We start from the raw sequence: 71920 nt of genomic DNA on the forward strand, positions 1-71920 counted from the left end.
GCCCTCTCTAAATTCATACCTCTAAACCCATAGATGAGTGCAGCTATCAGACCTCATCAAAGAAGTTTTGTCCTATATGCAGAGATCAGCAGTTAAATGCAAAGACAACTTGTCAAAGTGCAGAGAAAAAGGTCTGTGGAGTGCTCAGCCACAGACGGGACATCTGTATCCCATTCCCTCTCCAAAGGGCTCAGGAAGCATCGCAGAAGAGGGAATGGGGAAGACTGTTAGGAGGCAGAGGAGACTGGTGAAACGAGGTTTTCCGGACACTCGTGAACTCACACAGCTGTGGTTGCCTGCACAAGACCTGCCCAGGTCAAGCCCGTCCACCGTCCAGCATGAGTGGGGAGGGGTCACCCACTCCCACCCCTAGCTGAGATGTTTGTCAATGTCTATTCGGTGGCAGCTATGGGAGGGTGGAGTCAGTTTTCTTTAATTTCGTGCACACCTGGAAACTTTAAGAGACTTTATGACACTGGGCCAGTGTAAATGATACTCGACGGGACCCAAGAACTTGGGGCCATGGTCTCAGATAGCGAAGTGATCTCCAAGAAAACATGGGAGCTGCCAGACACTGTAGTGAGTTAAAGTCCTTTCTTTTCCACTTAGGAAATAGATGTAGAGGTACTTAGTCTTGACAACAATCACTGGAGAAAATCTAGGACGCTCCTGTGTGTACTTCTAGCAAAAACTGCTTGATTCCCAGATGGATCCCTTCGGTATTTTCTGAAGAGACATCACCCATGCCATAGCCAAGGGCTGGGCACAGGACCCAAACCAGGCCAGACAGACACTCTCTTCTTTAAATATGAATCTTGGGCTGGAACCATGGCTGGGTGATCAGGGATGCTTCCTGCTCTTGCAGGGGATGTGAGTTTGGTTCCCAGTGCCCACATCAGGCAGAGCTCACAGCTGCCTCTAACTCCAGCTGCGGGGATCTGATGCTCTCACCTCACTTCTGAAGGTGCCAGCAAGCATGTGAACATACCCACACACAGAGACACACAAGTGTACACCTATTTAAAAATAAAACTTTAAAATATATATATATCTTGAAGGACCAGGACCGGGAGAGGACTCAGCAGGTCAAGGAGCTTTCCACCAAGCTGAGTTCCATCCCTGGAACCCACACAGTGGAAAAAGAGAACCACCTCCCAAAAAAATTGTCCTCTGACTTCCACACAAGTACACATACACACATCATCACCATCATCATGTGATTTTTAAAAATTTAAATACAAATCTTCAGGGCGGAGCAGGACGGCTGCTAAGATCCTCCTGAGACGACCTCATCACAGACACCGGTCGTTGACCAGCTATTAGAGGACCAAATTACTGTGAGTGAATCAAGAGGGGAAAGAGCTCTGCAATGAAAATTACAAAACACTAACAAAAGAAATAAAAAAAGGAGACACAGAAATGGGGAAACAGCCAATGTTCATGGGTTGGAAGGGCCAATATGACTAAAACATTCACAACTTAGTAATAAATTGTCAACTTGACGCGATCACGAGTGAGATGGGGCTCTGGCCATGCCTGTGGGGAAGTGCTCTGAGTGCGTTAAATGGGGTGGGGGAGGCTCCACCCACTGTGGGTGGCACCGTTGTGGGATTCCTGGGACTGCAAACAGAGAAAGGGAGCTGAGAGGCAGCTTTCATTCCTCGCCCACCCGGGGATTCCTGATGGTGGGGGGGGGGACCAGCTGCCTCAAGCTCTAGTTTGATTTTCCTGTTGCTGTGACAACCCCACCACCACCAAAGGTGACTTGGGGAAGAAAAACTCTTATCTGCCTCACAGGTTACAGCCCCAATGTTGAGAGAAGCCAAGGTAGGGGCCTCGGGGCTGACACTGAAGCAGAGCACTGAAAGGAACCTGACTTCCTGGCTTGCTGGACTACCAGTCTTAGACAGCTCAGGCCCCAACGTGCAGGAAGGTGCTACCTGCACAGTTAGCAACCAAGGGAAGTCCCCGCAGACACGCCCACAGGCCAATATGACAGAGTCAAACCCTCAGAGGGGATTCCCTCTTGCGGGTACGCATCCAGTTGAGGAAAAGCAGGCAGCACACCCACCACGGTGGACCATTGAACTGAGAGTCTGATAAACCCTTTCTCCCTTAATTTTGCAGTTTCTCTCAACTCTGAATCTGAGGCTAGCTTGGGCTACGTAGTGAGTTCCAGGCCAGCCTGAGCCACAGAATAAGACTCTCCCACCAAAAGAAAATACACCTTATAGTAAAAGTAGAACAATGTGTTCATGCATAAGAAGCTGGGCGTTGGTGGCATTAAATCCTAGCACTTGGGGGGGGGGGGGGCAAAGGCAGGAGGATCTCTGTGAGTTCGACACCAGCCTGGTCTACAGAGCAAGTGCCAGGACAGGCTAAGGAGGAGGAAAAGGAGGGGGACGAAGAGAAGCAGGAGGAGAAGCGGGGAGGAAAAGAAAGGAGAAGAAGAAGAAGGAGAAGGAGGAGGAGAAGAAGAAGGAGGAGGAGAAGATGATGATGATGATGGTGTTGGTGATGATGATGATGATTTCCTGGGGATGATCTCAGCAGCTAACAGATCTTTATTAAGCCCTTTCCTTCGATGCTACCCTCCCCCCCGGCTCACTTCCAGGCTGCCCTTTGGTTGTCCTGTCTTGGGTGTGGCACACGGGAATGGAAACCACCCACCCTAAGCCTACCAAGACATCGCCGTCTAAGTGCAGTGCTTGGCTCAAGCCGCTTTCGAATCTGAATGGTTTGGGCTGTCCCTAGCTTTGGAGGGAAGTCTGTGGCCCAGCCACCCTGGACGCGCCCCGTGCAGCAGAGCGCCTGGGTGCGGTTGGCGGCCGGTGAAACTGAAGATGGTTCCATCTGCTGGAGCTGAGCTGGAAGCCTCCGCGCCGGCTCGGATTTCGTTAAGAGCCAGCACCAACACTATCTCCACTCCTGGAAAAGACTAGAACCGAAAGAATTCGTGTGAAGCGGGACTGCGGGTGTGTGTGGGGGGGGGGGATCTATTGTGCCTTGGCCAAGTCAGTTTGTGCTGCAGCCGGCTGTAGTCGTCCGCCTTCACGTAGCAGACACACTATTTTTGTGTGTGAAGGTGTCACTGCGGGTGTCACACCTTCAGCCACACGTCTGAACACTAGGGGGCAACCTTGGCTTTTTTTGTTATCAGCGCTTTTAAAAAAACGAGTGTTTTAAGGAAGTAACTGAGTTGTCCGAGCCTAAGCCAGCCTTTCCTCCAGTTTTATTTTAATGATGCTATCCACATTTATGGGATCGGCACGCTATTTTTTTTTCTTTTAGAAACACTCTTATTTACATATCCATCCCCTCATTCCCTCGCCCTCCCATCCTCCCATGCTCCCCACCGACCCTCCCAACCCACCCTACTACCCACTCCCCAGGGATGGTGAGATCCTCCACAGGGGAGGGGAGGGATCATGCTATTCTTAAAGGCAGACTCAAACAAACTAGAGGAGCATTAAGCACGCATAAAAGGGATTTCTCCTCCCCCTGCCACCCCAGGGCATTCAGGCAGGTGTGGCTAAGAGAAGTCCTACTTTCCCTGGCCTTCACAGGTTAAATATTTGTTCTAGGTCTGGGGGCCTCTGTGTCGAGCAGGGGACACATCCGTTGCTTCTGTGGAACTTGCACTGGCACGGATGGAAGAGACGTTAACCAACTAAGTGAAAATATATCTTTTAAATAGCAGTAATTTAAAATAAAGCTGTGCAGGATGTACATTCAGGGGAGAGTGTGTTCCAAAGCCTGAACACAAAAGCCAAGACCATGGCAAGAGCGGCCAAGGCCTCAGAGGAGCCAGGAGAGCCAGGGCCGCTGCCCCGGGCAGGGACAAGCTTGGTGATTGATTCCGCAATGCAAAGACGACGCTCCTGTGACCCAGGCGTGGCAAAGGAAGGTGAGTGAGGTCGGAAGATCATCAAGACCAGGCCTGTCGAGGACTAGCGGGCCTCGGAAGGACATACTGACTGTGCTCCAAGCGATGGAAAAGAGAAGAGGAAAGACTCAAGGGACCAGAGTCTGCCCTCACCAAAAGCTTCAGCGTGGTGAGCTGTTAGAGCTGGATAAGCGTGGTCTCTACCCTAGGGCCCCCCCAACCCAAACCAGACCTCAGGCATACCACACATGCCAGGGAAGACACCGTTTTCTACGCAGACCTCTGCTAGGTAAAGGCATAAGTAGGAAGTGGGGGAGGGGGCAGGGACTCAAGGTTTGGAAACACCAAACCCTGTGGCAAGCATCCATCTCTCTCCGAGAAGGGATTTGAGCCCACAAATGCTCTTTATGCCTAAAAGAAAACAAAGGAGATTGGATTTTTTCCCATCATTGATACATGCAGATCAGGTTTAGGCTCTAGGACACCTGAGTTCAGCGGGACTCTTTCTGCCTGGCACCTAACGGCGGAGCCTTATGGTGAACGATGGTGATGGTATGGTGGGAGATCTGGTCTGTGGAGGGGCACTGGCGGGGGCTGATGTTCTAAAGGACAGTGCAACCTAACTCAGCCGGTCCCGAGACCTTTTTGTTTCAATACAGGTGTGCCCGAAGATGTTTGTGACTGCTCAGCTCACTAACCTGGTGGTGGGGCAGCGTCTTAGGCTGGGGCCAGATAGGGAAGGCAATGACTGGGCTCTTGGCCCACACAAACCAAAGGTTAAGATGCAAGACTATTTTCCACAGTGACCTGATGGATGTGCAGATGTCACCCAGGCGTCAGCTGCGCCTTTTGTGACGTTTCCTCCTTTTAAGTTTATGATGGCGGTTCAACTTTACCACCCAAGCGGCGGGTTCGCTCAAGTACCATAATGGGGAATTAATATCTTGTGGAAAGAACATGCTCCGCTGGGGGAAAAAAAAGATGGCTGCCAGTCATCTCCAGCCGACGCTGGCTGGTCTCCTGGTTTGTCTAGAGAAACCAGAAATCCAGACTTTAAATTTTTACTCGCCGCAGATACATAAACGTGTATGTAATATTTCTCTTTTACTTTTATTAGATTTGTTTGTTTGTTTGTTTGGTGTGTGTGTGTGTGTGTGTGCACGCTTGACCTTCATGTCTGTGTATCTACCGTGTTTGCTCTAGGTGCCTAAGAAGGTCAGAAGAGGATGCTGGATCCTCTAGCCCAGGAGTTACAGATGGCTGTGAACTTAAGTGCTAGGAATTGAATCTGTGTCCTCTGCAACAGTAACTGGTGCTCCTGACCACTGAGCCATCTCTCCAGTCCCGATATTTGCTTATAGATGGTCTCGCTATATAAGCCCAGCTAGATCTCAGAGGTACAGTCCTCCTGCCTCTGGAGTTATAGACATATGTCATCATACCCGGCCGGAATCCTAATTGTGTTTATATGCTTTCAAATGATTCATGATGTTCACTGAAAATCTTGGCTGTGGACTTTGTAGGGTCCATACTGGTATGTGGTTGCTAGATCACTTTCCAACATTCGTCATTAGAAGTCTAAATACGTAGGAAGGATGTTATGGTTTTTATGCTGCCCACCTCTGTCTGCCTCTCAACTAAGTTCTATTAAGTTCCACACATACAAGTCACAGTCAGTTGCTTGTTCCAGTTGAATTTAATAGAACGGGAACCTGCAAGGGAAACCATGGGGAGAGAAAGTCTGTTCCGTGGTGGGCTCTAGTGCTTTGACCCAGCTCAGAATGCTCAGCTGACTCCAGCTCCCTGGTTCCTGTTTGGTCTTGATGCCAAACTGGACCCCGGGGCTGGGGCAACGGCTCAGTGGGCAACAAAGAACTCTGAGTTCAGTTCCCCAGAATCCATGTAGAAGCCAGCTCTTCAGGTCATGTCTACAACCCCAGGGCTGGAAGTGTGTGTGTGGGGGGGGGCTGGTCAGCGAATCTAGCCGAACTGCTGAGCTCCAGTTCGAGTGAGAGTGCTGAAGACACAGCCCAGTAGTTAAGAGCACTTACAGAGACCTGGGTTCGGTTCTCAGCACCCACACGGTGGGTTCAGAACTATCCAAAACTCCAGTTCCAGGGGATCTGGAGCCCTCTTCGGGCATCCGAGAGCATCAGGCTTACACATGATGCATTTACATGCATGAAAATTTGCCAAACACTCATACACATAAAATAAAAATAAATCTTTAAAGGTACAAAGTGACCGAGGAACACACCTGGCGTTGATCTTTGGCCTGTGCACAAGCCAGCACACACAGACACACCCACACCCACACCCACACACCACATACATACACAAAGAAACAGTAAAACTTCTAGGTATACAATTACAAACCTATGGTCCCAGCATTTAAGGACAGAAATTGGAATGAGGGGCTAACACTGAACTACAGACCCTGTCAAAATAATGAATAAATAATGCTCGAGGATCTAAGACTTCAGAACCTTATGAGCAGGGTAGTCTGTGAAAGCCCACCTTGACAATCCAGGGCAAATTCCAGAAACCGAACCCTGTACCCAAAGGCCCTGGCCTCAACAGCACAGGTTCCCCATCTCCCCGATTCCATCTCCCCTATGCGGTCAGAGTTTTAGAGAAGGATGCGACAAGCCTCGGATTGCCTGGTGGGACCCTCTGTGCCATCAGGAAAGGCCAGGCACAGAGTGTGGTCCCTGTAGTCGGGGAGAGCCGGCAGAGATTGCTCGCACCAAGTTTGTGAGAGTGAGACAAAGCCTTTGGAGCAGAAACGGCTTCGCGCACAGGGGATGCTGGTTTGAGGCGGAAAAACCTGGAAGCGAAGGCCTTGCCAGTGAGAATGCGTTCGCTAATTAAGTCCCGTGAGACCTGGTGCAGAACACTATTACGGGTTGAAAATAGCCTGCCTTGGGGTTCCAACATGTGCCCTGGGACTCTCAGGGGGAACTGAAATCCCGACAGCTGCTCTCACGTCGGTATAGCGAGAGATTTTGATTGACAGCCTGCCCCTAGCTAGTCCTCTGTGGCAACGGAGGAGCATCTAGGGGGGCAGGGCGGGAGAGAAAGCCCCCCTCGTTCCTGCCACCGCCACCTCTCTCCACTGCGCTTAAAGAAAATTACACTTCCTGATCAGAAGCGGCGTTATCATTAGGGGATGTGGATCTCCATGGCAACCAAGGATTGGCTGCTACAAGCTAATGGAAAAAAAAAGAAAAAGAAAGAAAAGCATCCGGCCAGAGCTTACTACACCCACATTAGCTTAAAATGCCTAGGCTTTTAAGCAATGTAGAAAAGGGAATATATTCTCTGGACCGACAGCTAGGCCAAATTTTGGAATCATGTAATTGTAAAAGTGGAAGAAACCTCGCGCCTTGCGGCATAATCAAAGGACGACATAACTAAGTATTTGCAAGGCCAGCTGACCACGCTGATGGCTCCCTAATAGTGTGGAGAGGTGGGGGGGCGCAGGGGGGCATCTGTGGAAGGCAGGCTAGGCTGAGTAAAAGGGACAGCAGCCTCTGCAGCTGCAGACGATTGCCCTGGGGGCAAGTCTGGCCCTCTGAGGCGCAGTGTGATTTGGGAGAGGGAGAATCTGCTGAGAATGCAGATTGGAGTACAAAGCACACACACACACACACACACACACACACACACACACACACACACACACGCCCGGGCTCATCATAGCCAATTGAGAGCGCATCTGGGACATCTGTGGGCTCCGGTTTCCATTTGAGTCGACACACGTGGCCACCCCTGTCAGATCCGAGGACACTGAGGACCAGGTCACGCTATGGGCAAGCCAGGCCTCAAGCTCCGCCTCCTGATGGAGTGGCCCCGCCCCTTCGAGATTGGTGCCGTGAGAGACCAGGGTGGCTCCAAGCAACCCATTTCCGCTTCGATTGGCACGAGTTAGCCTTCCTATCGGTATAATTGTCAGAACCGTACCAACGGTTCCCAGAGAGGAGGAGGATGTTCTTACCTGCTGGTGTCCTTAGAGACCACATGAGCAGAGCCCGCTGTGTGCTGCCAGAGGCCGACCTTGCTGCCATAGGCAGCCTGAACACCCATGAGTCCTCACACAACACCCCCTCGTTGTCCTCCTTGTCTGTAAACGGGGAGGGGGTGCCTAAGCAGTGAGACCCTTGTCTTCCGCAGACCACAGTCACCGCTCCGCACAAAAGCATGCTTCAGGTCACTAGCCATCACCCACAACACCTGCTTCTATGTCCAGCGGCAGCAAGTTCTCCAGACTGAGCGGTAGGCTGGCATCCCCTGCTAGAAGAAAGAGCTCTGACCATGGCAGATGATCAAAGGATTGGCCACTGGGAAAGGCTCCCCATCAGGAAGACGGAGGGGAGCCAGGCCATGCACAGCTGCCAGAACTCTCTATTAAAAACTCCTCTGTCCTGCCACACAGTTCCAAGATCAACCAATTCCAAGAAGACTCCCATCGGATGGAGGTGCCTCACCTTGAGCTTATCCAGGAGCCAAAATAAACCTCTTTTCTTTATAAGTTGTATAATCTCTGATACTTCATTATAGCAACAGAAAATTAGTACAACTGATCCACCTCTTACGAACGGCTTCCCTTTTTCAGAAAGGGAAATATCTGATTTCCTTCAGTAGCTGGTTAGTTTCCTATTAGATCTGGTTTTACAAATTTGCGCCTTGGTTTCCTTAGAGTTATTTAAATACCTAGTGGTTTATCTTTTTGTGAAAAAACAACAGGTGTTCTCAAATGTACGTGTCTAGCATTTCTCTGCTTTTTTGAGTGTTTATTTGATCGTTGGTCTGTTTAGGCTGGTGGAGTTGTTTGCTTGGAAAGTGTTTTTGGTCCTCATTATTTGCTTGGTAGCTGGAGACGACCTTGAACTTCTGATCCTCCTGCCTCTGCTTCCCGAGTGTTGGGGTCACAGGCCTGAGCCACCACAGCGGTCTTACACCACACTAGAGCTTCTTCGTGAAGCCAGACAAGCACTCTGCCAGCTGAGCTCCATCCTGAGCCCTCCATTCTTTATTTTTAAAGCAAATTTGTCTCATTAAAATTTGATTAAGGATAACAGAATTAGGCTTCTACTAAATTTGTCGTTTTAAAAAAATGTGTAATGACTTTGTACTCTTTTTATTTTTTCTCCTAGCCCAATCTGGACCATATTCTTATCTCCCTGGTATGAATTAGCCACCATCTGCAAAATAAAAATAAAAAACAGTGTGAGGCAGGCAAGCATAAGGGGAGCCTAGCAACCCTGACTCCACTCAGCTAGAGCTGTACACACCCGTTACTAACAAAAGCTCTTTGCAACCTGGGACACCACACACACACACACACACACACACACACACACACACACACGCACGCACGCACGCAGGCACGCAGGCACACACACACACAGACGCACACGCACACGCACACACACAGACACACACACAGACACACACACACACACGCACACAGACACACACAGACACACACACACAGACACACACACGCACACAGACACACACAGACACACACACACAGACACACACACACGCACACACACACACACACACACACCCCTGAACGGAGCTGAGCATAGACCTGGCTCCAAATGATGCCTTAGATCTCTCCCCCACAGCAACTCTTCAATAACTCCCCCTCAGGGTCCAAACTAAACAAAACATGCTGATCTAGCCTTGGGGTATGATTTTGGTCTCTTTTCTGTTGCTATGATACAATACGGTCACAGGAGAAACTGAAAGGGAGAGGGATCATTTCAGCTCACAGTTCGTGGGTGCAGTCCGTGCCTGAAGGAGAGGTTTGTTTCAGCTCATTGTCCATGGCGCATGAGAAGTATCTTAAAATCCCCAGTAGCAGGTATCTCGGCCAACACAATAAACCAGATCAAATCGAATAAAAAAGTCCGGGTTTAATGAGCCAAGCATCTCGGGTGACTCTCAAATCCCCCCAGAAGCTTGAGAGTCAATAACTACGCTAATGGCCTGGTCAGGAGTTCCCAAAAGAAGTACAAATGGCCAATATATTTGGAAAATGTTTTTATATCCTTAAATTGCGGAAATAGAAATTAAATTTACGTTGAAGACCCCTGAGATGGCTCAGCTAGGAGAGCCACTTGTACAAGGGCCTGGCAACCTGAGTTTGGTCCCAGGATCCCACAAGGTGGCAGGAGAGAACCTACTCCTGTGGAACGTGCTATAGCCTCCACTTTGTCTCTGTCCGTCTGTCTGTCTCTGTCTGTCTCAGTCTCTGTCTCTGTCTCTCTCTCTCTCACACACACACATACACACACACTTTAATTTTTCTTAATTAAAAAGGATTATACTGGGATTTACCCCATCCCAACCAGAACGGCTGTCTGTCATCAAGAAAAGCAGCAAACTGCACAGGGAGAAGCCCAGGAGGCCTCAGCCATACACAAAGAACTTCAGCCAAGGAGGAAAGCTGAAGGGAGCCCACCAGTCGCTATCCAGTGCCAAACCAACCTACAAGTAACACCATGTCAACCCAGCGGGCTATTCCTAGGGATGTATACACAAATACGTGTAAGCATGCAGTAACTGCGGATGAAAGGATAGGCCGTGGATCTGAAGGAGAATGGGCAAAGACATAGGGGAGGGTTCGAAGGGAGGAAAGGGAAGGGAGAAACGCAATTGGATTACAATCTCAAAAAAAAAACCCGCCAGTAGAGTCATAATGAAACTAGTTTTGTACACTAAAATAAATAAATAAAAATAAAAACAAAAGAAGTCAGTGGGGCAAGAGAAGAGAAAAATGACAGCAGACACTGATGAGAACGCAGGGGAAGGGAACCCTTGAACAAGACCTGTACCATAAACAAACTGGTGCAGCCACTATGGAAACGTCCCAGCAAATTAAAAAACGAATCTACCATCTGATGCAGCTGCACCCCTTCTTGGCATATGCCCAAAGGAGCTTAAGTCAACTTGCCACAGAGACATGTGCATATCCGAGCTCACTGCTGAATTATTCACACTATCAAGACGCAGAACTAGCCTAGATGTCCATCAACAAATGGATAAAGGAAATGAGATTCCGAGAGGCAATGGGGTTTTATTCACCTATAAATATACCTGATATCAGTGTCTGGCCTCCATACCATGCACATACACGTGTGCATGCACACAGTTTTTAAAAATAATCTAATACAAAAATAATAGATTTTTATTTACATAGATATGGTTTCTGCACATAGCTTGCACAATACGAAATGCAGAGCTTTTTTTTTTTTTTTACAGTGGCTTACAGGGTCTTTATTGCATTTATCTCCCAAGTCTCAGGACAGAGAGAGAAGATTTGCTCGTTAACTCCTGAGAACCTGCCACAGTGGGAGCGATGGCCCCACATGCTTTGTTCTTAGCCTCCTGCTTTCTCTTTGAGTCAGGAGCGGGAAAAGGCCGTGAAGACAGATTTTGCCATCTGCCTGTCTCCAGTGGACTCGCTGCTCAAAGAAGTCAGGGCCCTTGCTGGACTGAAGGAAGATTGGCGGAGAACAGGGCCTCTAAAATCCTCCCAAGGGAAGGGGACTGTTCCCCTGCTTCCCTAAGGAGCACCCTGAAGGCAGGACTTTGTCTTCCCTCTGATCTCTCAGCCACCTCTGCAGGGGACAGCTAACCCCTCTCCCTCGGCCAGCGAGGGTGGTAGCTGATGCAGTTATAGACATAGGTAGAGTAACAAGAGAAAAATCGAGTCGTCATCAACGCTCACTTGACTCGGTGTCAGGGCAAACACATGGTTGGATTGTGCAGGCCCTGCCTTCTGTCCCCAGAGGAGGGACAGGGAGAGAGCTCAGTGGGTAAACGCCCTGGCAGAGAGAGCCTGACCTCCGGGCTCCAGCCCCCAGAACTCTTAGAAAAGCAACTTCCCACTACAGGAAGACGGGAAAGGCTGGCAGGGATCCCCTGGACGCCCATGGACTTGCTGTCTAGAGCACAAAATGGCAAGCAAGGAAGGCTTTGTCTCAAACAGGCCAGGAGACCAGGCCCACATCTGAGGCTGTTCCCCAACCTTCGCTCCGTGGTACACACGCCCTCACACGTGGACACGGGTGCAAGCATGCACACACAAATACACACACATGGCACACACACACACATTTTACATATAATTAGATTGCCTTTTATATACAATTTTATACATAATGCATATATATATTAATATAAGGGTCTTCAGAAATGGAATATTTTATACATGGCGAGACTATGTTATTTGAAGAATTTATGTCCAGGTCTGTCCAGGCCTCAATCAACTCAATGGGAAAAAATTTAAGTGAATATTATTTGAACATTAATAAACCAAATTCAGCTGGGTGTTGGTGGTGCACGCCCTGAGTCCCAACACTTGGGAGGCAGAAGCAGGTGGCTCTCTGTGAGTTCGAGGCCAGCCTGGTCTACAGAGAAAGTTCTAGGACAGCCAGGGCTACGTAGAGAATCCCTGTCTCAAAAAAACAAAATCCAACCAACCAACCAATCCAACAAACACACAAAATCACTAAGTTCAGATCAATTAAACGTAAATTCACCAGACAATGGGTAAAAAGGAAGCAGAGAGCACAGATTAAAAAGAGATACCTGCCTTACCCATCTCTGCCTGGTGACATATGCCCGTAACCCCGGTGCTGGGAAGGCTGAAGCAGAAGTCTGAGTTTGGGGCTAGCCTGGGCTACATAACAAGACTGTATTGATGGGGAAGGGTGGTGACATATGCAAGGCCCTCTCAGGTTAGATCTTTCAAAATTCCAGCTCTGTGAAGATTCTGACGATATTCAGAGAGAAAGAGAGAGAGACAGAGAGACAGAGAGAGAGACAGACAGACAGACAGACGGGGGGGGGGGGGGGGGAACCCGCTGCTCTGTGCATGCTCTTAAGACAGAAGCCCACAGCTTCCTTCTCCTCCTGTGATAGCCCAGGGACATTCTTGAGCTGCTTCTCCCTAGTAGCCCCCCCCTGAGCAGCAACTGCTCCCCTAGAGGCTGCCGCTAACACTGCTCCCCATAGCTCCACTTGGTGGTATCCCCCAGTGTGATAGCAACCACTCCATGGAAAGTTCCGGTCCTCCACCAGCCCCTTAGGGTGGGCTTGCTCTGCCTATCAACATCTATCTTCTGCTCCTCTTGTCTTTGCTGGCACCATCCTCCCTTCCCCTTAGTTGGGTAGAGGTCATCCTGCCATGTGTTCATAGGAGGCGGCTAGGGAAGAGTCTAAGCCTGAGGATTTCTTGTAAAATATGTTGCGATATTATTTAAATGTCCCATCAACATTTTCAGCCTCAGGCTGTGTCATATCAACTCAGTTAAGCTGCTATACACAAAAAACCTTGCAGTTCTCCGTGGCCAACTGTGTTACCCATTTTTTCCCCAGTGACCGTTTCCCTCTCCTGAACAACAGTCTCTCTTATCCTTTGTGTCCCCCATTAGAGGGTTTGTCATCCGCCTCTTCTTCAGGAACACCTTCCCCCCAAAATCAATGTCTTAACCCTAATAACACAATGTTCTCTACAGAATGCCTCCCAAGTGACCATGCAGTCATCAAAAGATAAAACCCTAGACGTGACTCGGGGTGGCTGGGTATAAAGGCAGATTAGGTTCTCTTAACATAATTCTGGTTTTGTTTTGTTTTTGCTTTAGGAATAGAATCAGATCCACAGTTCTGGCCATTGCTCGCCACTGTTCTTGGGCGTGTGTAAGGACATCCATGTTCCACGTGGCTCTGCGGGTGCCTTTTCGTCTTTGGTTTTTTGAGACAGGGTTTCTCTATGTAGCCTGTCTGTCCTGGAACTCACTCTGTAGACCAGGCTGGCTTCAAACTCACTGACATCTGCCCGCCTCTGCCTCCCGAGTGCTGGGATTAAAGGTGTGCGCCACCACCGCCCTGCTGTCTTCTTAACTGTGTCCAGTCTTTGCCTTCATTTTCCTTCCCCTCCCTTCTCCCCACTCTCCCTTCCACTCCTTTCTCCCTGCTAAACAGAGAAATGCATAAATTAGACTGCAATAGCAAGAGACATTCTTGTCTATCTTTGTTTACCTCCTATCTCGGGATTCTACTTTAAATCGACATTTTATTGTATTGAAACCAAAAACTCTCCACAGTCTGCTACTACCTGGACTGAATCCTATTGACAAAGAAGCCTATGTAATTGCATCTCTGTATTGTGTTCTCCTTTGGAATCGATGGCCGTTGGCTGAAGGGGATCTTGCGCACCGCAGACTCTCGTCAGGAGCTCACAAACTGGCTCGAAAAGCCCAGGAGCTTTGCTCACTCAATGAACATTCGTGATGACGTGTGCCAAAAACGGGGAACTTCTAGCAGCGTGGGTATGCATGGTAACACGGTCCAAACGTGAGAACCAGATGGCGCCTTTACTCAAAGTTCTTATTACCATGGAGACGGCGTGTGCCTGGCCTTGGAGAGGCTCGTCCTAGCTAAACCATTCTCACAACGCATGTGTGACCCAGAGCCCAGTCCTTTCAGAAGATGGTCAGCCTAGGTGCAGCGGGACAGCATTGCAGTCACAGAAGGAAAACTGCTGGTGATAAGAACATGGTCCCCACGTGAATAAACACGGTTGGGCAGCAGGTCCTTGAGTGCTGTGCCACGACAGAAGAGGGAAGAGAGATGGTTGCGAAAATACCCTGCCTCTAATAACAGCTTTACACTGTAAATGCAAATGGCACGCCAAGCTGGGTGCGGGGATGTCGTGATATCGCCATCCTTGCTTGGTAGAACAATAAAGCAAGGTTAGCATTAGCAGAAGCCCCGCTGAGCCCTCTGTGGCACTCGACATTTTCAAAGGCGGTGGCAGGCAGCAATTCGCTGGGAGGCTGCCGCTGTCGTCCTTCCTTCCGCTGTCTAGCATTCTCGCAGAAGCAAGGACGTAGCTGCAACACGAAGGCTTAAATCACGCGCGAGCTTGGTAAAAAGTCCCTAGCCGACAGTTCTGAAAGGCGCTGTGACTACGAGGGAAGTCCAATTATGGGCTCCGTGGCGATCCAGAAACGGGTGGTTCTTATAACCTCTAGTTACGCAGAATACATGATATTAATTTATCTTTCCGGCTTTTGCTTTTCCTCGTATCGCTTTTACGTATACTCTATTAATAGATCTCAGAAATGCAGCCTTTTCGCCAGATTTCCATAAACAATGCTTCTGTCAACTTGGTCAATAGCAAAAGCTTCAAGAGCCCAAAGGCATTTTTTATCCGTGCTCCTCCTCCCACAATTTATAGTCCGTGATGTCTAACATGTAAAGACAACCTACCCCATAAATGAATTTCACATTTTTATTGGCTCAAAGCATATATTTCTTTTTGAGACTATGCTCCAAAGACTCTTGGATTGTTTTTCATAGTTTTTTTATGTTCTACTTTCTCAAGGCTGAAGTCCTCTCCTGTGTGTTGTCTGTGGGGCTAGAGAGTTGGCTGGATGGTTAAGAGTACTGGCTGTGCTTACCAAGGACCCAGGTTCAGTTCCCAGCACCCACACCTGGTGGCTCACAACCTTCTGTAATGAAACTCCAGTTCCATGAGCTCTAACGCCCTCTTCTGACCTCCTTGGGTACTGCATGGACATGTTGCACAGATGTACATGCAGGCAAAACATAAATAAGTATAAATTATAATTTAATAAGTATCTGTGGACATTAGAAAAATAGATACAAGCCAGGCGGTGGTGGCGCACGCCTTTAATCCCAGCACTCGGGAGGCAGAGGCAGGTGGATCTCTGTGAGTTCAAGGCCGGGCTAGACCGACAGCCTCCAAAACAATACAGAGAAACCCTGTCTCGTAAAACCAAAAAAAGAAAAAAGAAAAATAGATTCAAATGTCATTATGTTAAAAACATATGAATATAAATATGAAATTGGTACACTCGATTCAGTATGCTCGATTCATTATCACTGATGCTGGGCTACCTACTAAAGGGTTAGGAGTCTGACCTAGTCACAGCACAACATCTTGAGGCAAGATTTCAAGTCTAAGAAATGGAACCTCTAGTTCTTCAGGGAGCAATTTAGTATGCTGGTAGGTTTCTGGTGGATTGTTCCCCCAAGAGCTATATCCCCAAATGTTGGGGCTTTTAAAAAAAAAAAAATCTCCCATATATGGCTACATGCGTTCCAACGGATGCTTCAGACTTCTAAGCTAGAGTGAACCAGGAGGCGAAGGAGCAGTCCAGAAGGTGAGATGTGGTCAGTTTGCGCATCCACGCTGAAGGAGGGGGCTGGTACCAACCGCCCTGCACATACCCCTATGAACACTGGCCAACCGTGGGGGCTATTTCCTGTTTTTCTTCTTCCTCTTCGCCCCGGGGTGGGGGGGTGGGCACTTCCTCCTGGTGCCTTAGCCTGACAGGGGACAGGTGCTGGACTAGAGTGTTCCCGAAAGGCAGGTGACAGATCCAGAGCTCCACCTACATCTCTCACCGGGTTGACGCTTTTAACCGAAAAATTTTCATCAGGAAAATGTCAAAACCTGAAAGGAGCATTAGCAAACATCTGATTCCACCCAGGGAAGGTTAAAACGATAGACTCAAGTGTAGGAGGAAAACAATGCCTCCATTAACCATTGACTAACTAGAGGCACACACAGATGAGGTAATAAAAGGGTGGTTTACTGCACCACTAACCACACCCACTTTAGGCATGACTACAGAAAAAGTGGAACATAATGTTGAAACGTTTAACCAACAAAACTGTTCCATGTTTGATGATTTCACTAGAAAACTACAAAGACTGGAATATAAGATTGAAAAGCTAACAGAAAAGATTTGTTCCATGTTTGAGAGCAATGACAAACTAGCTGATATAACGTCATTTCTGGAAGGCAGTTTACATGCCATTGAGATACTTTCTAAGGATGAGAATATTAATTATTTGGAATCACGTGTAATGACAAATGCAAAAAAATGAATGACTCCATGACATACTTGGAAAATTATTTGTCCCAAGAACTTCAAGAGCTCAGAGAAACAATGATGAAGTGATTTCAGGTCTTAGAAGATGTCCAATCTGATACTTCAGAATCAGACATGCAGGCAACAGGTCAGGACAAGGGTTTCCCAACACCTCTCAAATGCCAGAAAGATCTCCCTAAGGTTGCTATATATTCACCTATGGTTTTCCCAGTATCTGTAACTGAAAAACCAGCAATGAAAAAGCACTTAAATGGTCCCATTGCTTATCAACAGGAACCTATACAGATGAAGGACCTAAAGAAAATCCAGGAGGTCATTCTTTCGTATGGTCTTCATTCTCCCTATGTCAAAGAGCTCCTAACCTCATGGGCCACTGCAAATAGAGTAACCCCAAAAGACTGGGCTCAATTAGCCTCGGCAGTGCCTGAAAATTCTTGTCAAATTCAATGGAGAGCTTTATGGAGGCAAGAGGTGAAAGCCATAGAGATTCAGGAATTAAAGAACTGTCATGAAGTTCCCCAAGAAGCTTGGGGAGGGTCCTTACACTGACCCGCAGGTTCAGTCTGCATATGATGAGCACATGTTGTCTTTATGCCATACAGCTGCTTTGAATGCTTTGGATAAGGTTTGTGAAACAGGAGAGATAATGCAACCCTATACCAAGGTAGTACAGGGTCCAAGGGAAAGGTTCACTGAATTTTTATAGAGATTATCCAGAGCAATAGAAGTACAAGTAGCAAATCCAGAATCTAGGTGACTCCTCATAGAATCTTTGGCATATGAGAACGCAAATCCACAATGCAAGCAGGTACTTTGGTCATTAAAAATAAGATCAGCGCCACTGGAGGAATGGGTACTATATACAGCGAACCTTGAATGTAAAAGTCAGGATATGGGAGCTTGGGTAGGTGAAGCTATTTCTACAGGCTTGAGGAGGCACCAGGATGCCAAATACCCTACCTGTGACGATATATAGAGGCCTGGGTAGGGGAGGCACTCTCGAAAAATTTTAACAAACATAAAATAGGACATCTGAGTAGGAACTGTAGACAACACATTCCTAGAAATAATGCTTTTACCAGGAATGCATCAAACAGAAGGCCTCAGCCTCCTGGTCTCTGCAGGAGGTGTGGAAAGGGCAAACATTGGACCAAGGAATGCTGGTCGACTACAGATAGACAAGGTAGACCTTTAAAGCTGGGAAACATAACCAGGGGCCTCATGAAGGCCCCCAAAAGCAAGATTATCTGGTCATTCCCAGTGACAGTGGAGGACAGCCTCTACCGGGACAATTAGAAAATCCACTGCCCATTGTAAATAATATGGCACTGGATAATACATTAACTCCAGAGGATGAATCAATTATATCAGGAGGAAATACAAAACATATATTTTGGCAAACTTCTATACAGTAGCATAGACCCAAGTTACCAGTTAAAGTAAATAATATGGTGATTAAAGGCATTTTGGACACCAGAAGTGACGTCACCATCATTAATCAGAAGCCTTGGCCCCCAATTTGGCCTTTAAAAGAGGTTAGTGATCAATTCTTAGGGAATGGAACCCTATCTCAAGTTAAACAGAGCGTTAGATGGATTGACTTTATTGGGCCAGAAAGACAGAGAGGAAAGTTAAAGCTATATGTTACAGTTATTGCTATAAACCTCTGGGGTCATGATCTATTACAGCAATGGAATACACAGATTAACATTGCTCCTGTATCAGCTAGGAATTATAGACAAGCTCTTAGTGGTAGTAAGAATATAGTAAGACAGTACAGAAAACAGATGCCAAATGTACAGGCTGTACAGAAGCAAGATGCTAGTGCCAAACCTACAGAGCAACCAAAAGCTCTACCATTAAAATGGCTGACAGATGAACCCGTCTGGGTGGGTCAATGGCCTATGACATCTAAGAAGTTAGAGGCTTTGGAGAAGTTAGTTCAGGAACAGCTAGATGCTGGACTTATTGAGGAATCAACTAGTGCATGGAATTCACCTGTTTTTGTTGTCAAGAAGAAGCCTGGTAAGTGGAGAATGGTTACTGATCTTAGAGCCATCAACAAGGTAATTCAGCCTATCGGGTCTCTACAACCTGGGATGCCGTTACCTTCTCTAATTCCTAAGTATTGGCCAATTATAGTTATAGACTTAAAAGATTGCTTCTTCACCATACCGTTACAAGAAAACGACAGAGAAATGTTTGCCTTCACAGTAGCTACCTATAATAATTACCGACTGGTACAGAGATTCCAGTGGAAAGTACTACCTCAAGGTATGTTAAATAGCCCAACATTGTGTCAATATTTTGTGCATAAACCTCTAGAAATAATTTGTAAAAAATTTCCACATTCGTTAATATGTCATTATATGGATGACATATTACTATCTGATTCAAATAAGGATACTTTGGAAAAGATGTTTGAAGCAGTAAAGGAAACTTTGCCTCACTGAGGATTACAAATTGCCCCAGAAAAAAAAATACAAAGAGGAGATTCTATTAACTATTTAGGTTATAAAATAGACTCTCAGAAAATTATACTGCAGAAAGTACAGATCAGAAGAGATTGTTACTGGACTCTTAATGATCTTCAAAAACTATTAGGAGAAATCTCTCAATTACAGATAATTATTGGTGTAGAAGGGCATGATTTAAAACACCTGAAAATGGCTTTAAAAGGAGATAAAGACCTAAACAGCCCATGAGTACTATCAGTTGAGGCTGAAAAAGAATTAGAATTGGTAGAAAAGAGAATATTAGAAGCACATGTGGACCATGTAGATCCAAAGCTGGACTGTATTCTGGTTATTTTACCATCTAGAGAATACCCCTCAGGAATTTTAATGCAGAGGGAAGACATCATACTAGAATGGGTATTTCTGCCACATAAACAGAATAAAAAATTGAAAACATATATAGAAAAGATCTCTGATTTGATATTAAAAGGAAAGTTAAGGCTTCGTCAACTGACTGGGAAAGACCCATCTGAAATTATTGTACCTTTAACTAATGAGGAAATTTCTTCTTTATGGAAGGATAATGAGTATTGACAAATAGCTTGCAGTGACTTTTTGGGAAGTATTAGTAATAACTATCCCAAAACAGAGAGAATCAAATTCATAAAGAAAACAATTTGGATTCTTCTGCGTATCGTGAGGCAAACACCTATTTCTGGAGTTCTGACCTTCTACACGGATGCAAACAAATCAGGTAAGGCAGGGTATAGATCAGGGAATATAAGTAAAGTAGTTCAAAGCCCTTACAATTCTGTACCAAAGGCAGAGTTATATGCCATTCTCATGGTACTTAAAGACTTTACAGAGCCTCTCAATATAGTCACGGATTCTCAGTATGCAGAAAGAGTTGTCCTGCACATTGAGACTGCAGAATTTGTTCCTGGTAGTACAGAATTAACCTCATTATTTTTACAATTACAGGAAACCATCAGAAACAGGATTCATCCTATATATATAAAACACACATCAGATCCCATACAGGTCTTCCAGGTCCTCTGGCACAAGGCAATGATGAAATTGATTGTTTATTAATAGGTAATGTATTGGAAGCTTCAGAATTTCATTTTTCTATCACCTGGCAACAAGCCAAAGAAATAGTAGGAAATTGCCCCAGTTGCTCATTCTACAATCAAACTCCATTACCAGCAGGTTGTAATCCTAAAGGTATTCACAGAAATGAACTTTTCCAAATGGATGTATTTCACTTCCCAGAATTTGGCAGTTTGAAATATGTACACCATACCATAGACACGTTCTCAGGCTTCCAATGGGCTACTGCCCTCAGCTCTGAAAAAGCTGATTCTGTTATTACACACCTCTTAGAGGTGATGGCTGTTATGGGTATACCTAAAACAATAAAAACTGACAATGCTCCAGCATATGTCTCCAGCAAATTGGAACAATTTTTCAAATATTATAATATAAAACATGTAACTGGTATACCTTACAATCCCCATAGGACAAGCAGTGATTGAAAGATCTAACTGAATCTTAAAAGAGATGCTTCATAAAAAGCCAGGGGTAACAAAGACCCCCAAACACAGGATACACAATGCTTTACTAACATTGAATTTTCTTAATGCTGATGAAAAAGGACAAACTGCAGCAGAAAGACACTGGACTACAGAGAAGACTTCTGAACTGAACCAACCGGTGTATTTTAAGGATGTTATGACCTCAGTCTGGAATCCAGGATATGTGATACGTTGGGGAAGGGGGTTTGCTTTTGTTTCCACAGGGTAAGAAAAACTTTGGGTTCCATCAAAATTAATTAAGATTTGATCAGAACAGAAGACATCTCAGGAGGAGGAAGATAATAACTCATCTACAAAATCATATTCTACCATGGGTAAAGTGACCTCCTAAAAGGAAAGAGAAATGTTTTGTTTTTTGTCTTCACAGGTAAACTCAGCAAAGAATCCTGGACATATAGATTCCTGAAGAAGAATGAATAGACACCCTGAGGACCATCAAACAAACAGTAACTCACTGTGTGGTATCAAAGTCTAAATCTCTCTATATTGTTTTTTACAGTATCCTTTTATCTTTGTTTCTTCATATACTTCAGTCCCCATTCATTTAACTGAAGCTGGCTTTGGAGTTGGATTGGCTCTCCTACTCTAAATTCAAGAATATTATTTAAATAAGATTCAGAATTTCTGTTTTATAACAAAGAGCCATTGATATAAGACAGAAGAAAATAAAATTAGGGACTGTTATCTGTGGATTTCTTTTTCTGAAAAGTCTAATTTCCTTCATGTTTATCATCTTCCCTATTGTCACCTCTTCCAGTATGCATACATACAAAAGTTAAAATATTTCTTTATTTACATTAATGTTTGAGTTTTCCAGAGAATAAGGGATTTCCTGACAGCAATCTTCAACTGCTTCAGAAAGAGAATGAGGATCCACTTCCTTGATTCCACCTGATTCGACTGGAGGCATCTGAACTGCCCCACATCATCGACTCCACCTGACAAGCACTATCCTGAAACTGGCTTGAAACTACATCACTCTACACAACTCCAGACCAAGGAACTGAAACAGCACATCTTCTACAATCTGGCCAGAGCTTCAGACGAGAGCTTCAATCAACACTAGAACTCCAGTCAGGAACTTCAATCAAGCCTCTCCTGCCAAACAGAGACTGTGTGATCTACTGAAGATTTTGTTACACTAACATTTTTCTTCTCACAGGTCCCCATGACAATGTCATCGTCCCATCTCAGCAGGAAGTAGTTTTGAGAATTCCACACCATCTCTCCCTACTATTGATAGTATAGGATAGTTTACACCTGTTAGTGTTAGTTTTCAATTATTTTAGAGTTGGGATTGGAAGGAGGTGTTCAGACTTGGGTGTTTCTTTCAGATAAGTTTAGGTTTAGATGGGATAGATGTTTGATACATTTTTTCATTGATACAAGTTAGTTGTTTTAAGTTTAAATATCCTTTTTAGACTAAAAGGGGATCTATAGGAGGAAAACAATGCTGCCATTAACCATGTGACTTGGTAGAGGCACACACAGATGAGGTAATAAAAGAGCGGTTTACCACACCACTAACCACACCCACTTTAGACATGACTAAAGACATATACAGACGTAGGCAGTGAACTACGTCACTAGCCAGGCCCACTTTTGGGCACAGCTAGGGGCATTATGGAGGAAGGTATAAAAGACTAAACAGCGGAAGTCTAGTTCTATTTTTCCGGTTTTCGGCTTCCAGTTCGGCGGCGGAAAACTACACGGCTCATGTGGGTTACTTGTTTGGTCTCTTGTGAGTAATTTCTACAATAAATACTTATTTTACTTTCAGTAACTGTGCTGTTTACCATTGCAGCATCACTCAAGTCTCTGCAAGACTCCAGAATCTAGGACTAGTGGTGGTCAGCTGTCACCGAATGGGCCGTGGCAGCCAAGCCCCCTGGCCACTTCGGAGGAAGGAAGGGACACAGGAAGGAAGCCAGAACCACATAGGAAGCCTATATAGCCTGGGGGACAAGAGCTCTCTGGGCTTTAGACGAGCTCTGGCATTTATTTTATTTTTTTCCCTCAGCTCCTTGCTGGAAGGGAACTCTTGAGCTCTGTTCCCAGCAGTTAAGGGATGCTTTTTCAGACTGGCGCGGAGAGACGAGCCTGCCTCTGGCCCCTCTGGGAGAGGAAGGGCTTTAGTGGGACTTAGCAGTGATGTTGGTCCCCTAGCTCCCTGCTTCACTGAGATAATTGGCTGTTAGTTTCTAACTCAGCCCTTCCAGGTCTTCCAGGAAATTGCCAACGACTAATTAATCTGGCCACAGTGTTTAGCAGCTCAGCTCTGAAGCCCTCCATTGAATTCTGAAGGAGCCCTTGGGGGCCAAATGGGCTTCAGTTCCCAGACTTTCTTTAAGTCCTGGCCAGGAGACATGTGTGGGAATTGGTCCTGTGAAGCACGAGCTGACACGGGATTATACTTTCCCAGCACACTCCCATCCCAAGAATCTTCAATCCAGGTCATTCTACTGAAGAGAATGCTTTAACCCCGTGGTCCTTTTCCTTCCTTCCTTCCTTCCTTCCTTCCTTCCTTCCTTCCTTCCTTCCTTCCTTCCTTCCTCAAGACAGAGTTTTCTCTGTCCTGGAACTCACTCTGAAGACCAGGTTTGTCTTGAACCCACAGAGATCCACGTGCCTCTGCCTCCTGAGTGCTGGGATTAAAGGCACCACCACCGCCAGACCTACCCCATGGTTCTTCAACTCTAAGAATGAATGAGTATCACCTCCAGGGCTGGCTACAGATTGCTGGGTCCCACCTCCAGATTTTGCCAACAAGGTCTCAAGTAGAATCAGTGCTTGCTGTAGACCAATGCCACTTGAACAACAGCCCAGGGTCTTTTGTTTTTGTTTATGTTTTGTTTTATCTTTTTCTTTCTGTAGCCAAGTTCTTCTCTGCCCTCCCATACTACAAAATTACGTTCTGTCCGTCTCCTTGGACATATACTTACCTCATTGATCAATTACTGCTTAGTCTGCTTATCACTCCAGAAGTTTTGCTCCTGGAATCTAGAGACATTCCTGATACAGATAATTTTCTACCCCTGTCCTCTTATCTAGACTATAATCTTACGTATAATCCCCAGGCCCAAAGCAATAGACTAGAAATAATAAAACAGAGAACAAAGGCAGTTTTCCTTCCTACCCTCGAAGGACTTTGCAGGCTTTTAATACAGAATGAAGTTACAGGTGCGTGGAGGGATGGTACATTTCTCTCTAGAATTTTAACAGTTTTTTTTTTAGAGAGCTAAGTCTTTCCCTGGAGGAAGCTAAGAATTGGTGCCAAGACTAATTAAAGAATGAAGGTGAGTTTCCTCTGCCAGATAGATTCCATTTCCGTGTGGCCTCGACTGCTGCTGTAATTCCAGATGGAGCGTCGTGCAAAGTTCTGTGTCTGACTGTCATCTTCCCCCACCCCTTGGCGCCCTCCCCTCCCCCCGCAAAGGAGCTGTCGGGGCGAGGTTGTTTCACTAGGAAAGGGCCTGGGCAAACCCACAGGCTCTCACCCATAATGACTTTTCACACGTTGGACCACTTCACAGGGCGATGATGGTAGGAAGGGCCCTGGGAAATCCTGGAGCACTTAAGAGAAGATACAATCACAAGCCAGTCTTGGAGATGCTTGCCTGGGGACCCCAGATAGATGCTGAAGGATGGAAGCAGAAAGGAACGTGACCCACTTTGTCTGCTGCCAAGTCGCAAAAGCTATACTTACTTTGTCCTCTGAAACTGAAATAAGATTACATCATTTTTCCTTTTCCTGCCTTCAGCCCCTTCCCAAATCCATGGCCCCTGACCTCTTTCTCTTAAATTATTGTGAATATGAATGTATATAACGTGTGTGCATGCATGCACGTGTGTGTATGTGTGTGTGTGCGCGTATGCGCGTGTGTGTGTGTGTGTGTGTGTGTGTGTGTGTGTGTGCATGCGCTCCTAAATACATAAATGCATTCTGCTTAGCCCATATAATGTTGTTTCTGTGGTTTCAGGGCTGAGCACTTGATATTAGATAAACCAGCTGGGGAGCTGCTCTTGGTGACAACTGTGCTCTGCCACTCAGCTTTCTTCAGTTGCCTGAAACTCTCTGTCTAGGGCTGGGGCCCCATGAGACTTCCCCTTCCCAGGTCAGCATGTCTGCTGGCGTTGCCCTTGCTCAGGTTCTGCTGTGGCAGCCATGTTGATGAGATTTCACGTTATTGCCAGGTGGCTTTAAGGCCGCAAGACGACCCCACGGCAGATGCCAGAGAGAGAGTTTTTAAATATAGATTAGACATGGGAGGGAATGCTTCCAACACAAAATTACAGCGTTACGGATAGTTATGACAGCCCCGGTAAAGGCTGTTTTAAGAGCGGCGTGATGGGGAACCCTTAAGCCCCATCACTGAGAAATCCCAGGAAGTTCTGTGAGGTCACGATTTGATGCCAACATGGAAAGGGATTGTATGTGAAGATGCATGACGTCTTCCTAGAAAATTACCTCTTGGCATCATAAACAAGGTCTGGGAGGATCATGACCCTTCTGAAGCCTCGGGGGAATCATTTCTCATCACTGCCTCCGTCTTCTGGTGGCTCCTGGTTTGGGTGGCTTCTGACTCCACTGATGGGAGACGCCATTCTGAAATCTGTCTCTTATTGGTTGTTGAATAAAGCACTGTTGGCCAACAGGGAAGTAAGATAGGTGGGACTAGGAGTCCAGGAGGACTCTGGGAAGGAGAAACACAGGGAGTCACGATGTAGCCGCCATAGGGGTAAGAAGTCCGGACCCTTTTCTTGGGTAAGAGAAATACTTAGATTAACAATTATGGAGTAAATACTTAAGTCAGAGATAGCCAGTAAGAAACAAGCAAGGCCAACAGCTTCATAATTAATACAGTGTCTTGTGTGTTTATTTGAGGTCTGCAACTGTGGAAGAGCCCAAGAGGCTGGCGGGGGAAAAACCAAAGCGGCTGGCAAGGAAAAGGCTTTACCCAACACTCCATCAGTGCCTTCTTTGTCTTCACAGGGACTTTTCTTCTTCAGGTGTCTCTGGGGTGTCAACTGAAGCAATTCTTGCTAAATGTAGGGTCCATCCTGAACCGAAGGTAAATCCTTACCCTGTAAAGATTTGGAGATAAGTTTTCAAATGAGGTCCCAGTCGGAAGGTCTCAGCAGATGCGCGTTAGGAAGGAAGACAGTTCAATCCACTCCAAAGCGGTAAGACAAGAGAAAAGGCTGCCAAGGGGTGTGTGGACTGGGAGAGAAATCGTAGGAATTACATAGACCAAATCTGCCACGTACAGACTCCCGCCTCCACCATCCTGAGGACTTAGTGAGGGAAGGAGCATGGCTCCCGAGCCTCGGGCACTCCCCAAGATTCCAAGTCAGTGCCGCTGGCCCACAATCCTGCCCCTTTGCAGCTGACTGCACTCTCTCCTTTCCTTAGCCAGGTGCTCAACGTTGGACCTGTACCAGAGAGACCAAGATAAAATCCTTTACCAGAGAGACCAAGATAAAATCCTATACCAGAGAGACCTATACCAGAAAGAGTAAGATAAAATCCTATACCAGAGAGACCAAGATAAAATCCTATACCAGAGAGACCAAAATAAAATCCTATACCAGAGAGACCAAGATAAAATCCTATACCAGAGAGACCAAGATAAAATCCTATACCAGAGAGACCAAGATAAAATCCTATACCAGAGACCAAGATAAAATCCTATACCAGAGACACCTATACCAGAGAGACCAAGATAAAATCCCGAGGAGGAGTGCAAAGTGCGGCCCTTCCCAACTTTGGAGTCAACTTCCGTCAGTGTCTATTAGTTCCCCAAGCCTTTGGCTTCATTTCGCCAAAGTCTCCTTGCTTGTTACCACTTCCTTGAAGAAATCCAGGCTTTGAGACAGAAGGGAGGCTAGGAATAGAGGAAGAGAGGGTAGGAAGTTCAGACCTCTTCAGAAACAGTTAGAACCAGAAGCATATTTTGGGGTCTGGGACTTTCAGTAGCTGCACAGATAAAATCTTGGGGTTGGGCCCCAAATCTAAACATGAAGTTTACTTATGTTTTATATATGTCTGCACACACACAGCCTGATGGCAACTTTATACGATGTTTGAATGTTTCTCTGTTATTGTTTCTTAGTGTGTGTATTTTAAGAATTTCATATATGTAAATTCTGTATTTATATCATTTCCACCCCTCCCTCTCCACTCCAACTCTTCCTGTGTGCCCTCTTTCAAATTCATGATTCTGTCTCTGTCTCTGTCTCTGTCTCTGTCTCTCTCTCTCTCTCTCTCTCTCTCTCTCGTGTGTGTGTGTGTGTGTGTGCTCCTACCATGATTCCATTTACTGTTTCTTGCATGTACACATGTTTAGGACTGACCATTTAAGACTGGATAACCCGAGGGCTTTTCCCTGGAGGAAAGTATTCCCCCTCTCTCAGGAGCCCTGGATTGCCTACAGCTGTTGATCTGTGGGCGGGTCTTTGTAGATTTCTCCCCCATCCAGGTAGATGCGTCAACTGTGGTCCTGCAGGTTTTGTTTCCCAACCACGCTGTTGAGCTCTCACGGGTGCAGCCTGTCTATCGTGACTTGAAGATGCCGTCTTGAAGCAGGTCGATCCTCTCTGGTTCTCAAAATGTTTCAGGTCCCTCTCTCCCAACTTTCCCTGAGCCTTAGGTGTAGGGATTGCGTTGTCGATGTACCAGCTGGGGCTGAGCACCCTATGGCCCCTTGCTCTCTGCATTCTGACCAGCAGTGGCTCTCTGTAACAGTCCCCATCTGTTGCCAAAGACGCTTCTTTCACGAGGGGTGAGGGCTGCACTTCACCTGCGAGCTTAAGGATGATTACTCTAGGATAAAGTTAAATATTATACTGGTATAGGAAAAGTGGCAGCAGCAGCAGCAGCTTCTCCCCTAGGATCTATAATGTCCCCATCCACGGATGGTTTACTCCATCCGCTCAGGCTACTGTACTGGGCACGGATTCCCCCGTGCTGAGCAGGCTTGAAGGCTGGTTAGACAGCTGTTGGTTACTCCAAGACGTCAGTGCCACTCCTACGCCGCTGGAGGTATTCTGTTCAGCCAATCACTGCCGTGGGCCACAGGCTTCGTAGCCAGGTGAGACTAGAGCTCGCTTTTCTCCCTTGGCAGTTTGTATAACATGTTCTGATACTACGAGTGCCAGCTCTCGGGGAGGGGGTGGTGCCTAGATCAGCTCCTGCTTGATTCTTCCTAGTCCTGCGTGTTAGCTCCTGCCACGCAGTGGCCGGTCTCTGGGGCGGAAGCAGCTTCGCCAACACCTGCCGCCAGGTGCCTTTCTACCGTCAGCTATGCGACGTGCGCGTCCCTTAGAGGGGCCCGCCAAGCACAGCTCACTCCTTGCTTCTGTTGCTCCTCCTCTTCTTGTCTCTTGCCTGTTCTGTCTGTCCATCTGTCTGTATGCCCGTCCTGTCTCTTTCGTGCCCCCACTCTCCCCCTCCCTCGATGTTCCTTTTGCACTAACTCTGTTGCACAAGGCATGCTTGCTTAGTGACAAGTGACAGACCTTGGCAGGCCGTTTCACCTTTTTTTTTTCTTTTTAAATCCCTTCATTGGCCTAAAGTGCATGGATTATGTATTCAGCAACAGGGTTTTACCTTCGAGTAGCAGCAATGGAGGGCAGTGGCTATAGCGTAAGTTGTCTTGGAAGCTTCTTAAGGCCCTGTGGTGTGGTTTGGATGAGGGTGGCCCACATAGGCTCATATATATATATATATATATATATATATATATATATATATCATAGGCATATATAATACATATCATAGGCATATATATTATAGGCATATATAATATATATCATAGGCATATATATATATCATAGGCATATATGTATATATATATATATATACACATATACATATGATGGGGAAAGTCCTGTGTACTTTCCATCTTTTTGTGGCTTTTTTATTACTCTATTTCTTTTACTTTTATTTTTTATTTTTTCTCTGAGACAGGGTTCTCTGCAGAAATCCGCCTGCCTCTGCTTCTGCGTCTGGAGTGCTAGGGTTAAAGGCGTGCGCCACCAATGCCCAGCTTCTCTATCTCTTTTACCATGATCCTGTTTATTTTTCTCTCTCCAGCCTACGTATATTTTTAAACACACTGTAAACCTTTTAGAGGCTTTGCTTCCTCTGAATCTGACTTTGCTGGAAATCTTTGTTTTTCTGGCCACCTGTCTGTTATCTGCTAAACAGCATTGCTGAAGTTAAAGCGGAAACAGCCGCTGGCTTCCCAACATGGCAGGCAGGTGGGTGTAAGTTTGCCGCCAGCATTGGGAGCTGTGCTCACTGCCTTAGCCTATGCCGGCTTGGAGATGTGGTCACTGCCGCTGCCAGCTGCTTGTGCACACCATTCATTGTCGGCAGGACCTCTTTGTTTTGTTTTTGTTTTTGTCGCTTATACTGAGTCAGGAAGACTCCCTTAAGGGAGCCACGTGACTCAGATCGTCTCCAGCAAAACAGAGCCCACCTGAGAAAAATGCTGCTACCAAGAAGCCGTGCTTCTCTCTGTTCTTTTGTTCCTAAAATCCCCTTTAAGCTTTTGTCATTCTACATGGAAATTCACGATCTCACTCCTAACACCACATGTAACATGTAGTCTCCCCACCAGCCGCCTGGGTCCCACAGCTGTCTCAGCCCCCAAATAGCATACGAGACACTATACTAATTATGAAGCTGTTGGCCGTTGCTTGGTTTCTTATCAGGTAGCTCTGACTTAATTATTAACCCATAACTGCTAATCTGAGTATTTCTACGTGGTCTTCTCTTACCTGAGAAAGGATGCAGACCTCTTCCTCCTCTGGCGTCCTCCATCGAGACTGTGCCTCTGTTTCCCAGAATCCTCCTCGACTCCTAGCCCCACCTATCTTGCTTCCCTATTGGCCAACAGCACTTTATTTAATAAACCAATAAGACAACATATATACAGAAGGACTTCCCCCATCATTCATATACATATGTAGAGAGAGAGAGAGAGATGCTTAATTACCAGGGAGTAGAACTGTTTGAGAAGGATTAGGAGGTGTGGCCTTGATAGAGCAGGTGTGCCTTGTTGAAGGAAGCATGTCCATGGGGTGGGCTCTGAGGTTTTAATGTCTTTCTCTTTCTGCCTACTGCCTGCAGATAGGGATACACAAACCTCTCAGCTACTGTTCCAGTGCCGTAATTGTCTGCTTCCCTCGATGGTTACGGCCTGCACTCTAAGACTGCAAGCAAGCCCCTAGTTAAATACTTTATAAGGGTTGCCTTGGTCATGGTGTCTCTTAACAGCAATATGACAGTAACTAAGATCCCCTCCCACCCACAACAACTTGATGGAAGGGTTACTATGCCTGGCACTAACTGTTTTTTTGTTTTTGTTTTTTTGTTAGATAGTCTATGTCTCTTGGGAGGAGCATTATCAGCCCATGGGGAAGAATTCCACTAAAAAATATATTAGGTAGGCAATGGTGGTGGTGTGCACCTTTAATCCCAGCACTCAGGATGAAGAAGCAGGTGGAGTTCGAGGCCAGCCTGGTCTACGGAGTGACTTCAAAGACGGCCAGAGCTACTCTGAGAAATCTTGTCTTGAAAAAGCAAATATTTCAAATGTCCTTAGTGTTATTTATTTCTCTTCTCTCCCTCCCCCTCTGCATCACCCTCCCTCCCCAATTTAAGTCCTTCCTTGTTTTTTTTTTCTTCTTTCCCATTTCTGCCTGTGTCCTGCCGGCTCCCTCTTTACAGCTCCCCCACCTCCTCACCCATCACCCCCCCACTCCCACCATGACCCCTTCCTACCTTGCTGGCTTCTGAAGTTACTTCAGGTCATAGACTCGCATTTAAAGGTTTGGAGCCAAGATCCACAAATCAAAGACTCGTAGGCCTCTGACTCAGCACATGTCTGACCTTGCCAGGCCTGCCCTAGTCACTGGGAGGTCAGATACCCTCCTTGTGACAAGGAACCAATCAGAAGTTAGCTGGCGGGACTCTGGATGTGCTTTATGGACAAGTGGCAACCGCCCTGGGAGAGCCTGTGGGCTGTAATAGCCAGTTGACCAATCAGCATAGGACAGGTCGTCTGAGCCCAGAATGCACCAATCCTGAGACGTGCAGACCTCTAGACACGCCCCTTACGCTGCCCAGTAAGTTACCCACCTCTCAGTTTCTCCGGGTCCTTCTCCAGCCATCCGTGGAGGGCCGGGTGGTAAAGCAGTTAGCTCGTTAAACAACAATAAAAGACTGTTTGCTTTTGCATCGGAACACGTCTCTTGGTGATTTGGGGGGATTTCGGAATCTGGCCACAACAGCGTCGAGTTCCCTTAATCGATTCTCCACTTGCTGCGGTATGTCTCGAGTTTTCACATTGGCACCTGGTGCCTTCCAGACCTGTAAAAGTGAAGCTGTTGTGGATGATCTTGGAGTGTGGGACCCTTCAAGCGTCATCGTGGAAGCTATCTGCAAGAGGGAAAACTTGCTTCAGCCAGGCTTAGTGAGCCAGGCCGATTGAATGTCTGGAGCCTGGTGCCAGGCGCTTTACTGTAGGCATAGTTAAAAAAAGTTTCCTGGTGTAACACAATTCCCAGTGCACAAGGAGGCATAATTACATTGAAAAAAATGAACTCCCTACGTGTCATTTCTTCCAAGAAGATGGTTTTTTTTTGTTTTTTGTTTTGTTTTGTTTTTCAAGAAGATGGGTTTTAAAGATAGGCTACATGTATTAGCTTAAGGGAAGGGTCTGGCCTGGTCTTAGTTACAGATAGCATAGAGGTGCCACCTCTGGTCCCAGTTGTGGGAGCTTGGGGGAGCCCCAGGATACACAGACAATGTAAGGGTCATTTGGACTATCCAGTATCTCCAGTCCTGGTTGTAGGAGTTTGTATGGCCTTACCCTTCAGGTAATACAGCTCGCAGGGCTATTAATCACCTCCAGTTGTCAGCCTTCTGGGTGGAAAAACAGGTTTTCATCTTTTACTTTGGAAAGACAACCCTGTGTGCTGAGCATTCCTGGTTTCCCTGGTAACTTGTGGGTACAAGGACCTTTGTGCTCCCAAGGCATCTTGCAGGGCCGGTGTGAAGCTATTCAACACTGGGTCTGATGCAAGATAGACATTTGGTTTAGTTTTAGGTTTGGGCAGGTGTCCTGGTCAACTTGAATTATCAGCTTGGTACATCTGGAGCCCTCTGACGGAAGACACTCGACTGAGGAGTTCCCCTGGTCAGACTGTGCTGCGGACTTGTCTCTAAGACACTTTCTCCGATGATAATTGTCATAGAAGGGCCTGGCCCACTGTGGGCTGCACCATTGTATGGGGAGGTAGCCCTGGGATATATAAGGAAATTAGCCAGGCCAGAGCCATGGAGAGAGCCAGCAAGCAGCATTCCTCCGTGGTCTCTGCTTTAGGCTCCTGCTTGGCTTCCTGCCTTGACTTCCCTGCCTTGACTGTGACCTGGAAACAAAGCCAAAGGCATCCCTTTGTCCCAGAGGTGGCTTTTGGCTGTGGCGTTTGTCACGGCAACAGAAAGAAGAAAGTGCAGTGGCCTTTTGGTTTCTGTCTTATTTTATTTTATTTTATTGCCTCAGAAAAGGACAGCCTATGTTGTTTGCAGTGTGGTTTATTGTTTTTTTAGTTCAACAGTATACTGTGCTGTTCTCGGTTCTTTTTTTCTAAACTGAGAAGATGCCCAGAAGCAAATGACTAGTCATATACACATCAAACAATGTCCACACTGTGCACAACACACTCCGATCCCACATCAGCATGCAAGTCAGATGCACCACAGATTTTTCCAGGCAGACTCCAGGCTTTCTGTACCGAGAGCGGTATAGCGGTATTTGTCAGCTTCTCCCCTCAGCTTTCCCATATCGAGGGAAAGTATTTCGTTAGTATTCATTAAGCTCTGTGAGCTGCAAAGAGGAAAGACGTCACAGGAACACAAAGACGTCTTAAACAAATAGCTTCATGTGGCCTGTTGGAATCCTTACCGAAAAGATTGTGATTTTCACAAACAATTCCACACCCAGTTTTTTTCACAAATGTGTGAACTTCTCGGTGCCAGTAAAGACGGCTCCACTCCATCTTGGATCAGGGGCAGAGAGGCCAAACACTGCCCTCAGTGAGTCGTAAGACCTGCAAGTCAAGGATGTTCCATCTTGGCCTTGGCTGTCTTATTCTAAATAAAAGCAGACCTGGTCTGAGGTGTGGTTGCTCCCGACCCTCAGGGCCAGGTAACGAGAAGTTGAGTCTAAGGTGTGGTTACTGAGTCCTTGGGGAAACGAGGAAGAAAGGTCTGTTTGTTTGTCCCATAGACACGACACCATGTTCCTTCCCCTTTTTGGTTAAGGTATATAAGAGTGGTGAAAAATAAGCTCTTTGCGGCGTTCAGTATGGGCAGAATCTGCCCTCCTGATTTTATTCTGTGTCTCTGTCTTTTTTCCTTTGCTGTCTTTAGCTAACCCTTTCTGTACTCCACACTCCCCCTCTCAGGTACGAACCGTGTGCTGCCGGGCTGGCTCTGACGGCAGTTCCTCAACTTCCCACACATGGCGCCCAACGTGGGGCAATACAGATGGCAGCCACGTGAACTAATACACAGAGAACAATTTTAGATCCATGAATATGTGTCTGTTTAAATCTTTTTTTTTTAACATGTGTGGGTGTTTGCCCACATGTGTGTCTGTGCCCTGCATACATGCAGTATCCCCTGGAGGTCAGAAGAGGGCACTGGATCCCCCTGGGACTAGAGCTACAGATGGCTGTGAGTTTGCTAGGTGGGTGCTGAGAATTGAATCTGGGTCCTCTGGAAGAGCAGCCAAGCCATTTATCCAGCCCCTATCCAAGCCTTAAATATCTCAAAGACAATTAGTTGCTATAGTGCTCACAAGTTTATCCATGCCCATGCACGACGTATGGTATGCATGTAGGTGTGTGTACACACATGGTGTGCACGTGCCATGCCACATTTGCAGAGATCAGGGGACAACCGTGGGTGTCTGTTCTTGTGTTCTACTTTGTTTGAGACAGGGTCTCTTTGCTGTTCTTCCTCTGCATGCAGCAGGCTGGCTGTTTCCAGGGGATTCTCCTGTTTCCAGGAGCACCGGGCTATGGGGCTCATGATGCCGCCAGTGTGGATTCTGGGGCCTTGGACGCAGACCCTCACACTTGTGTGGCAAGCGTTTTCACCCACCAGGCCAGCTCCCCCACCTGCAAGTTCTGATGAAAGCACTTCGCGCCTGTGCTAGGTCCTCACGACGCAGTCGAGATCCATCGCCTTTCTGAATACTTATTTTACTTTTCATTATGTGGTGTCTGTGTGTGGATATCTGCATGTGAGTGCAGGTGCCCGTCTGCAGAGACCCAGGATATTGGCTCCCTTGGGACTGGAGTTACAGGGCTTGTTGGCCACTTTTCAAGGATCCTGGGAACTGACAAGTCCTCTGCCACAGAAATATGAGCTGAGCCGCTGAGCCATCTCTCAAGTCCTAGATTCATCAGATATTTTATGGGATGGCGTTTATGATCAAAGAAAAAAATGCCTTAATTAAACAAATAGTCAGCCTCGAGGAGAGAAATGAGTACAACAGGCCAGTTAGTGAACTTGCTAGCTGTTCCTTCCCTTGACGAGACTGATGGCCGTTCCAGGTGCAGCAAGAGAATAGAGCTACTTGTGTCTGGGGAATAACACAGCATCCTGCAGAGTACACAAAGGCAAAACAAAAACATGAAGGTGAAGCGATGAGTTTGAACACAATGGAAGGGAACAAAAATCAGCCTCGGTGCCAAGGTCAAGCTGCATTCATTATCTGTGTCACCCAGCCTGACCTGGCCTCAGTTTCCTCAATTGTCCATGAGCTGTACTGCGCTGGGTGATTCTGATGTCTTTTGCAGAGTTAGGAATTCCCCGCTTTCAGAAGTTATTTTTGAAACCCTTTGCTGCCTAGCACTGGGCCTGTCAAACACTCCCACTGCCAGCAACAGGCAAGGTGGATCTGTCAGTGCAAGAGGCGGGCTTCTGCCTGATCTGGTTTTGTTTGCAGTGACAACATTTCAGCACACCCTCTGTACTTTCGGCAGAGAGCAGCCAGGCAGCAAAATTGCCCTAGCATAAAGCAAACCCAGCTGCAGGGCATCTTCGGAAAGTTCCCTGTGTGTTTTCCAACGTAGCCTGCTGTGAAGATGGCAAAGCACAACTTAGCACTGTAGAGCGGGAGTCTGGTAGTCGAATATGATTCCAGGTTTCTCCAGAAAGACAAATGCAGCATGTACTCACTCATAAAGTGCATACCAGACATAAAGCCAAAGATATCCAGCCCCAGAGAAGCCTGAACCCTCTTCCAGAAGCAGATGGAAGCAGATGCAGAAATCCACAATTAACCACTGGGCCGAGCTCCTGGAGTACAATTGAAGTGAGGGGGGAGCTATAGTATTAACAAAGGAGTCAAGGCCATGATGGGGAAACCCACAGAGTCAGCTGACCCAAGATAGTGAAAGATCACTGACTCAGGTCTGACAAATGGGGAACCTGCACAAGACCAAACTACCTTAATATAGGTGACAGTGGTGTGACTGGGGCCATATATGAGGCCACTGGCAGTGGGTCCAAGATCTAACTCTAATGCACAAACTGACTTAGTGGAGCCCATTCTATATGGAGAGATGCCTTGCCCAGCCTAGACACGGAGGTGTGGGGGGTGGAGAGGTGCTTTGGTCCTCATGCCTCAACGAGATAATGGAACAGACTTAGTAGACTTCCTAGGGGAGGCCTCACCCTCTCCGTGGAACAGATGGAAGGAGGAGGGATCGGGGAGGGGGAGGAGAGGAGGGAGGGGGAACTGTAGAAAAGTAAATTAATAAAAAAGTATATATAAAAAAGAATATGATTCCAGGTTTCTCATTGCTGGCTTTGGGGTGGCAGCGAATGGTGGAAGACAAAGAAAGAGCCCGGAGAGAAGACATCGCTTGACGCCCTCCTGTCCCAGCTTTCATTATCTCCCCATGACCCAGCCCAGCAGCTCAGAGCGGGCCAGGCGGGAGGGACGGGGGCGGAACTGATCCGAGAAGCTGTGGGTACAGCCGGCGTGAAGAAGCAACGGGCAGAGGCGCTGTTGGAGAAGGGGAAACGCGTGCACCAGTCGGGGAGGAGGAGGTGGCTGAGATGTGTGGACAGTGGCAACTGACCCTTGACAAAAGAAAAGCAAGAAGTAACACGGGGAAAATGGCAAGAGGCCAGGGAAAGCCTTGAAGGACTTCACGGTGCCACTCGGATCAGGGCAGAGGGACACAGATTAGAGTGGCTGCTATCTAGGGATTGTGCTCAGCTGCAGAGAGGGACAACAATGTCACACCGAGGGACAACTTACAATCAACAGCTGGCCCACATCGGAGGGCTGGGGAGCATAAAGGCTTCAGAGGGTAAACCCCAAGTGCATTTCTGTGTCCCCCTGAGAGTGCTCCCCAGTGCATTTCTGTGTCCCCCTGAGAGTGCTCCCCAGTGCATTTCTGTCCCCCTGAGAGTGCTCCCCAGTGCATTTCTGTCCCCCTGAGAGTGCTCCCCAGTGCATTTCTGTGTCCCCCTGAGAGTGCTCCCCAGTGCATTTCTGTCCCCCCCGAGAGTGCTCCCAGTGCATTTCTGTCCCTCTGAGAGTGCTCCCCAGTGCATTTCTGTCCCCCCTGAGAGTGCTCCCCAGTGCATTTCTGTCCCTCTGAGAGTGCTCCCCAGTGCATTTCTGTGTCCCCTGAGAGTGCTCCCCAGTGCATTTCTGTCCCCCCCCCGAGAGTGCTCCCAGTGCACTTCTGCATGCTTATCTGCATCTCCAAGTGTGGTTCTCCGAGAGCCCAGAGCGTTGGTGCTCCCGGATACCCACGGTAAGACGAGGAAAAGGTCTGAAACAGGGTAACACTTAGAGGATCTACAGCTGCGAAGATCTCTCTGCTGCAGGCATAGGGACGGCACGCTGAAGGAGACAAACAGAGGAACCGGTGCCCCAGAAACAGAAGCGTGCTCCTGAAAGGGAAACGCAGAGCAGCTTAGACACATGGGTGACTGGATCGTTCTGAAACGTTCAGCGAGGAATAACGGAAAGAAATGGGGTGTGTTAGCTAGGGTGCCAACACATACCCTGCCTCTCTCCCCATTCTCCTCCTCACTCCCTGGCCTTCCCTCTGTATCCTTCCCTGCTGACATTACGGTTGCAAGGACCAAACCATGCAGACCGGACGCGCCTAAGGTCTTTCCGTGTGACGCTCGCCCGCAGCCGGAGCTTTCCAAGCGGGTACAAATTTCATCTGCGCCTCTTGGGTGGAGCTCGCATAGGACCACACGGGAACCACGTTCACGCTGGCTGTCCCCGAGGGATGGCTGATTTAGGGATTGGCACAACTGTCAGCCCCAGTGGGGACACACTCGGCCCTCCCTGTTTGTCACATCGTACGGCTTATTCTGCGCGTCCTCAGCGTGCCCTGCAGCCCGCTGCTCTCTGCAGTTAGCACGCCCTAAGAATTCTACCTCTGTCCTGCACGCTTCTAATTTATTCAGAATTCTGTTGACACGCCGTACTGTGTTCTGCCAGCGCCTCATTTACTTACTGTGGATGCGCCACACCTCTCGTGAGCTGCCGGCCGGGCGGCATCCTGTTTACCTGCAGGGTCCTCTGTAGGAAAACCGAGTGCGCTCTCACAGACTTCAGAAGACATAAGTTGCAAATAGAGACCGCCCTGGTCAAGGAGATTAAAAAGTGACCTCCGCAAGGAGTGATGAGCAAAGGGTTCAAGACCAGGCTGGGGAATCCCACAGCTGACCTGAGCAAGGGGAGCTCATGGACCCCAGTCTGACAGCTGGGTAACCAGGCTCCCTGAACGTGGGTATCAGCTAGGAGCACTGGGCAGTGTACGGGGCCTCTGGCAGTGGAACCAGTGTTTATCCCTAGTGCATGAATGGACTTGTGGAACCCATTCCCTGTGGAGGGATACTATTGCAGCCTAGATATACGGAGGAGGACCTAGGCCCTCCCCCAAATGATGAGACAGACTTTGAGGATCCCTCATGGGAGGCCTCACCTTCCCTGAGGGGTGGGATGAGGGGGTTGGTAAGGAGCATGGGAGGACAGGAGGGAGAGGGAACTGGGATTAGTATGTAAAATAAGATTGTTTTTAACTTAAATAAAAACTTATTTTTTTAAAAGTGACTCCACAAAATGTAATGTACAGGAACAGTGGCTGATCAGACGTAACCAGGCGAACAAGATAGATATTGCTGGGTGGCAGGCCAAACATCTTTCCCATCCCTATTTATCTTACCCCAATCCAGTGCAGAAACTAGAAAAGTTTGGACATTCATTTGCGGCCTCTCTTGCAGCTGGGGCGGCCCTAGGTGGACGGATGTTCTTCCGGTGAGACGTGTGGAAGTCTGCTAGGGAGATTCAGTGGAAGCTTTCGCTTTTCGAAAGGGACAAAAAACCAGGAGCTGCTCCTCAGCTCTCCTTCCTGTGTTAATGGAGAATCTGATGCTTGGATCCGAGGCTTCCACGTGTCACGTAGTACGAGGGGAGAAGCCACTGTGCCCAGAACGGCACGGCAGAAGTGCTGGAGGAGCCTGGGAATTGATGATATCTTGGAGCAGCTGTTCTGGCCTTGGACTGCAACCTAAAGACCTGTTGTCCTGGGAGAAAGCTCTGCTCTCTGCTGCTTATTATACTAAATACATCCTAAATTCTCACCTAAGTGGCCAGTCTCATTGCAAAGGACCCTGGGAAGCTCAGCCTTCATTCTAGGCGGCCCTGCACTAGCTGAAAAAGTAGACAGTCTCTCGAATCTAACCGTGTGCTCAGCAGTGGGATCCCAGTTGACATGAGTCAGCTTTGTCTTCTCTAGAAGCTAATGGTTGCAAACCAATTCAGATAAACTAGACTCTCAAATGGAGGGTTCTGGACTCCATATTTTAAAAAAGCACCCCAGAAAATCCTAATGAGAAACCAGGGTTGAGGACCCGAGTTTAATGACTGCGTGCCTGGGGACAAGGTTTTGGGCATCCACCCTCCCTCCTAAACCCGTAGACTGTTGAGCTGCTGAGCTGCGTATCCAGATTGCTGATCAGAGAGGGGCAAGAAGAGCTTACTGGCCATTAGGAGCAGGAAGGGGCCTGCTTCCCCCTGGAGATCAGCGTGATATCAAGTCCAGAGAGACAAGCTTTGTAGAACAGGAGACTCAGTGACATGAGCACTCTGTCACGTTTTCCTGTCAGTCAGGAGAAGCGGCACCCAGGTTCCCTTCCACGTGGCAAAGAGAAATGCCCCCAGGCACCATTTTTCCGTCTGAAAATTGTTTGCTAGTCGATATCTTGCTATGCATAGCCCAGGTTAGCTCTGAACTCACCATGTGCCTGGGCCAGCCTCAAATCTGCTAGCCTCTGCCTCAACCTTTACAAGCGTACATCGCCATAGCTAGGTTTGTTTCCAACATTTTTCTCTTTGTTTTGTTTGTCTGTTTTTGTTTTTGTTTTTGAGACAGGGTTTCTCTGTGTGGTCTTGGCTGTCCCAGAACTTGCTCTGTAGACCAGGATGGCGTTTAATTCATAGAGATCCACCTGCCTCTCTGCCTCTGGAGTGCTGGGTTAAAGGCATGCGTTGCCACTGCCTGGCTTTCCAACATTTTCCTAACAGAACCCTTTCAGGACAGTGAGCTCTCCGCCCTTCCCCAGAGCAGGAAGCATTTCTGCTCTACTGAGCAATAGTCATAGGATTCCTGACCTCATAACTCAGGTATACAAAAAAACGTGACAGTCTGTGTTGTCCATGCTGATTTTTTTGTTTGTTTGTTTGGCTCAGTAGTTGTTTGAGCAGGGTCTGTCTCTGCAGTCTAGAACTGCCCCGGGACTCATTACAAAACCCCAAATGACTACTCTCGGTGTTCCCACCTCAGCCCCCAGACATCAGGACCATGCCACAGGGTCCATGCTCATTCTCTTTCTACAGGAGGCCCCGCCCTACTCAATGGCAGACCCGGAAACAAGCCAGCTCCCGGTAAACCCGATCCACTCCGGGTTTTCTCTTCCTCCTGCTTTGCCCTGAGGAGTTGAAAGGAAACTGAGGAACATCTGGACATCCAGTCCTTGCTTGTCATCTGTCCGTGCTGGCACCCTCTGCCATGTCTTTCTTGTCAGGATCTATCCCTGCTGGCATCCGCGGATGCAACCGAGCTCCCTCTGGCCTCTTCTGTGGGGACTGCACTGACATCTGCCCCGGGGCTACATCCTCCCAGCAGGAAGTATCTCCTGATGGGCTGGACCTCTTTTTGATACTTCTGTGTCGGCCTTAGGCAAGACTGGACACGGCCCTGGCTGCCAAGCTTTGCGGAAGACGCAGAGAACCAGAGAACCGTCTCTGCCCTCTCGGTCTTGCCAAGCTAAGCTTTCACCTCCACTCTCACTAGAGCAGTGGTTCTCAGCCTTCCCCATGCTGCAACCCTTTGATATAGTTCTTCAGGCTGTGGTGACCCCCGACCATAAAATTATCATTATTATTATTATATAATTTACTTTTATTTTATGTGCATGCATGTTTGTGTGAAGGTGTCAGATCTTGGGAGTTACAAGCGTTGTGAGCCGCCATGTGGGTGCTGGGAATTGGACCCGGGTCCTCTGGAAGAGCAGCCAGTTCTCTTAACCACTGAGCCATCTCTCCAGCCCCCATAAAATCATTTTTGCTTCTACTTCGTTAAATGTGATTTTGTTACTGTTATGGACCATAATATAAACATCCGTGTTTTCCAATGGTTTTATGTGACCCCATGAAAGGGTCATTCAGCCCCCAGAGGGGTCAGGATCCACAGGCTGAGAACCACTGCTCTAGAGGCCAGGACAAGGAGCCTCTGATTTTCAGTACTTTGTGGGGGACCCTCTGGGAAGGAAAAGAGATTCCCTCATTCCTGTAAGTTTTCTTTTTCCCCAGCACCCATCCCCATCAGCCTAGACAGGAGCTGCTCCAGGGCAACCCCTGAGAGCCACAGCAGGGAAACCCCTCTGCTCCCTCACCCCCAGCCCTTAGCAAGTCATCAAGGGAGCAGGAAAGATGGAGAGGAGCAGAGGAAGGGCAAAAATGGCTGATTCTTTAATATACATAAATTAATTTAGATTATCAAGTTTATTAATGCATCATGTCTACCAAAACACGTTGAGGAGGTTTTAATGAGGACGGAGCTCCGTAGGCTCGTGTATTTGACTCCAGGGAATGGAACTGTTTGAGAAGGACTAGGAGGTGTGGCCTTATTGGAGGTTTGTCATTGGGAGTGAGCTTCAAGGTTTCAAAACAGTGTACATCCCTACATTTGTTTTCTTTATTTTCTCTTAACCTCCCAATTAAATCTTATATGTAGGTAAGTTTCCACACACCCTCTTCAGAAGATTGCCTTTTGTGCATTTCCATACATTCTCATGGGCTGGTCTTTCTCCCAAACACTGACAGTTTGCTCTGCCTCAGTCACTGCTGTGAGATAACTCTTCATCCTAAGGTTCACACATTGTCTTTTTACCGCCTCTCAAAACTTCTGCCCTCAGGGTACCAAAGGAACCCAATGGGGGTAAATAGGGGTTATGGGAGGTGCTGTGATTTGAACCTGTGCCCCTAAAGTTCATGTGCAGGAGAGTTGGGGAGTAGAACCCTTGAGATCGACTGGGTCATGAATGTTGAGGGGGTTCATAGGTTAATGAGTTGCTATGGCAGCAGTTCTGTTGCGGTGGGCTCTCTCTGGCTTGTTTACGATGTCTTGCTGTCTTAACACAGTCCAAGAATGGAGTCCTGCAAGAGGAATTCTGAGTGTGAGCAAACTCCAGTAAACCAGACCAGAGTCTCGTGACCTCTGTTTCCTCATAGCATGCGTTGCTCTTGGAATGTGCTTTCCTGTCTCTCCCAGGTGTAGGGGACGGAAGTGAGTTTACTTCAGCTGCTGCTGCTGTCCATGCGCCTCTGCGGAGAGACGTGCTTCTGTCACATGCGTCCTGTCCTTGTGACTGCACACTTAACTCAGGTGACTTCTTAACCCTCGGAGTATACATCGTCTGATATTCTGAATAAAGTCGGCTATTGCCTGAGACTTTAGCCAGCCTTATTTTTAGACCCTGCTCCCCCCCCCGCCAGGTTCACACCGCCAATTAGAGAGGTGAAATATTTTACCACACGGTACCCTTCATGTTTTAATACAGAAGGAACTAACTAGAAACTAAGCCATTGTTGACACCATGGTCTTGAACATTCTGTAGTCCCAGCAAGAAGCTGCAGCTGCCTGGTTTCTGATGGTACACATCGTGTACCTACAAACAAGGCCCGAGTCTTCTCCTTCTCTGTCAGTTCCTCTGAAATGACTGTGTGTGTGTGTGTGTGTGTGTGTGTGTTTCCATTTGATGATGTGTGCCCAGTTTTACCTTGGTGAGTCAGACAGAGCTGGTTCACAGTGGTCAGCTCAAGCTGTTGGCAATGGTGACCCACTGTCAGCACACAGTCTCTTCCTGGGTAATTATTCCTATGCATATGATGGGCATGATCCTGCTTCAGAATCCAGAGGCTCTCACGATAGTCCATCCTTCATCCTCCCGCAACTCTTCAGGCACCGGCGGATCAGCATCTGATAAAAACCCACGTGCCAGAGCCTTTTACTCAGCAGCCTAGATGAGGTGTCGAGTCTGCTCTTGTTTGGGGGACACACAAAAGCGGTAGCTTTTGGCTCACTTGGTAAATGGACCCCCATGAGGGCTCAGCTACCTATAAAATGCCAAAAGACGCAGGAGGCATTTCTTAGACACAGGAGAGGCCAGGTGCAACAATTTGACCTGCACAGTAGGACAGCTCAACACGCCACTGAACCCCTAAAAAGTTTCCTGAGGTAGAAGACCACTAAGTTTGTTTGTTTTTTGTTTTTTTTTGTTTTTGTTTTTTTGTTTTACGAGACAGGGTTTCTCTGTTTTGGAGGCTGTTGGTCCAGCCTGGCCTCGAACTCACAGAGATCCACCTGCCTCTGCCTCCGGAGTGCTGGGATTAAAGGCGTGTGCCACCAACGCCCGGCGACCACTAAGTTTTTAGCCAAATTTCTTTCCCAGACTTCAACGCACAAATGTTTTTACCAATAACTCTGAAGCAGTTGAGTATGTCTTGCTTATAAGGTCCAATTAACCCAATGTCATCAGTGGAGGGGCCGGTGTGTTCTTGACTAAGAGACAGCCTGTCAAAATGCCCGTGGCCTATGCTACCCCAGGGGGCTGAAGAAATTACTGCATTCCTGAGACAGGGCAGTCAGAGTGTGCTGCTGTCCGTGTCAGAGAGAGCAGATGGCTTCTGGTGGCTCTTGTGACAGAGGAAGAGGGAAAAGCGTCTTTTTCAGACCAGTAACTGCATACCTCGTATCTGCAGATGTGCTAATTGGCCTAGGCAATGAAACCGCCACACCTGGAATAGCCCTTGCAGCTACAGTCACCACTTGGTTAAGCTCACAAACGTGTGTGCACACTCTCCGAGCCCACCCACCTTCCCCAGGGCCCAGCAGGAGACCTGCAGGAGTGTGTGGGGGGACTCGACGCCTCTGCCTCCCAAGCCCTGAGTTTTGGAGCTGTTTGTTTTGTTTTTATTCCCCTCTCTCTGGGGGATGCAGCACCGTGTCTGGTTACTGTTTCCCCGAGAAGAAAGTCATTCTAATGATGGCTTCCGCTTAGCTCTGCAGCTGGGGGAACCAGTGTGGGGAAGCTGCCAGTGTTTATTTATTTCCCATTCTAACTAAGCATTCTGGGAGCTGGGAAGTAACTGCAGAGTGCACTCGGGGACCCACTAGACCCACCGTGGAAGAGACTTGAGACAAAATTCCAACCACCACCTGCCGCCCTGAATACGCCTCTGTTGTAACTGGAGGACAGTGACATTGGCGTGGCCTGGAACCACTCTGGGGTCCCAGTGTCTAGCAGTCCTTGAAGATATGCTGAGTGCAGTTACCCTAGTGACTGGGAAAATATCCCTCACGTCTGTGTTTCAGTGTGATGGCATCCTCCCTCCAAGGGACTTGACCTCCCCTTTATTCAGAGTGTTTTGTAACTGTAAGGAGGCTCATGTTTGGGAATTAAGAGTTCGTGGCTCTATTTTTATGATTCTAGCTGAAATTTTATTTTCTTGACCTAGAATATTTCTCTGTTTTGTGTGTGTGTGTGTGTGTGTGTGTGTGTGTGTGTCTGTGAGAGAGAGAGAGAGAGAGAGAGAGAGAGAGAGAGTTGTTCTGTCTATGAAGCCAGGTTGACCTTGAACTCATACATCCACATATGAGATTATGGGTGTCATCATTCCCAAATGACTTCAAATTTCTCTGCTTATTCAGATCAAATAAGAATTTATGAGGATTCCTATCTGGTTTGTTTCTAGGAGCCCCACATGGCCATTGCCAAGGTCTATGAAAGTTGGATCATTCCGATTGCTGTTTTGACTCTACTATACATTGCAATCACTATCCTCAGTCTGCCTTGATCAGTTAGCATGGCCACCTGGCCTCTACCATTCATCACTGTTTGGTTTTTACTTCAGTTTCCACCACAAGATCTGGTGGGGGCCCCCTGCACAAACTTCTTTCCCAAACCGTTGATGAAGGGTATACTTCTAGATGCCCCCGGTGTGACTGAGTGTAGGGGTGAGCCCACCATACTGTCCATGCCCAAAGGGGCGGGGACAGAGAGATGGGCACAGGATATTTAAGGAAAGGAAAAGGAAAACCTCGCTCTCTCGGAAGCCTGCCACGCTTCTGATCTCCCAGCTTGTGTGTAAGTGCTTTCTCCTGTTAATAAAAATACTTGACTCCACATTGTATTGGTTCACATACAACTGAGTAGTTCATTTAATTGTTTTTGGTTGGTTTTTGTGTTTGTTTTGTTACTTTTTTTTCTCTGTGTAGCCCTGGCTGTCCTGGAACTCCCTCTGTAGACCAGGCTGGCCTCAAACTCACAGAGATCTGTCTGCCTCTGCCTCCTGAGTGCTGGGATTAAAGGTGTGCACCGCCATTGCCTGGTTTCTTATTTAGTTTTTAGTTTGTGGTCCTAAACTTTACTGTGAAATCCATCTAGATTTAAAGGGGAAGATACAAACCCCGGGAACTCCTGTGAGAGCACAATAATTTCTGAATGCCGCAAGGAGGGAGGCCTCCTGAGCTGCAGAGGGAGCGGGCTGGTGGTTTAAGATGCTCACAAACCAGTGGAAAGCGTCAGAGCTGTCCAAGCCGGCCATGGTGCTCTTCTGATGGTCTTGCCATTCCTGGACCAAAGTACTCCATGACTTCCACAACGTTCAGGCTGTCTTTCACCTTCCCAAAGGCCACATGCTGGCATCCCACCACTCAGTCTCTGTGGCGCAGGTGAAAAGCGGGGAATCATTTGTGTTTGTTTCAGCATTTACCACGGGCAAGAGAGCGGGGACCCGTGCACTTCAGGACCAAGTCCTCAGCCTCATATTTCTGCCTCACTCGCCGCCCGGGCCGTTGTGGCACGTGAAGTCGCCGCCCTGACGCGTGAATCTTGGAATTAATTCCATGAAAGCGGGGACCCTTATACTCAAATGCTTTCCTCCCGGAGCCCCAAGCTCAGAAGTTCTCTGCTGACTTTGGAATCTTGTCTACAAACAGCTCAAAGGAGATGCAGCCAAAGGGTTCACCATTGACTACAATGTTAAAGAACACAGTGGGCTTGGCCAGAGCTGAGACCGAGTGACCACAGGGGCTGCTGCGTGGTTTCTGCAAAGACGGGCAAGGAGCTTGTAAATGCAAAGCTACTGTAGCAATCCATTTTCCTGAAGATTTGGAATCTCCTCTTCTATGTTAAACCAAGAGAGGTCAGGGAGTTTCAATTTGCTAGTTGTCAGCCATTTTTTTGTACCATATTTTAGCCACCTAGCCAAGAAGAGCCCTTTTCTGACTCTTCAAGTTGCAGCACTAAAATGAAAAATCTTTACATAGTACACTCCCACCAAAAATTCTTACTGGGGGCTGGAGAGATGGCTTAGTGGTTTAAGAGCACTGATTGCTCTTCCAGAGGACCCAGGTTCAGTTCCCAGCACCCACATGGCAGCTCACAACCATCTGTCACTCCAAGACCTGACACCCTCACAACAATGCACATGTGGGCAAAATACCAATGCACATAAAATAAAAATAAAAGTTTAAATGTATGAAAAAATTCATACTTGTCTGATTTTATATTACTTCAGCCATTATCCAACACCTTCAATATCCATTCCTGTATATGTTCCCAAAATACTTGTTTATATAAAGCTCAAGTGGTCCTTTTGGAGCACAGCGTGTTCCCTAATGGGTCTGGATTTTGTACCTCACCTTAGGGATGTGCTGGGGCTTGAGCTTGACATGGAGGCCAAAAGCAGAAAGGGGGCCCAAGGAGAATTTGCACCGCTCACCACGGCAAGAGCTGCAGATGCTGTTACAGCTTCTTCACGAGGGCTAACGTCCTCGGATGAGACGGAAAAGCTAATACCACCGTAGGTGGGGAGGCCATCGTCTCGAGCTTGGAGAAACCTCTTCCTCCAGCAAAGAAGACGCATCAGAATTTAAGGGCTCACTATTCCAGGTTCACTAGAGTCTTCACACATGTCGCCACGTCGACTTGACGGATCTTCTATCTCACTCAGTGCCCTCATCTGGAAGTAGACAGTTGGCCTCACTCAGTGCCCTCATTTGGAAGGAGACAGTCTACAAAGCTGGGAGGTGGCTTGTGCCGTAACTCAGGATGGCATTTTGCGTTTGATTTTCAGCAGTTTAAGCCCTGTGCCTACAGAGATAAGGGTGTCTTTCAGGGAGCTCTCTCTAGTGCACCTAGGTGTTCTTGTGCTATTCATGCAATGACTGAGTTAGAGATTTGACCCCTGAGGCCATCCTTTTCTTTTTCTTTGTTCTTTCCTTTTTTTTCTTTTTTTGTTCAATGATTATAGGGCAACCGATCAATGCCACTATATTTATAGTACAAAATTGTTTATAAGTCACAAAGTTCCTTGCTTCTTTTGAAGATATATTATGACAGACATTGGAGAGACGGCTCAGCAGCAAAGAGTGCTGGCTGAAGCCAGATGTGACGGCACACACTGATCCTAGCACCTGGGAGGCAGGGACAAAGCAGAACTCTGTGAGTTTAAGGCCAGCCTGGTCTACATAGAAAGTTCCAGGATGACCAGAGCTGCAGAGTGAGACCCTGTCTCAAAAATAAATAAAAAGAAAATAGAATCCGGGCGTTGGTGGCCCACGCCTTTAATCCCAGCACTCAGGAGGCAGAGGCAGGCGGATCTCTGTGAGTTCGAGGCCAGGCTGGACTGACAACCTCCAAAACAATACAGAGAAACCCTGTCTCATTTAAAAAAAAAAGAAAGAAAGAAAGAAAAAAGAGTGCTTGCTGCATAATCATGAGATCAGAGTTTAGACCCCAGCACCCACATAGCAAGCCAGATATCCCACAGGCTCCCTAAACTCTAGCTCTGTGGGATCTGATGCCTCTTCTGGTACTTACACATAGACACACAGGTATATGTACAAATACTCACACAGACATATATACACGTACAAATAGGTGAAATGAATCTCTAATATGTATTACGATGCTTTCATGCACACACGTAAAATGTACTTTGATCATATTCACACACATCCATTTCCTACTTCTTATAGGTGATTGGCTATATAAGTCCAATGGAGACATTTTGCATATCTTTATATACAGTTCATGCCGTGAACTGTCTCGGTTGCCTTTACTGCTGGAAATGCAGTGGCTGCCATCTTTAACAGTAGCCAGACTCCAAAAGCAGTTCCAGAAACCCCAGAACTGACCCAGAAAACATATCCTTTAAATTCTCTTCCTTTAGAACCACTCTTGAACTAGATTACTTCGCATTTTCCAGAGAAATAAAACCCATAGGCTAGACAGAGATGCACACACAAAGAAATGTCCTACAGGAACTGACTCATGCACTTATGTGGAGTGAGACACCCCACGACGTGCTGTGTGCACGCTGGAGAAGCAGGAAAGCCGGGGTGTAATTCAGCCTGAGCATGAAGACCCGAGAATGAGGGACACGCTCATTCGAGCCTCGGTCCGGATGCCTGCGAAGCAGGAGACCAATGCGCAAGGCCAGGGGGAGACAGACGTCTCCACTTGGGCGAAGAGAACCAATCTACTCTTCCTCCACCATTTCTAGTCGTGGACTGGATGCCCGGTTACCTGGGAGACGCCATTAGCTGCTCTCAGTCCCTGAAACACCCCCATGGACGTCCAGGCACGTTTACACATACAATTAACCATCACAGACAACAGTAATCATGCCTGACTCAGAGGACAAAAGGCTGTGGTGGTTACGATTCTAGAACACAATTCAGGAACAAGGATGCCAGCTCCCTAAACCATGTCATGTGGGTCACTGCTGGTAGTTCTCTCTCGTGTTCCATTAGAAGACTCCTCTGTCATGAAAACGTTCCGAGATGCCAATCTGTGTAGTCAATCAACTGACAACACTACAAAGAAGCCAATCCACACCTTCCCTGCCTCTGTGCTTGTATTTAACAGCTGTTAAATATCATTTTAAGGCACCCCAGGCAGACAATGACATCAGACAACACGAATCTTGTTCCACAAATGCTTGAGTTTGCAACAATTGAAGCCATTGGGAACTATGCATAAAGATGATAAGGACTCATTATATGGGTCTACTCATCTTTTTTAGAAGTTAAGCCATAGGGCAAAACCCTAGTTTGGATAAATAATGGGAAAAAAAGGTCACAGGACAACTTACTAAAATCATGCAACATTATACCACTGAGAGAGAAATAAGTATATCATGTGCCCGAGTCAGTGGCCAAGGGTTACCTCAGTAACTCATTCCCTCAATTAGTCAATGAACTTCAGAGGCACAAATACCAGAGATCAGTGATTTCTTCTGCTGTGTATTAATCACAGAGCGAAGCTCCCTGAAGATTTCAGTCTTTTGACTTTTGTCTGCTACTGAAGAGTTGCTTTCCTATGACATGGATTTCATGATCTGAAGGGTAATTATACCAGGATCCCATTACAGCAGGGCCTAGACCCAAGTTCAGGGACCTGGCCTCTTGTTCAGCAGCTGAGCCGGCACATGTCCTGGCAAGGCCTAGCACTCTCCAGAAGACGGTGAGGTAAAGCAGCTGAAGTAATGCAGGACTGGGGGCAGAATGATTTTGTTTTGCTGTCTACCTTTCCAAGAACCAGGAAGTTGGGCAGGTCCCAAGGAGAGGTGGCTCACACACATAGTCTCATCACTCAGGAGGCTGAGGCCAAAGGATCACCGTCAGTTTGAGGTCAGCCGGCTACTTATCTCAAACAAAACAAAGAGCCCAAATCACTTTCTTTTTTATTTTTGTGCTTTTCAAGACAGAGTTCCTCCGTGTAGCCTTGGCTGTCCTGAAACTCTCTGGCCTCAAACTCAGAGACGTCCCTGCCTCTGCGTCCCAAGGGCTGGGATTAAAGGTGTGCGCCACCACACCTGGCTACCTCCTTTTCTTTCAAACTCCCAAATACTAACCTCCACGCGCAGAAGGAACACAGCAAAGTAGGCTTGGAGGTTCTTTGGGTAAGGAGACTACTTTAGGCACTTTTTTTCCCCCAATGCCTTCCAGAAATTTCTAGCACTTAACAATTACATACCAAACGCCTGTTTAGTAAGTTAATACCATGTTGCCACTGATGTTGCATGGGATGGTTTATTTTAATTTATTCCGGTTTAAGCAAGCAGCCATGAGGTGGCCACGTGCATGGAAGGATGTCTTTTTTCTTTTTTGAACAATGCCACATTTATAAACCTGTCTAAGAAGTCCTTAAGTTTCTGAATTTTCCACGCCTTTAATGTAAATGTCTGTAGCCCAGAGCTGAAAGCCCAGGGTAGGCTCTGGCACTTCATTCACAACAAGTAACCCAAGTGGTTCTGATGTGGGTGTATCTCCGGTGACCACTATCCACAAGAATACTGTGACACAAACCCACTTCTGCATCTCAATGGCAGGCAACAGTAACCATCTTCTCACCCAGATCCCTGAAGAGTCGTGAAAACCCAGCTTACATAGTTTGGATGGATCCCAAGATGACAATTGTGCTCTGATCCTCCTTGAGCAACTGTTTCTATGGGCCGTTCTCCTATTTGAGAAGGACAGACATTCAAGACAGCAAGCCAGTCCCCCAAGCAAGCAACCTCCACCCACAATTTGTATACTCCTCCTATACTTGTCCAAGAAAGTACCCTGGCCCAGGACAGAGTCAGTGCAAGAATAATATACTTCTTTCATGGGATTTTGAAGGGGAAGTAACTTAATTAGGAAGCTGCTTGATGATCTATCACAAGGTTGTACAAAAACCTTGCTAGAGCTTCTCCGACCATTAGAGGAGGTGAATGTAAGGCCGATTTTTTTATTTAGTTAGTTATGCAATAAACATTTATGAGTGACTACCAAATGCCAGGCAGACAGATAATTAGTAATTGTCTGTAAAGAGTCAAGTCCAGAGACATATAAGTAAATAGATAATTACAAAGGCCATGTTCGTGATATCATATAATAGAAGCGACAGAAGTGATTGTGAAAATCCAAGACGATCCAGGGAAGCACAAGGAATGCTCTCTGTGAGCCAGAGATGATAAAGAATCTTTAAAATGTAGGGCATACAAGAATCAGATTGTAAAATGAGGCCCAGTTCCTATTACTCACAAAGACATAGCTGCAAGTGAGTCCTGCCAGGTGCTGGACTCACCAGCTGTGAGAGCATCAATGACTGAAGAAGTCTCAACCACGACTCCTACTGGCTCAGCCTGGAGCACTACTCAGTTCTGGGTCTCTTCAAGATGTTGGTAAAATTCAGAAATGCACTGCTTTATATAGGATAGCCATATCAAGAAATTATGCATTTCATATAGCCATCTTAATATCTTAAAATACATATAAACATTAACAAAACCTCTGCATTCCTAGGCCCTAACAATAGCCAGTATTTGCCTTGGAGAGGGAGAGGCAGGATTTGGGGATGAGGTGCTACTGAAAGTGTTTTGGGGTCTATCTGTACCATTTGAAGCTGTCCTTCTCACCTCAGTAGAAATCTCCAAGCAGTAGGAGTCTTGAAATAAAGGGCTGGCAGGAGGGCAGGGCACGTGACGGCTTTGGGAGTGTGCAGATGTGGCCAGCCTGTCACCTCTTAGGAGAAGAGAGAGGAGGAGGGGGTATAAACGGGCAACATGAAGACTGCTCCATGGCATGGCTAAGGGGACGGTTTTTATTGTAGACGTGAGAGAGCAGCTAGGGGCATCCGGAGGAGTCCAGAGCAGGGAGAGAAGGAAATAGACTGGACCCAAGAAGCAGGAGCAGAGAAGAGAGATGGAGAAAGAGGAGGGGGGGAGAGAGATGGAGAGAGAGGGGGGGGGAGAAAAGGAGGGAGATATGGAGAGATGGAGGCTAATAGCCTTTTGTCCTTTCTGCCAGTGATAAGGGAAATGGCCCCTTTTGGTAAATTACTGGCTTCACAAGTTCCTGAGGAATGCTGGCAGAAATAAAAACCCACAAGGCCTTTAAGATGCCAGGATTAATCCCACCACTCAGAGGCAGGCAGATTTCTGAGTTTGAGGCCAGCCTGGTCCTACAGACTAAGTGTCAGGACAGCCAGAGCTATACAGAAAAACTGTTTTAGAAAACAAACAAACAAACAAAAAAGACAAAAACAAACAAACAAAAAAAACCACTGTGTGGTGGTGTGGAATGTCTTTACAGAGGCAGGCAGATCTCCATGAGTTGGAGACCAGCCTGGTCTACAGAGCGAGTTCCAGGACAGCCTCCAAAGCCACAGAGAAACCCTGTCTCAAAAACAAAACAAAACAAAACAAAAGATGCCAGGCGTTTGTCTCAGGTCCCGAGTGGAGGAAGGAGCTGGAAGCTGGACATCTTCATTACCTAGTCAAGGCTCACTCCCTATCTGTCAACCTACCAGGGAATCTGACTAACTCAATGCGTCAGTTATACGGAGGACATTGCAGTTCACCGAGAAAGGTAGGCATGAAAAAGAAGCTTGTGGGAGAAGGTGGAGATCTTTGTGGAGAAGTTTACTCTGAGAGCCAAGCAAAGGCTCCCTGAAGAGGAAGGATTCTGTCCCACCTGGTCCCACAGCTGCTTTGCCCCAAATAAACACACAAACTGGTGGCCGACAGCTAGGGCTTCTTATTGGCTAGCTCTGTCTTAATTATTAACCCAAAGCTGCTAATCTATGTATTTCTACATGGCCTCATCTTACCAGAGAACACTGGCACATCCTATCCTCCCGGTCTCTACATGGCTTCTCCTCCTAGAAGCTTCTCTCTCCTGCTTCTACCCAGCATTCTCCTCACCTCCTAGACCTGCCTATCTTCCCGCTTCTACTGGCCACTCAGTGTTTTATTCATCAACCAATAAGAGAAACATATACAGAAGAATATCTCCCCGTCAGCACCCAGTACAAATCTTAGGCCTGAACTGAGGCTGCATTTCTCTGCCCAGGAAAGGCTTTCCAGTATTTCACTACACATGTGCAACAGAAGCCAACCTACGGACAAAAGATGCTTAATGTTCATAACTTACCTCCGGAGAAGCATCTCAGCAAACAGGGATGCCGGTTCTTTCCCGTGCTCTAGGGTTCGAACCCACAGATGGCTCTGATACACCCTGACCCCTCGTTTCACTACCTAGAACACCACGCTGTGTGATTTGTTACGGAAATGTTTACACCTGGAGGGTCAAACAGGGAAGGACTTGGAAGCACTGGTTGTGTGTGGTGTGCAGGGCTCAGCCGGGAAAAGGACCGCGGGCATGGAGACAAGGGAGAGCAGGCTGTGAGGATCACCGCTGAGGTCCAGGCGGGTAGAACCTCAGCTCCCCCAAACCCCCTGCTCTCGGTCCCTCACCTGCCTGTTTCTCTCTCCCTCTGATGTGGTCCAGGGTTTGAGGCCATAGCAGGCAGCCAGGCTCAGCATCCAGGGCTGCCAACCTCCACGGGCACCAAGCTCCGGTTCCCTTGGGAACAGAGTCTGCACCTGGCCCTTCAGCGCGAGGAGCAGAGGAGGACAAAAGAGCCTTTGACTGAGATTCTGAAAAGGGGCGCCCTGGGACCAGGGAGCTCCCCTCTCCCGAAACAAAAGCTGTCCACTCAAGCCCACCTTCTGCCTAACCAGCGGCCCTCCTGGAAAACCCTTCTCCCCTTTGTCTCTTTGCGTCCCACGGCTCCCAGGATCGGCCTGCTCCATCTGTCACATGGGGAAGGGGAAGTGCTGACTGTGCATCCTTTTACTCAGTCCCCGAGGCTGAGCCGACAGTGCCAGGGCAGAATCCAGACGCTTGAGCTGCAGCGTTAGCCGGGCTGGGGGGGAGGGGGTTCTAGAATGAGGAGGACAAGAGCCCCAGACAGGAACCGGCTGCTCCTGCCCTGCACCAATTTCTGGGGTGAAAAGGATGGAGGGAGGGAGGTGTGGAGGCACTGAGGATGAACTCCTTTCAGGCAGCACTGATTTTTGGCCTGCTGGTACCCAAGTGGTTTTGGGGGGGGGCTTTGCTTTGATGTCTGAATACTGCTGTGAATTTCACCAGGAGCAAGTTACACAGGTCAAAACCTGCATCTTGCTGTCTCCAGGATTTAGCTTTTGTTTCCAATCTGCAGAAGAGGCACGTGGGTGTGGAGATGCAAACTGCTAAGCTTGTCAACAGCAGTGCCTTTGAAGGTCAGGCAGCAGAAAAGAACTCTAGCCTAGATACACAATTCAAAAAACCCTTAGACGTTTAACCCCGATGGGTCAGAGGATGGAAAGGAAGAAAGACGGATGGGATAATCAGTTAATGAACTATGAAGAGGAGAAGACCAGTTCGTGTTTTCAAATACATTTTAAACAAAAACTTTAACTCAAATCCCGTCAGTTCTCCTGGGTGCCTCCACACCCTACCACAAACCCCAAGCTAGCAGAAACAGCGGAAACTGCGGTGACTTCTCTCTGTGGTCCTCCCTCTTAGCCCAAAGCTTTCTCCACCTTGTGTTAATCTCACCGCTCTGGTCGACAGCATAGGCCATGGCGTCTCTTCACAGCAACAGAAACCCTGACCAAGACAGTCCCTAATTTTAGTTCTCTCACTCCAACACACCACGCCATCCACAGCTGTCCTATTTACCTTGCCTAACAAGATCTGTACCCCTGGGGCTGGAGGGATGGCTCAGAGGTTAAGAGCACTGACTGCTCTTCCAGGGGTCCTGAGTTCAATTCCCAGCAACCACATGGTGGCTCACAACCATCTGTAATGAGATCTGGCGCCCTCTTCTGGCATGTAGGCAGAACACTGTATATGTAATAAATAAATATATCTTTAAAAAAAAAAGATCTAACCCCTAACCCCTCGCCTTTTCCCAACCTCTAACCTCTGTGGGTCTACGGATTATAGCTTGGTGGTCATTGACACAACAGCTAATATCCACATATAAGTGATTACATATGTTTGCCTTTCAGGGTCTTGGATACCTCACTCGGGGTGATATTTTCCGTTACCTGCAAGCTGTAGATACGTAGGAGAGAGCATAGCCAGAGGCAGGGTGATCTGAGAGAGTCCAGAGTGGACGTAACCTGACTGAGCTGGGCCATGTGGGGAGAGGGGGAGGGGAAGGGAGAGGAGAGAAAGGGGAGCCAGGAGCAGCAGTCAGGAAGCCAAAGGCACCAAAGGTAAGGGGCAGGAAATGAGAATGTCTGGATTATACAGGGAGGAGCCCCTAGGGGGGAGGGGCAGCTTAGCCCCTGGGCTGGAGAGGTCCGGGTAGAGAACAGGGGTTTGCCAGCCATACCCCGTAAGAGGAAGGGACTGAGGGATGCTGGGAGAACCTGAAGACGCCACCTCCACAACTCATTGAACATGTAGAAGTCAAGCTGGTGCCGACATAGAGCTTTCGGCCCTACATTCTAGTATCTTTGGTACAGGGAGGTATTCTGTATACTCTCACAAGAGAAACAAACACCAAGCCAGCCACAGACCGTCTGATCCACAGCGGTGTCCTGAATGCAAGATACGCTAGGGTAATGGCGGCACAAAGCTCCCTGGGGTAACCAACCAATATCTGATTTGACGTAAGGTTCACTCCATGAGACAGAACCCGTACCCAGTGCTGCTTGGATGGCCAAGAACTAGAGGCTCGAGATAGCCTAGGGATGTGGGGTAAAACAAAACACTAGCATAAAAAAAATAACAGTAAAATGACTCCTAATGACATTCTGCTATGCTCAACCCATAGTCTTATCCAGCCATCATCAGGGAAGCTTCCTCCTGTGCAGACTGAAATAAATACAGAGAGTCACGACCAGATAATATGCAGAGAGTGAGAGACTTGAAAACACTCTGCCTGAAACTGGATGCCTCTATCAAATCTCTCGCCTCAGGGCTCGGGGGACCCTGTGGAAGAGGAGGCTGAAAGACTGTGAGAGCCAGAGAGCATGGAGGACACCAGGAGAACAAGGTCCTCTAAATCAACACGAGCAAAGCTTGTGAACTCAGAGACTGAGGCAGCGTGCTCAGGGCCTGCAGGGGTCTGCACCAGGGCCTGTGTGTGTGTTACAGCTTCCAGTGTAAGGTTTTTAAATGCATTTCCCGGGTGTGTCAACGAGTAGGTCTGTGACTCTTTTACCTTCATGTGGACTCTTTTCCTTCTGTTTGTCTTTGTCCAACCCCAATGTTATAGTTTTTGCTTTATCTTATCTTTTATTTTATTATTATTCCCTACAAGCCTGTTTGTTTTCTAATGAGAGATGGAAATGGGGGCGGGGGTGTCCAGATGGGAGGGGAGGTGGGAGAGGAACTGGGAGAGGCAGAGAGAGGGGAAACCGTGATCAGATTATAACATGTGAGGTGGGAAAAAAAACTATTTTCAATAAAAGTGGGAAGGGGGCGGGTTGCTAGGCCTCAGAAGCAAGCCCCTGCCAGGCCACCTAGCCGCTCAGATAGGAGCCTAGCAATGGGAGAGGCCTTGATATGTACCCAAGGCAGTGTACAGATGCTAGTGAATCAGCCTCCAACCGTGAGCCCCATAGTGTGGCGCTACCCCCCAGTGAAATGATAAACACTTGGAACTTTGGGAAGGGTCTCTGGCTTGGGTAGCTGTGCTCTCTAGATTCGCCCTTCTTGCCTACGTGTTGGTACTGATCGGCAAGAGGCCTTGGGGCTCTGCGTGGCCCTGGCGCTGTGAGCGCTGGACTTCCAACATGGTCACTAGGCCCACGCAGGCCTGGGGGTCGGCACTTGCCCTGGTCTTGGCTCCCTCGGGGCTCCTGAATCTCCATCCTCCCGGCCTGCTACAGCTGAGGGATTTCACGGCTCAGGTGAGGTCTGCAAGAAAGTTCCCCGGTGGCATTTCTGCCCAAACAACTGTTCCCGGGCTTGGTGGAGACGACTGCTTAGCTTTTCTATTAGCTTGGCATTATAAGGAATCTTTGTGTGGGTAAAAAGCATAATCGGAAGGCAAATCTTTTGCAGACACCCTATGACGAGTGCTTCCGAGGTTGAACCAGGGCAGAATGAATGCTAAGACTGTACAGAATACCACGACGGAACCGGCCCCTCTCTGTCATCATGATTCGATGTCTGTCATCATGATTCGATGACTGTTAGGATTACAGAACAGAACAGAAACGGATTTGTAGCCACGCAACCGTCTCCCCAGGGGGAGCATCCTGGGCTTGGCCCCCAGTGAACCGTTTCCCCCTTTTCAAAGCTCTTAAAGAGTCCCTGAAAGAAACATTCATTCAGGTCGAATGACCTTGACTCTGGCTTTCGAGTTGTTTTTTTATTTTATTCCGACTTTCACAGCCCATCATTAGATAATTATATTTGCACACAGGAAATGGAGCAAAATTCCCTTCCTCATCCGTTCTCTGCTTTTGCCTTCATCCTCCAGCAGGACTTCCTTTTCCAGGAAGATTAATATGTCACGAGAGCCGCCTTCCCGCAACATATCGGCTGGCCTTGGGAAGAAAGGCGTAAGTAGGGCCAAAGGGAACAAGATGAATGGTGGCGGCGGAGCTTAAGCGGCTGTGGATTTCCAGGAAATATTTATGAGCTGATTTAAATACTAATGAGCTCGGTCATCAGGACAGCAGAAAAGAGACTGAAGGCCAGGAACATAAAGCCTGGGCTGGGCCGTGGGTTGCCTTGTGTACACAAGCTGCCTCCTGCCTTCCAAATGCTGTTAAGAGAGAAATGGCATTCCCCCACTGATTTCATTTTTGTTTTTTAAATCGCCAATGTAGTACTTGCTAATCTATTTACACCTTGCTCATCCAAGGCCTGAGTGCGAACTCCACTCCACTCCTGCCTAAATGGCTACGGGTTGAGGAAGAACACTGTCCATTTTCTTTCTGCCCTCTGTAAGAATCCACAAAATAGCTTCTTCTGGCAAGTCCCTGGGCACCATTCTCCAGAGAGCAATAAGAGGGTGTTTATCTGCAAATTCTCCCGTCCCAGATTGACTGCAGAAAAACACTTCAGTTGCCTGTGGGTTGGAAAAGTTAAAAAAAAAAAAAAACGCTTGCTATTACAATAAAACAGACTTAGCTTCCAGAGAGCTTTTTACACACACAGCCTTAGGCGTGACAATCTGCTGACTTGTTTCTTTCGGGTGCGTTTCTAACCCATTCCAAAGTCCCACACTCTGAATTGTAGGTTTTGTTCAGCTGGGATTTCCCCCATACCCTGGGGCAGGGTGGACTCGGGGGTGGGCTTTCTTTTGTACCTTCTGGAGATGTTAAGTAAGGCTGGAAGGAAAATAGGACAGACGGCTCTGAGAATCTGTGAGAAAGTAGACATCTTTAGTTTTGGGGAGCTTTGTGACCCCAAAGGAAACCAACAGACACTCTGGTCCCATCATCCGATTCCCCCACCCTGCACATCTGGATTGTCTGCACATCTGGATTGCGTCTGCACATCTGGACTGCGTCTGCACATCTGGACTGTCGGAACATCTGAATCGTGTCTGCACATCTGGATTGTGTGCCCCAGGGTGAGCAGGTCTGAGGTGAGCAGGGCATTCACTTCAGGTAGAAGAAAAATAAAAAGGCACCATATAGATAGTATTTGACAAATTTTATTTTTCTTTTAAAAATGAATTTAAGTTAGGATTTTATTATGGCACTGTATACATATATGTTATTATACTCGATTCTAATCACCTGTCTTTTATTAGTCCTTTAGAATTTCAAGCATTTCATGTATGAATTTTGATCATGTCTACCCTCCCAACCACCCTCAGTTGTTTTGACAGTGTCGCTGTCACTCTGGCTGTCTAGAATTCATTATATAGACCAGGCTGGCCTCAGCCTCACAGAGATACATCTGCCTCTGCCTCTGCCTCTGCCTCTGCCTCTGCCTCTGCCTCTGCCTCTGCCTCTGCCTCTGCCTCTCAAATGCTGGTATTTGTTAATTCTCAAACCCAGGACAAATGACTAACTAAGGTGCTGTGAGAGTCAAAGTTTATGCTTTAAGTTTTAATTACTGTGCCTAAGAGATCCATAAAACAAAACAGCCTCCGATCTGCAAGCCCCCTTGACCAAGGACAGATAACTTCCTGGAGTGCTGGGAACTGTTGTCAATGTAAGATAACAAGACACACGTTTTCACTCACCTAAAACAAGTTTGTTTGACCCAGCTGCCCTGGATGAGTTTGATCACACGAAGGCAGGAGGCAAGCAGACAGGAAGTATGTCAGGATATACACTTGCCCCTGATTGGATCTCGTGGGAAATACGTACCCTTATGGCTCCGCCTTTATAAGCCTCTACAAGATGTGACTTCTTGTTGTGGGCCACTTGAACACACTGTGTGAGGATGTTTTTCTGTCCCTCCTTGCCTGCCTAAGGCACCTTCTGATTGGTTTAATAAAGAGCTGAATGGCCAATAGCTAGGCAGGAGAGGATAGGCGGGACTTCCGGGGTGAGAGAGGGGGAAACTCTGAGGAAGAATCTGAGAGGTGGAGATTCACCAACCAGACATGGGAAAAAGTTGGACGTACAGTACATGGAGGAGAGGTAATGAGCCAGGTGGCAGAATGTAAATTATTATAAACAGGTTAATTTAAATTATAAGAGCTAGTCGGGAACAAGCCTAAGCTAAAGGCCAAGATTTCCTATTAAAATGAGGTCTCCATGTTGTTATTTGGGAGCTGGCAGTCCAAAGAAAGTCCAACTACAACTTGTCATCATTTTCTGGCACTCCAGTAATTGACCTGGTCAGAGTCCACCATCCTGCCAGTATTTAATTAAAGCTTGCTTCTAATCTGGCTCAAAATTGTGGTAATGGTCTTTTTCTCGCCCAGTGGGATTAATGGTGCCTATTAACATATTAAATAGGACACTGGCCACCAAGTTCTCCCAGGGTCCTATTGGCTGGCACACTATGGCCCCTACCCTGAGCTTCTCCAGTCCAAGGACCAAGCTAGGCTGCCCTCCAGCTGTTCTTCCCTGTATAACCCACTCATTTTGGGTTTGTACCTGTTTCTAGCCTCTTGGCCTTTTGTCCACAGCACTTCTTGACCTTCCAGCTTCCCCCCTGCCCCCTCTTCTCACACGACCCAGCTCAGTTTGCGGGTCTTGACCCTACCAGACGCCTCTGGCTATGCTCTCCCTCATATCTACAATAAAGCCTTTCTGACACCCTACCTAGGGGCAGTCATGTCCTCCTTTTATTTCTCTCTCCCTACCTTCCTTTCTTCCTTTCTTTCCTTCTTTCTTTCTTTCTCATTCAGTATCAGATGCATGTGTCACCACATCGACAAATGGTAAGTCAAAACTCAGTGCAATGCCTCCAGCCCTATTCTTCTGGTTAAGATGTGGGAAAGCGTTTTGTTGTTCTTTTGGCTCACGGTTCCTGAAGGCTGAAGAGTTCATCGCAACTTGTCTACAAGCAGTGGCGGCAGCTGCGGCAGAAGCAGAAAGCTCCTCTCTCGGACCATAAGCAGGAGGCTGAGAAGTCAACTAGAAATGACACCTCCGGTGACCTTACCTCCTTCAACAAGGCCACACCCCTTCAGCCTCCCAAAGGATGACCACCAACTGGGCACCAAGAATCCAAACGTCTGAGACTTTGGGGGGCATCATCAGACTCCCACTTTTCCTGAATGCTGATTAGCCAGTCATATCAGATTGGTGAAGCTGAATTTCCACCAGCAGGATGAGACACAGTCACCACCTAGCCACAGACACAAGAGTGGTGTACTCTTGGTCCTGCCTGCATGCTAACCCAGGTTGAGTTCTGGTGCACCCCTTCTGCAAAAAGAAATTACCTTGCTCCAGTTTCTTTTGCTTGGTTCTTGTGAGGTTTTGGGGGTTTGTTTAGGACATCAAGATTATTCTTCCAACATGGCTGTCTGTACAGGATCTTTTGTACATTATTTTATCTGTTTCTGTGGAGAATGTCATTGGAATTTTTATAGGGATTGTCCTGAATTTGTACATTGCTTTGTATAATGTAGAAATAGTAGCAAATATTAATTTTTCCAATTCACCAATATAGAAAGTCTCTCCATGTGTCTGTGTAGGATTCTTTACATCAATTTACATCTTACAGTGCTATATTTTATAGTTCATACATTCTAGGCAAGCACTCCTCTACTGAACTGTGTCCCTAGCCCTTAATGTGTCTTAGAATTCTTTACGTACACACCCTTCATCTCCTCCATTACACTTATTCCTAAATTGTTTTGGGGTTTTGGTTGTTTGTTGTTGTGGTGGTGGTGATGGTGGTGGGTTTTTTTTATTTCATAGTATATAGAACAGCTACTGGGTTTTAAGAGTTGATTTTACACCAGTGATGGTGGTGCAAGCCTTTAATCACAGAATTCAGGAGGCAGAGGCAGACCGATCTCTGAGTTCGAGGCCAGCATGGTCTACTGAGTGAGTTCCAGAACTGTCAAGGCTACACAGTGAAGCCCTGTCTTGAAAAACTACACACACACATAAGAAAGAAAGACAGGAAGGAAGGAAGGAAGGAAGGAAGGAAGGAAGGAAGGAAGGAGGAAAAGAAGGAAGGAAAAGTCGATTGTATGTCCCCAAACTTCACTGGGTTTACTTATCATTTCTAACAGTTTTGTTTTGGGGTTGCTGGAGTTTTCTGTACACTAGATCATACTGATTGCAAGTAAGGACAATTGAACATTTTCCCTTTTCAGGTTGGATGCCTTTAATTTCTTTCTCTTGCCTTAACTTCTGTACCAGCAGTAAGTGTGAAATAGCAATAGCAATGCCAAAGGTAAATAAATATCTTTGCCTTGTCCCTGATTCTAGGGAAGCCAAATTTCAACTTTTCACTACTGGGTATCATGTTATCTGTGAGCTGGTTATTGATGGCCTTTATTGTGTTGAAATACATCTTCTGCACCAAATTCCTTAAATACCTGACTTCCAACTGCATCCCAAGGCAGCAGTAACCAAAACAACATAGGACTGGCATAAAAACTGTAAACAGATACTCAAGCATGCAGAGAGTGAAATGACACTCATGTCCAACACCATGTCCAACAAAAAGCAATTCCAGATGTTTTACAGACTTACACATAAGGCATAAAACTAGCCAGGCAGTGGTAGCTCATGCCTTTAATCTCAGCATTCAGGAGCACAGGCAGACCTCTGTGAATTTAAGGCCAGCCTGGTCTACAAAGAGAGTTTCAGGACAACTAGGACTATTATTCAGAGAAACTCTGTCTCAAACAAACAAACAAACAAACAAACAAAAAAAGACAGAAACTAATAGGGAAAAAAACGTAGAGAAATGCTTTAAGGTGTCAGTGCAGATGATGGTGTCTTTGTATATAACCAAAAGCACAGAAGAGAAAAGCAAAAACGGAAAAATGGAATGATATCAAACTTAAATATTTCAGCACAGTTAAGACAACTGAGTGAGAAGACAGTCTACAAAATAGGAGACAGCATCTACAAACGAGCTGATAAAGGCTCACTCTCTTCGGTGTAGTAATTAGGAGTGTAAGTGATTCAGCAGGAAGAAAACAAGAATATTACATTTTTAAGTGGGCTGAGTGCTTGAACAGACATCTCTCAACGAGACATACAAAAGACAGGTGTACAAGAAAGCGTTCGGTGTGTCACTGATCACCAGAGAAGTGCAAATGTAAACCACACTGTGACAGGGCTATTGTTTAAAAAAAAAAAAAAAAAAAAAAAGACAAGAGACCCGTGTTGGAGAAGGCGTAAAGAAAAGGAAGCCTTACACACTGTTGGTGGGTGGTGAGTGAGCACAGTTATGGAGAGCAGTGTGGAAGAGTTAAAAAAAAAAAAAAAAAGCAAAAAGCTAAGCAGAACTACCATGTGACCCAGTCCTGGGTACCGAAAATAATGGTCAGAGAAGCTTCTGCTTCTGCGTTCTCCGCAGCACCGCCCCCTGCAGACAACACACAGAGCCAACACGCGAACCCATCAACGAGTGGCTGGAGAAAACGTGGCATTTGCACACAATAGAATGCACCTAGCCTAAAAAAAGGAAGGAAATCCTGCCATTTGCAACAAGGGGTTTGAGCCCTGAAGGTAAGTAAGGAAACTGGAAGGAACCAAATGCCACATGATGTCACTTGACAACGTTCAACCTGTGGGCAAACTAGAACAGTGGCTCCAAGCGTGGCTGCTGATTAAAGGATACAAAATGGCAATTAGAGGAGGACAGACATTGAAGGGCTTAGTTGTGCAACATGGCAACTGCAGTTCATGACCATTTATTGTATACTCTCCAAACTGCTAAGAGTGTAGATTTGAAATGTCTTCACCCAAATAGGGAATTATGTAAGGTAATCTGTCTCAGCTCCATGTAGTCATCCGGCTAAGTGGTACATGTAATATTTTTAATGAGAGTGTAGCCCTTTTAAACATTCTGTTGCATGTATTATTGCTGTGGGAGGTGGGGGAGGTCAAACTTCCATGGAATCAATTCTCTCCTTCTACCTCCAAGTGGGCTCTGGTTCAGACTCAGGTTGTCAGTCTTGCATGACCAAAGCCTTTACCTGCTGAGCTGGACAATATACATTTTAATAAACATGGATATAATAAACAGAAAATATTTGTTTTTCAATGAAAGAATCCACAAAGCTTGTTGTTGTTGTTATTGTTTGTTTGTTGTTTTTTGAGACAGGGTTTCTCTGTATTGTTTTGGGGGCTGTCCTGGAACTCGCTCTGTAGACCAGGCTGGACTCGAACTCACAGAGATCAGCCTGCCTCTGCCTCCCCGGTGCTGGGGTTAAAGGTGTGCACCACCAACGCCCGGCTTACACAAAGCTTTTAAGAGATTATATTTAACCAATTTAGGAATCGCTATTCCGAAATGACTATCAGAAAGCGCAGTACGCTGGTCCTGGGTGAAGGGCAGCAGTAGACCCCTGCCTGGTGTGTTCGAAGCCCTGTTCCCCAGGCAACACCAAACATCTAAAGGCCCCAAGAGATGCACAAGCAGGACGGGCTCAGGTGCTCATCATGGCGGGGTTTCCAACAGCAAAAAAAAAAAAAAAAAAAAAAAAAATGGCAGCATCTAAACAGCCAAATTAAAGGAAGTGCTAGCCACATCACAGTTCAACCAGGTGAACTGTTTGCCACCAGAAGCACAGCAGAAACCCTATGGCAGTTAAGACACTTCAACTAGAACAGCAAGTCAAACCCGTTTACCCAACGGTGGTCATCCACTTGCTAGTTTCAGAGCTAGAAGAGAAGGCAGAGCTATCTAAACTGATACAGACGACCTGTTATTGTCAGGGTTTATTCTTTCTCAGAAAGTGAATCCTGCAACAGAGACACCCAAAATTTGTTCAAGACCTTTCCCAGACTCTGTAAATGCTGAATTTATTGTTCAGTGTGTTATCAGCTGTCACTAAGGGGAAGGTGGTAGGGTGAATTTTCCCCTTGTCAACTCCAGTTTGGAAGCAATAGCAGGAGGTCAGGCAGCCGTCTTGGATGATCAGGCTTTGGCAATGCCACGTCAACAGTAAGGATGGGGCCAGCATCTGTAAACAACAAGGACATGGGCTCCTGAAAGCTGCTTCTAAACAGCTTTTACAGGACAGCAAGCTAAACTACTATTCAGCCACTGTTGTTCTCAGCTTTCTAACAACACCTGAACCTTGAAAATGCAAAACACAAAACAAAAATCCCTCCCCTGTTGTGGGATAATCTTTTTCGTGCACTGTGAAGACGTGTCTTTGCCAAGGCACCTTCCGGTTGGTTTAATAAAGAACTGAGGGGTCAACAGCTGAGGCAGGAGAGACGAGATGGGGTTTCTGGGAAGACAGAGGAAACGGAGATGACTCACGGAGACTCCAGTGAGACTCGGGCCAAGTAGAACATACAAAATGGAGGACAGGTAAAAAGCCACATGGGAGAATGCAGATTAATAGAAGCAGGTTAATTTAAGTTAGAAGAGCCAGTTAACAACAAGCCTAAGCTAGAGGCCGAGCTTCCATAATTAATAAGACGTCTCTATGCTGTCTTTCGTGGGCCGGCAGCCCCCACGAAGGAAAGTCCAGCCACACCCCTCACCCAGCCCATATTCCAGATAAAGTCAGAGCTCAACCATGCCATTACAATGTCACCCTGGATCCTGAAGAGAAAGATCACGCAACCCTGTATACAGACTTTTCTCTTTCTAAAATAGGTTTGCGTTAATGCTAAGAAAGTAAATTTACAGACACTCCCATATGGGGTGTAAGAAAATGTTTTTTTCCTTTATTCCTCAGGCAGGGGGAAGACACCCACGGGCCTGCCTGGGTAGACATTGTTATGACAAGCAAAGAAGTGGGCTGGCCCGTGTTCTGCGGAAACGGGGGGAACTGAAGGAGTAAAGGTTGTGAGGGGCAGGCTGGTGTGGGTGGCCTGCTTGCCACCCTGGGCCATGGTCAAGTCCGGGCCCATGGTCCTACCCCAAATGGGGTCCGTGTTGACATCCACGGCCTAGCTTGTCACCAAAGGTCACACAGATGCCTGGGTTCTGGAGTGCTAACCTGTGGCCATGCTGGTATCCAAGGGCCGTGCCGCCGCAGGGGCCAAGCTGATCTGAGTGGCCTGCACTGTTACCCCAGGGTTTTGGTGACATCTGGGCCTGAGCTGCTGGCAAGGACCATGACTGACTCTGTGGCCCTACACCAGCCAGAGTCTGAGTTGATGTCTGTGGCTCCTGTCACCACTGAGGGCCATGCAGATACCAGGGGTCTTGTCAGCTACCTGAGATGGTGTTGGTGTCTGAGGGTCATCTGCCACCAGGGCCATTCTGATCTGGATGGCCTGCACTGCTGCCAGAGCCCTGGTGATATCTGTGCCGAAGCTTCTGCCAAGGGTCATGTGTGAGCCTGTGGTCCTACTGCAGTTGCCCTCTGTGTTGATCTCTGTGACCCATGTTACCACTGGGGCCATAGGAACCAAGAAACCCTAAGGCTATGCTAAGCCAGCACCACCTTTTGCTGGCCCTGGGAAAGCGGGTCCAGCCCACCAGTGGCCACTTCAGCAGAAGAGCTGACTCTGCCCCTTATGGAGAGCCAGCCCCACACTCTCTCTGGAGAAGTGTGTGTGTGTGTGTGTGTGTGTGTGTGTGTGTGTATGAGAGAGAGAGAGAGAGAGAGAGAGAGAGAGAGAGAGAGAGAGAGAGAGAGAGAGACCTGGCCCAGGTGACATGCCCGTAGAAGAGCTGGCTCTGTGCCTCTCCTGAGGGGCACAGCTCCAGAGGCCTGGACTGACTAAACCAGCCACCACCCAGGCACACATCCAGGGCTTTGAGTTGGCCCAACCCCAACATATCCCCCATCTATGTCTGCTAGACTGCATGAAGGGACTGGTCCTGAGGAACCATAGCCGCGGGATTGCCATGCGTCTCTCCTTAAGGATGTCTTCTCACCCTGTGCATGCATTCGCTTGTGTATGCAGCATTAATGGATGCTGTGTCACATAGACAACCCGCCTGACTCAGTGATGAAGAGCAGCTGCACAGGGTTCATTCAACACGTCAGCGACCGAGCCGAGTCACGTGTCTCTCCACCCTCCTGCTGTGCCACACACAGAAGCCGGCTTCATCTCTGGTGTCCTCACCATCGCCTGCCTCCTCTCTAGGGGGAAAAAATGGCTGTTTGGTCCTGGAGTCCACGCAAATTGGAAAGTACCTTACAAAAGGATGTCTTCCCTCCTTTTGATGTTGTAAGAGCAAAAAAGATTTTTTTCAAGTGTTCCCACAGTTCTTTCTTTCCCGTGTCTCGGTGACTAGAAAGAAGTCTCATGCAAACAGCCCTCGAGGTGAACCAGGTCAGCTGTAGAGTTAGATAAACTGAGATTTACCCTGAGCCAAATGAGGGAGAGTCAGTTGCGTAAACAAAGTGAGAACTCTGTAGCAAGGACGGCAGGGAACACAGGTGCTGGGGTCAGACAGAGAGAAGGTGTGCAAAAGGAATAAAACATAGAGTTAGGCCATCCTTCCAACCGACAGCGGGATAAGCTCCAACAGTCACAGAACGAAATGAGAAAGGACCACGGTTAAATGGTCAACACTTCTGTTTCCAAGAGCACAGCGGCACACTCTACAGAGACAAGCACACCGAGTCCCTACACTCTGCAGTTCTACCATACATGGAATCACTACGATCTACAAACTCTACAGCACACCGTCTCTACACTCAACAACTCTACACCACACCGAGTCTCTACACGCTACTGCTCTATGATACACGGAGTCGCTACGGTCTACAGACTCTACAGCACACGGTCTCTACACTCACTCCACAGAGACTCTGTTCTACATGTGTGTTTGATTGCATGCGAAACGAGTTTCCAGACAAGCATTGAGCTGAAACGCCTTTGATCCAGCTGGCTAGTTCGTGGTCAGAATCCATCCTGAAAGATTCCAAAAGTGAATATCCAGATGGAAGGTACATCCTAAGGTGTGAAATTGTCCTTTGCTCTTCCCTATGCAACTTCTTGAAGAACCTGTTACCTTCTTCACTGATTTGAACCACAAATATTTTTTTTTTGGTTTTATGAGACAGGGTTTCTCTGTATTGTTTTGGAGGCTGTCGGTCCAGCCTGGCCTGAACTCACAGAGATCCGCCTGCCTCTGCCTCCCCAGTGCTGGGATTAAAGGAGTGCACCACCACTGCCCAGCCTTGAACCACAAAATTTACTGCAGGATTAATTCCTACAGACATCTAGGTCTTGTTCTGGACTCTGTCTGTGTTCAGTTCTACCAACATAAGGAGCTCCCGTCACCTAACCCTGTCAGCTTGTCACATGAGAAACCTGGTTCCTGCTACACAAGACTCTCAGCTGCCGCAGCACTTCTAATCTCCCGGATGATCTTCGCAGTTACCTGAGGGAAAGAAATGATAGCTTCCTCATAGCAAGCCTTCCTGATTCTAAACCCAGGGTTCAAATGTCTCATAAAGCCTGGGATGGCAGTTCGAGATCAGCTACCTCAAAAAATAAGTAACTAAATGTAAGAAAAAGGGAATCAATGGTTACCATGTGAACGAGCTGGATAATTACATCGTGGGTCTGAGGACGGATGCCGATGGGCATTTCTGGCTGGATGAGTTGCCTGGAGGACCTGAGTCTGTGCGTAATTGTCAAATTCTCCCTCTTGTGAGGGCTTCTCAAGTATCTGGAAAGCTGAGCCTACAGTGAGAAATGAGCAGCCCTACCACATTCCTCAACAGAAAAATTAACCATTCCCATCTCTCTGCAGAGAGGTTGCAGTCCTAGCCGCAATCAATTTGGCCCCTCGTGTGTGCTGTAGGCTGTAAGCATCTTGCCTGTAGAATTCCTGGCTTCTGGCCATAACCAATACAGGCATAAATGCCATTTAATTCCAGCCAGCTGTTCCCGGGGCCATCTATGGGTGGGTCTGCCAAGGGGCGTTTCATTCAATTTACAAGGAGAAAATGCACATCTCATTGCTTGGCAAAACGCCAGATTTGCTAGAACTTTCCAAACACTTCGCCGTGGGGAGAAAGCCGCTGAGAACGCTCTGGTCACGGACCAGGGCCAGCTGAAGGTACTCTTCCCTGGCTGAGCTCAGTGTCTTGTGCTCTGTATAAGAGAATCTCCTAACATAGGGCACGCAAAAGACGTCTTCACACATTTAAAATAAACAGTGTGCTGGAAATGGCGAAGCGAATCACACGGTCATGAAGGTGCTGTGTCAATCGGTAAAATAAGATAAATTGTAATGTCGGTGAGCCAAAGCAACAACAAAGCCTTGACGGGTGACTGACAGCTTGGTGCGAGCTTCGTGTCATCCGGTGCTAGAGAAGTTATATTTCCTGCAGAAAGTAGTTAGTTCCCATTTCACTTCGTGTAATTCCTGTGCTTGATTCAAAATTACTTCCTCTGAACACAAGGGACCTGGCCACGGATGCTGTAGAGTTTATCCTACTGCTTCCCAGAACTAAGCAACAGGACCCCGGGACAGACCCACACTGGGGGCCCGGGACAGACCCACACTGGGGACCCCGGGACAGACCCACACTGGGGACCCCGGGACAGACCCACACTGGGGACCCCGGGACAGACCCACACTGGGGACCCCGGGACAGATCCACGCTGGTGACCCCGGGACAGACCCACACTGGGGACCCCGGGACAGACCCACACTGGGGACCCCGGGACAGACCCACACTGGGGACCCCGGGACAGACCCACACTGGGGACCCCGGGACAGACCCACACTGGGGACCCCGGGACAGACCCACACTGGGGACCCCGGGACAGACCCACACTGGGGACCCCGGGACAGACCCACACTGGGGACCCCGGGACAGATCCACGCTGGTGACCCCGGGACAGACCCACACTGGGGACCCCGGGACAGACCCACACTGGGGACCCCGGGACAGACCCACACTGGGGACCCCGGGACAGACCCACACTGGGGACCCCGGGACAGACCCACACTGGGGGCCCGGGACAGATCCACGCTGGTGACCCCGGGACAGATCCACGCTGGTGACCCCGGGACAAACCCACACTGGGGACCCCGGGACAGACTCACGGAGAACCCTGGGACAGACATATATATATATATATATATATATATATATATATATATATATATATATATATGTGTGTGTGTGTGTGTGTCTGTGTGTCTGTGTGTGCGCGCGCGTGTATTCTGGAGGCCAGAAGAAGACAGCAGGTCCCTTAGCGCTAGAGGTACCGTACCTCATCCCACCCTCGGTGCAGAGCAGCAGGCACTCTTACCGCTGAGGCAGCAGCAATACCCCGTCGTGTTCTGCAAAGGTTTTTCTTTGGAGTGCTTTTCTAGACCTGCTCTTACTGAGTCTTTCCCCACAGACAGGTGCTTCTTCCGATGGCCAGCCTCCCGTGTTCTGATTCCCACGCATGAGTGAGGCCTGAGCTGTGCTCCCACCCCCGCCCCATCTCATGAGTCTAAGACAGATGGGGCAGCCGCCTCACTTGAGAAACGTCTTTTGCACTCAAGGCTGCTCCTGCTGCTTCCTGAGCCCTGGGCTGGGGGGGTTGGGGGGTGCTTCCTGACTCTGCAGCTGCCCTAGTCCTTAGCAGGGTTCTGAGACGTCTTTTCCCTGACCCCCCACATTTTATAATGGAAAAAAGAAACTGAATCCCACAATAGCTAATAATCAGAGATTTTTCTCTTTACCTTGTGAGACAGTAGTATTACTAGAATTATCTTTTTAATATTATCACTGACCCCCTTGCATTTTTTTGAAAGTCATTTTGAAATAGTCAATGGGTTAAATCCATTCAGACAGACTCCAGGGGGATTTGCTTTTTAACATGTAATTTAAATTCAGTTGCAGGTTGTCTCATTCAAGTTGCAACTCACTGGACTTGTGGTTTAAGAAATTCCTTTCGGGTGACAGCCCAGAAACCAGCTTCACTTCTCTAGATTGTACTAGCTTCCTTAATAGTTAAAGAATCAGTCAGGCGGTGGTGGCGCACGCCTTTAATCCCGGCACTCAGGAAGCAGAGGCAGGCAGATCTCAGTGAGTTTGAGGCCAGCCTGGTCTACAGAGTGAGTTCTAGGACAGTCAGGACTCTCACAGAGAAACTCTATCTCAAAAAACAACAAAACAAAACAAAACAAAAAATAGTTAAAGAATTTTGTCAATCACCCTGCTGATTTGTCCAGCTCGGCCCAGCTGTCATTTTGCAAATGAGAATGTGATTTAAAGGAGCTAAAGTCACACGGAGATGAGGAGGCAGAAGTGAGGCCTGTGGCTGCTTCCTGACTCCAGATCCATTCAGAAGTTCCGTGTTGGGACCAGGAGTGTAAAGCCCATGGGAGAGCGCTTGCCTAGTGAGCATGAAGTCTGGGTCCCATCTCCAGCACTAGGAAGACAGAACCCCTCAGGACGCCCGAGGCCGTGTTTACAATTATTCTGGTACTCTCATCATTTCCACCATGAGTCCATCTCCCCTGCGCAACCCCGTGAAGATAGCTTTGAAATGTTTGTGTTATCATTATTTCCCCTTTGAAACAGTAAATTCAAGACTCCTTCCACACCGACTTTTCCCCCTTCACCATCCATCATTCACAACAAAACTTTGTAGAAAACTTTGTGTGAAACCCTGCATGGCTTACTCTACCCGTGGTTTACTCTTGCATTCACATGAAATATTGGCATGTGTGTGTGTGTGTGTGTGTGTGTGTGTGTGTGTGTGTGTGTGTGTGATGTAGGGAAGCCTAGAGTGCTAGACTCCGTGTTTCGGGGAAGTGTTAAGTACATCCAGTTCAGCCCTAACTCCAGACCCCCCTCACCTTAGCAATCACGAAGTGGCTGCCAGCAGTTAACCGAGTGAAATTCTTGGAAGAGCTGCTAGATCAGGAAACTGAGCACTCCAGAAGAGAGGCCAGGGAGTAGAACAACCTGAAGCCACAGGTTGGTGGGCCAACTCTGCAGTTTTCCTTGTTCTGATTTGGAGCCAAAGCAAAGTCCCAGGACAGAGAACACCAGATTAGGTCTAAAGTTCAGTGGTGTCCCCCTTCTTAGTAGAGATGGTGTAGTCAAAGGACCCCGAGGTCTTATAATTGGCTACGTTCTCTTGGCCGGAAGTCTTTCCTGTGCCGGTGGACACTCAACAACGGGGTGCTGGGGACAAGCAAGACGTTGGAACGTACACAGTAGAGAAAAGGTGAAACGAATTTCACAGAGCACATATGGGGCGTGTGGTGGTTTGAAATGAGAATGTGCCCATGGGTTCATAGGCTTGAACGCTGGTGAAACTGTTTGGGAAGGACTGGAAGGCGTGGCCTTGTTGGAAGAGGTGTGTCACAGGGGCAGACTTTGAGGCTTCAACAGCTCAGACCATTTCCAGTTAACTCTCTCTGCCTCCGGCTTGTGGATCTGATGTGAGCTCTCCTACATGATGGCCTGGACTCCAGCCCTCTGGATCTGTGGGCTCCCAAATTAAACGCTTTCTTTTATAAGCTGCCAAGGTCACAGTGTCTTATCACAGCGATAAAACCCCTAACTAAGAGAGGAAGGTCAGAACATTGGGTGCTATGTGGTTGATATCAACCCTGCTTCCTTATGTCCTGACGAAGTCAGGTTCTAACCCTAAAGGTTTTAGCTCCAATATGTAAGACAGCTACACTGAAAAATCGTCTCAACATGGGGCAAATCGGGGGAAATCAAGTGGGAAGTTGGGGAGAGGCTCCTACCAGGTCTTCTGGTCATGGAGCTGACAAGTCAGAGGTGGAGGTAGCAATTTTGGGGGAGGAGGCTTAAGATAAGTGTGGTATGTTTTCACATGCCTTTTAAAGATTTTTTTTTAGTCTAGGCATGTGAAAAACTGGGTTGGCCCTTGACAGTTTTGCTGCCTTGAATTCCTGCCCATCGGAGACTTATTTGGTGGCATGCCACTGGGAAATTGGGACAAAGTCTTTCTCTGCCACCAGAACACAGGTTTCCTTTGTCGCAATGCATGTGTTCGTTTATTCATTCATTCACTAAGCAATAATTATTTTTATGTTCCGGTTCTTGCTGGA

At 47.5% G+C, this 71920-nt stretch overlaps 3 long non-coding RNA genes across 3 annotated transcripts; all 3 read right to left on the reverse strand.

The window, feature by feature from the left end:
- Positions 1 to 24000: 24000 nt before the first annotated feature.
- LOC110343717 lies at positions 24001 to 25567 on the reverse strand. Its single transcript, XR_002386032.1, has 2 exons — positions 25350 to 25567; positions 24001 to 24518 (listed from the first exon to the last, which is right to left on the reverse strand). It is a non-coding gene; the product is annotated as an uncharacterized LOC110343717 (long non-coding RNA).
- A 162-nt stretch (positions 25568 to 25729) lies between these two features.
- On the reverse strand, positions 25730 to 30778 carry LOC110343713. The gene is made up of 2 exons (XR_002386028.2): positions 30672 to 30778; positions 25730 to 25966 (listed from the first exon to the last, which is right to left on the reverse strand). It is a non-coding gene; the product is annotated as an uncharacterized LOC110343713 (long non-coding RNA).
- Positions 30779 to 40958: 10180 nt separating this feature from the next.
- On the reverse strand, positions 40959 to 53151 carry LOC121144388. The gene is made up of 2 exons (XR_005881746.1): positions 52493 to 53151; positions 40959 to 42484 (listed from the first exon to the last, which is right to left on the reverse strand). It is a non-coding gene; the product is annotated as an uncharacterized LOC121144388 (long non-coding RNA).
- Positions 53152 to 71920: the final 18769 nt, after the last annotated feature.

This window comes from Mesocricetus auratus, unplaced genomic scaffold (assembly GCF_017639785.1).
Source record: "Mesocricetus auratus isolate SY011 unplaced genomic scaffold, BCM_Maur_2.0 Super-Scaffold_100015, whole genome shotgun sequence".
Taxonomy (NCBI): Eukaryota; Metazoa; Chordata; class Mammalia; order Rodentia; family Cricetidae; genus Mesocricetus; species Mesocricetus auratus.